The following is a 72,089-nucleotide window of genomic DNA, read 5'->3' on the forward strand; positions in this document are numbered from 1 at the left end:
TTGTCATATATTATCTATATTATCATTTGACCCTGTGGCAGATACTATGTGGGACAAACCATCAGGAAACAGAGAGAAATATTCACTAGGAATATTCAGGCGCTTTAACAATGAGCTGATCCTACAATATAAGCTGCTGCCTGGGTGTGAGGGTAGTCACTCCTCACTAGTACAAAAGGGGAAGAAATACTCGCACAAGGTGAGTTTAGGCAGCGCTTAAATCAATGAATGGAAACAAAATTTGTTTACAAATGTATAAATCTTTTTACTGGTTAAAAATGCATATATACACACAATATAATAATACAGTCATGAACAAATAATCATAATAAAAATTATTAAAATGGAAGAGGTGGGGAATAAAAGTAAACTGGAATTAATGGAAATAAAGTTAATAAAGAATTATCCCGTCTCAAAGGACATGTATTTGTGAGCAGATAATGTAGTCAATTGACTTGTGGGAAAACAGGTAAGTGCACTTTACCAATTTAGAGGTATCCGGATCTTAGTGGAACAATTTTTGATGATGGAAGCTGGGTAAATCCTCACGATAGATGCGGCTATTTGTCGTGCCGCTGGAGGGGTCAGTGATCGCTGGATGGAGTGGCCTCTGTGATGAGGTGTGAGACAGATGGAGCGTGTCTCCAACACCAGAGGAATGATGTTATAGCGATATGACAGAAATGAAGTTCCAGAGTTGTAGAAGTGTGGCTTCCGTGACCCAGGGGTGGCCTCACTGGTATAGATGTTGGTAACCAGTGGTATCTGGGAGCACGGTGTCCGCCTTGTAGTAAGATATCCAGATAAGCAAATAAAACAAATGTCCACAATGAAGTCAATCTCACAAACCGTCCTGAGGCTGGGAAGGGGGTAGCAAATCACCTAACGCGTTTCACTGCGTCCTGCACTGCAGGACGCAGTGAAACGCGTTAGGTGATTTGCTACTAGTATGATTTTGCTACTAGGTGATTTGCTACTAGTATTGTGCGAGTATTTCTTCCACAAACCATCAGGAGCCTCAGAGAACGCATGGCCATGCATAGGTCTTCCATTACAGCTACACTACAGGGAAAAAGTGTGGACCAACCTGTGGCCAGACATTTTAAAGAACAAATAATAGATCACCCCCCCCCCCCCCCTGAGTAGAGGAGGTGACCGTCAAAAACTGTTGAGCCAACGAGAAGCTGAATGGATATTCAGGTTGAACAACCTAGCACCAGCTGGGATGAATGAGAAAATGGCATGGGATGCTTTTATTTAATAAGACTATATTTTAGCAATGCATAGCTAAGCTAGTACATCGATTTTCTTCAAAGATAGTCTCTTCTAATGTTATCTAGTTTTTTCAGCATTATGAAGTAACTTCCAGTTTACATAATTTTTCAAGGATGCAGGTGTGTAAAGTATTATTGCTTGTGTTATATCTCTCTATTTGTGTGCAGCGGAGTCCACAAAGTGCTGCAGAATATACTGATAGTAATATATATCCATTGCGACAACATTATCTTTGCGTTTTGTTACAATTACTAGTAGTGGATCCATATTTTAATCCAATTTATCACACAAAATTAGCCTTCTTTTTAATTGTATTGATTATGCACTTGTCACGGTCTCAGGTACATTATGCTGGTCACCAGGCCGGGGATTGGCTAGACCTGACACAGGGGTGTGGAGTCTTACCACGCCATAGGTGTTCACCAGTGACCCCTCCAGTTGGGATTTGGGCTTCGCTGCTATGGATATGCCGGTCGCGGTCCCCTGAGCAGGTTCCCCATGTGGCACTGGTAACCCCTTGGAAACAGGTAGCGTGGATTCAGGATTATGCGTAGTCATTTTAGCCGGGTCGTACACTGGTATGTCACGGAGCACAGTACACAAGGATCAGACAGGAGAATAGTCAGAAGGCAAGCCAAGGTCATCCACTGGTAATCACTGGGTACGGTACGCGAGGATCAGGCAGGAGAGTGGACAGGAGGCAGGCTGAGGTCATACACAGGTAACCCACGATTTACGGTACACAGGGATTAAGCCGAAGGATAGTCAGGAAACAAGCCAAAGTCAGTATCTGGTGATCAGGAACACAGTACAGTACAAGGGACGCTGGAGCAGGTTGTGAGCCTATACTCTGGCAGCCTCTGTCTGCCAGAGACTGCCTTTTTATAGGAAGCACAGGGAGCTAATTACTCACAGCAGTGGCGTAACTATAGCCCCGCAGCCCCCGCGGTGGCGGGGAGGCGCTGAGGGGCTGTGGGCGCCGATCTGCGGGGCTACAGTTACAACTATGTTTAACAACCCCCCCCTTACCCCGCCGCAAGCCGCCGCCAGCGCCGTTGCATTCAGGGTCCCGACTCCCGGCCGCAGCGCAGATCTTGCTGCAGTACTTCTAATGAAAAATAACTATCAGAAAATGGCTGCCCCCTAACAGCAGACAGTTTTTTGGGATGCTAGAGGAGGCGCGGGCCTCCTCTAGCATCCTTAAAAACTGTCTGCTGTTAGGGGGCAGCCATTTTCTGATGGTCATTATAGAACTGCAGGAGAAGACGGAGACGGAGCCGGCTGCGGGACCCTGAATGAGGCGGCGGCGGCACGCGGAGGGGTAAGGGGGGTTTTAACTTAACTTGGGAAGGTGGGTGGGAGGGGAAGGGGGGGCAGCGCTGCCAATATCGGCGGGGGGGCGCATAAATTCTAGCTACGCCGCTGACTCACAGGTGCCCTAATCAATGAAGGCTGAGCATGGTCAGTTCACACTGAACTCTCCTGCAGGAGAGAGTTACCAGGTGTTGCAACTAATCAGCAGAACTCAGATCACACAGACTTTCCTGCAGTATGGAGTGGATCAGAAGCTGAAATCAGCATGCAGAGTTCAACCACACAGAGCTGTCAGCAGCAATAGACAGAGCCAGCAGGATTTTGCAAGCAGGTAACACTGAATACTCAGGGCCGGCGCCACCACTAGGCAGCCTTAGGCATTTGCCTAGGGCGCCGGCCACTGGAGGCTTTGGAGCAAGTCACCCCCCCTGAAAACAGGTGAGCATGCCCGCAGATATCCCCAACCCCACACCTCCCACTTTGGAGCCCGCAGCTGTATCGCCCCGAGCAGGTCGGCGGCTGCATAAAATCTCTCCCGTGGAGCCCGTGGCTGTATCCCTCCCCCCCCAAAACAGATCGGTGGCCGCATCAAACCCTCCCCCCCTCCCCACAGCATATCCAAACTCACCACGTGGAGCGGGTGACTGGCCGGCAGCACATCATCCCTGCGGAGCCCGCAAATGGAGCAGTTCGTCTCTTGGGCAGCAGGGCGCATCGAGACAGTTTGGCCACACATCCCCCCGTGCAGTACTCCCCCCCTCTAGAGCGGGTGTGCGGTGGGGCGCGCACCCTCCCGCCCCGCCTGGGGCGCTGATGGCACTCACACCGGCCCTGTGAATACTACATATTGTGACAGCACTTATGATTTCATCTATTTCCAACAGTTGATATGTTGGTCTTCTTGATCTATTGAGCCGGCTGAGCGAGTGCGGGAAGCGTTGTGGGTTACCTGGAGAACAGACACACGTCACAGTGGGCGGGCCCCAGAGTCCCCGGAAGCAGGTCCCGGAGACGCTACGGCCGGGAGTTACACGCTGCACAGTAAGGCTACATATAGGTAAGAAAGCACTGAGTCTTTATTTCTTTTCTCTGCACCACACTTTATGCACTTAAATGCACGTCCTGATGAAAAGGCTCAGGCGGCCTTGAAACGTTGACCAGCACTATGTGAATTGTTTGATCTACATTAAATCGTCTTTTGATCTTACCAAATCCGTTGAGTGCTGCCTTATTCCAAAGGGACTTGCTAAAAGCCCTTGGTCTCTTCTCTACTACCTTTGAAGGAGGGCACCGCGGTTATATCCATTTCGTCCGGAGTGCTGAATAACCAACAGTGACTATATATATATATATATATATATATATATATATATAACTCATCCAAGAATAATGGCACTCCAGAGGCAGGTAATCAGCAGGTAAAAAAGCGTGTATTAGAAAACAAGCTTTCGGGGTTTAATCCCCTTCATCAGGATACACTACAGCTGATGAAGGGGATTAAACCCCGAAAGCTTGTTTTCTAATACACGCTCTGGAGTGCCATTATTCTTGGATGAGTTATAGTGATTTACTATTGGGCACCGGGGCCTGCTGGTTTGGTGATTATCATTGAGTGCCGGCAGACTTGGAGAATATATATATATATATATATATATATATATATATATACAATAATTAATTATGCGCAAAGTCCTCACAAGGATAAAACAGTCCAATCCCAAATTTCTTCAAATTTCAAAATGTATCCAGGTGCAGCTCGACTCCAAATGGGGTATGCCCGACCCCCACCAATTTCACGCAGGAAAAAACAAAAAAGAAGGAGCGCACTTCGTCAGGACTCCTAGATGACGAAGTCCTAGATGACGAAACGCGTTGGGATGTGTTCCTTCTGACGTGCTGTGTCTGAATCCCATCGCATTTATCGTGGAGATGCTGCCGCTGCCGTGATTCCATCTGGCTGACCTATGATGACCGGTCATGCTGCAGTTGCTGTGTGAAGTGTCCCACGCTGATAAGTGCTAATTTAATTGTATGTGAGCCTTATTTCCTTTAGTAAAAGTATTGGATATATTACCTGCTCATCTGTGCGCTCCTTCTTTTTTTTTTTTTTTTTTTCATATATATATATATATATATATATATATATATATATATATATATATATATATAAAACAGGGAAAAATGCATAAAAATGTCATGCAAATCGGCAGAGTAAAATAAACCAATTATTTTTATTTATTTTTTTAATATACAGAATGCTACATAAATTTTATTGGGTTTCCTTTTAACCTTATCTTCATTAGATATAACATTATACTAATCAAATGGTAAATGATTGCACCAGTATGCCCCCGATTTTAGAATGAGCCACTGGGTTTGGGGATCAGTGACTCGCACACCAAGTCCTGCTGTGCATTATGCAGTGTTAGCATTGCACGGTATAAACTATAAGGCATCATGCAGAGTGAAGTAACTACAAAGCAATAATTCGCCTCACCCACACAGCTCCCCAGCGTATCCTTTATATGTCCTTCCCTAGTGTGTAGCCTAAGCCGGATGAAACCTGCGGCAAGCAAGCAGTCATTTACTTGTTGCATTACACACATCAGGATCCCATTATACAGGCAGCATCGCAGCACACTGCAGACTCCTGGCAGCCAAATAGGGAATTATTCAGCCATTTATAGTTGGTATTAACTTCAATCAGCCCTCACACAACTCTCCCGTCAGTCCAGTCAGGAATAGAATGCATCCATTGTAGCATCCTGGTGGGGAAAGCCATCGCCATTGGTCAGTAAGAGACTTGCCTCCAGTGACGTCTTGTCTCACAAGATACAGGTTCATACCCATAAACTGACTGGCTGAGAGGCTGCCGCTGCCACATAGCACACACACACAACACACCACCGAGACCAGCCTAGAGAGACAGGCAGCGCCAGCATCCCCTGAGAGACAGAATCGGCATGGCACACTCCAAGGAGGACAGCAGGTAGTAGCACAATGTATAATAGAGGGGGATAGTGATGGCAACCAGAGGATGAGGAGGGAGGGAGTGTATCAGGGACTGGGCATATGGACCCTCACATATACAGTTCTAGTGGGGAGGGCGACATGGTATACTGCATTGTGTGTTGAAAATGAATGGAGCTACAAAATTATGATATCCCTATATGTGCCTCCACCATCTGGGTGTAATCTCTGTAGTCTCCCCTTTGCGTTGCTTCATGCAGAGTACACATAGCATCCCATCCCTGGTGATTGTGTAACACAGAACCGGTTATACCCCCTGAGGCATCAGTATTTCCAGAGATTTTCATGCAGTGTGTAACTGTATACAAAGCGTCGTGTGGAGGGTAGTGTTCAGTATTTGCAGCTAATTTGACATTTTCTAATGAAGAGATCAGGGTGTTCCATATGGCATACGGTGTTCCATAGGACACACTGTAGAAAGCGAAAGTGAATCAGTCTTTGATCCTCCAGGGATGGGGGGTAGCAGGAGAATGGGGAACAGCAGCTATATTTCTATCTGTCTGCATTTTACTAGTTGTTTGCCCCTTTCAGAAAATAAACCTTGCATAATGCCACAGATTGTCGCCTATTTTGTGAAAAGTCTCATTTAAGAAGTACTGTAGGCATGCCACAACAGGGTATGGAAACACAAATACAATATGTGTTCTATTGGGTTGTTGTATCCTTGTTATTCAGAGAACTGTAGGTTATTCATTGGTAGAATAAAATGAAATAATAAATAAAAATATGGCCTTAAGTAATAACCTGTAAGATACAAGTACGGGCGCGGTTATGGCAGCACTAATTTGAATGGTTAAACCAGGATCAGATTGCCTTTTAAATGTAAAACGATGATGCATATAAACCCATGCACGTGTGTAGGGGCACTGCCCCTGATAAGTGCGTACAATTCAGCATACAAGTGTCAGTATATTTATCTGCTTTTATTCTGCACATGCAGTGTTGGTGTCATTATATAGTTAACGGCGCACGCTCCTATGAGTTGTTAACAATGTCCTATTTTGTCCTGCATGTACAGAGAAGGGAGGACCTGGTTAATGAGGGCCAAGCTGCAGAATGCGGGATACCTCCCACTCCCCCTGCTGTCGCTTATTGCTGCCGGCAACCGCAAGTGTGTATGAGGGCACTCCCACTGGGTCCATAACATTGCTGGGTACACATCAGTTTGTATGAACCTAGCTTTATTCTGGTGACACCCATTGCGGGTGAATACCTTATGAACACTCCAAAGAGGTGTGGCCTTGCTAAAAGAGACATGGCCTCATGGGGATGGAAATGACTTTGCAGCCTGACCCCTATTGTTCTTCAGTCATGCAGTTCTGGAGATGCTAGGATGTGCAGTGTGGTTTCGAATTGAAGGGTCAACAGTGTCTAGATGCACAGTCCATAAGTCAACACCAATATGCACATGGTTGACATTAACAAAATGGCTTTGGGCCAGATGGATTGCTCCAGTACCGCTGCACTAAAAAAAGTTTAACATTTTGAATCAGAGTCCAGGTGGAGGGTGAAGCATTGAAAAAGGTCCCCCCCCCCCCCCCCCCCCTCAAAAATAAAAACAAAAATCATGAAATGTCGGCCTTTTGTTAATGCACACCTTGTGCATGTTGACCTTTTGGCAATGTCGAACTTGTGCATGTTGAGCTTTTGGAGTCAACCTATTGACTGTACACTTATCAACCAAAAACCTGCATTTAGACAGGAGCTGAGTGTTGCACGTAGGGTGGGCAATCCCGGGATCGGCGGGATCCCGGGATTTGGCCCCCAAAACGCCGGGATTTCAATACCGGGATTGGAGTTTCCAATCCAGGGATTTCCGGATTAGACTGTGCATGCGCAGTCTAATGCCAGGCAGCGTCTGAGCTAACGCTCAGACACTGCCCAGCTTGTCCCATACCTGGCAGAGCAGCACTATGCAGCGTGACCTCTCAGCGTGACGAGATCAGAGGTCACACTGCGCAGGCAGACAGGCAGTGATCACGCCAGGGCCGGCACTATGAAGCCGCCCGTCCACCTAGCCAGCCCTCTAACCAACTCCGCAGTATGAACCACCCACCCAGCAACCCGGCTCCCGGCAGTATTAAGCTGCAAACCTGGCAATCCGGCTCCCACCCAGCAATCCGGCCACACCGGCAAAATGTAAGTAAATGCGGGGCGGCCAGGGCGGTTTTTTAATTAGGAAAGACAATCCCGGGAATCTCGGGATTGAACTTTTTTCAATCCCGAATCCCAGGATTGAAAAAATGCCCAGGGATTGGCTTCCCTAGTTGCACGTCATGTTACAGTGCAGCATCCAGCTCCTGTCACTGAGGAGGAATCCGCACTTTGGTGTCACCCCTTGGTGGGTAGTTATACAGTCGTTAGGTCAACACTTGGCATAGTTCGACAAATGAAATAGGTCGGCATGGTTAATGTTGACAGGGTTAGAAGGTCGACACAAGCATTAGGGCAACAATAAATAGGTTCACAGTCAATATGTTGACATGAGTTTTCATGTTTTTTTGAGCTGACATGTGCTCTACCATCCACTAGGACGTGGAGGGAGAATAGAATAGTGTGCCGAGCGTAGAAAGCACAACGAGCCATACGAGGGGACGCGGTACACTATGACGGTGTCCATGTCGTCATTCGGGACAAGGTTTTTTTAGGAAAAACTCATGTTGACCTTTTGACTAATAGAAACGTAGTATTTGACAGCAGATAAGAACCACTTGGCCCATCTAGTCTGCCTCTTTTTAAACATGTTACCTCAAACCATATTTGATCCTTATTTCTTTGTAAGGATATCAATATGCCTATCCCAAGCATGTTTACATTGCTCTACTGTATTTGCCTCTACCACCTCTTTCTGGGAAGAAATTCTTCCTCAAATTCCTCCTGAATCTTCCTTGTGTTCTGCTGCTCCTCTTCCTGTGAAGAATGTCTCCCACCTGGACCTTGTTAAAGCCAGGGTTGCCGACGTTCTTCTTCTCCTCTCCGGGAGAAGCCCGGAGAGGAGAGAGTCAGTAGCCGCTCAGGGGGCGGGGCTTAAGCGTGACATCACTAAGCCCCGCCCCCATGCTGTTAAACCAGCTAATTCAGTGATCTCCGTGGAGGGGGCGGGGCTAAAATGACGCGATTGTGTCATCTTAGCTCCGCCCCCTCCTCTGAGGCCCGAGGATTGCGGCATTTTAATGCCGCGATCCGGGGGACAGCGGGGGTCCCCCCTGAATCCGGGAGGGTTGCCCACCCTTCCGGGGGGCCGTGAGGGAGCCCCGATTTTCGGGAGACTCCCGGAAATTCCGGGAGGGTCGGCAACCCTGCTTTAACAAGGTCCAGGTGGGAGACATTCTTCAAAGCCCTTGATATATTTGAAAGTTTCTATCATGTCCCCCCTTTCCCTTCTCTGCTCCAAACTATACATATTAAGATCTTTTAGTCTTTCCTGGTACGTTTTGCGATGTAGTCCATGCACCATTTTAGTTGCCCTTCTTTGTACAGTCTCTAATGTATTTATATCCTTCTGGATATATATGGCCTCCAGAACTGGACACAGTACTCTAGGTGAGGTCGTAACAATGACCTATACAGTGGCATTATTACTTTTTCCTTTCTGCTGCTGATACCTCTTCCTATGCAACCAAGCATCTGACTTGCCTTCTTCATTGCCTACCTGAAATAGTGACACCTAGATCCCTCTCTTCCTCAGTAGTTTCCATTAGAGTTCCATTTATACTATATTTAGTCTTTGGGTTTTTGAGACTCAATTGCAGGAAATAGCAATTTTTGGTACAATCATTGTGTCAATCTTACAACTGTGTCGACCTTAGCCGCGTCGACCTATATTATGTGTGGACCTAAACCATGTCGACCTTCAGTGGTCAGTGGTCGACCTAATATGTGTCGATTCAATGACCCATACCTGGCGAGTAACACCCTGCAGCAGCCCACACCCTATAATATGAGCCTATAAAGATCATCTATTTTTACCTATCTTCAATGGCTTGGGAATAGAAATGGCCACTAGAAGAGCAATAAGCTGCTTACAGTAGCTGCTTATAATTCTATCCTCGCTGGAGCTGCCATTCATTGTTCTGATGTTCCAGCAGAATCCATCCAGTACACAAGAGAACATAACAGTCTGCAGCTGCAATATGGCCTCTGACATTATTACTATAGGGGGGTCTACTTCTATTATTTTACATTTTCTTCCTTAAATTATTAATTTAACCAGGTCTATGTTGGGACACGTATTCAGTGTTCCCAGTAGACTGCAAGCACTGAGACCCTTGTGGTTCCAGTGGTGGAACATGCTCGCAGTCAGTAATAGTGACATAGCTTACATACATAACGGGGCAGATTCTGTCTCACTCGCATTAAACCTAAATCGGCCCTTTCCCCGATGTGTGTACATGTGCAAACCCCGACTTCGAGCAGCCTCCGCAATTTACATTGGTGCAGGGTTGTTCGCAGCAGGGAGGGAGGGGGGCGGATAAGGCGGTGGCGGCGCTGGGACATGGGAACACCCAGCGTTTCATGGACGTCCCCATGAACATCCCCATGAACATGCTGGACATTCCACTGCAAATGTGCAAAAAGTGTGCCAGGGCGGGCGGTTGACGTCCCGGTGCCCACAAATATAAGTCAGTCTCCACAGTCTTCATATTTGCGAGCTTAGGAGAAATCATTCAATGGTTGCCGACTGATTTCTCCTGCTGCGGGCACATGGGAGGGGGTGTGTTTCTCCTGCTGCGGGCACATGGGAGGGGGTGTGTTTCTCCTGCTGCGGGCACATGGGAGGGGGTGTGTTTCTCCTGCTGCGGGCACATGGGAGGGGGTGTGTTTCTCCTGCTGCAGGCACATGGGAGGGGGTGTGTTTCTCCTGCTGCGGGCACATGGGAGGGGGGGTGTTTTCATTGCCATATCTCTTAACTTGTCTTAACTTGTCTTCATTTGTTGTCAGTTGTGAATGGGGCTTAAGTTACTGCGCTAACAACATTAAACAATAACTTTAATCATCATTAAAGTATTGTGTTAACTTTGTCAACAGAAAAAGATGCATATTTTAATACAAAATAATAATTTCATTGGGAGTCTAAAAAAAAAAACCCCTCTGATTGCAGGAAAACAAATGCTAACTAAAACCATTTTGGTAAATTGACACTTATTCCACTAGCAAAGGTTAAACCGGTTATGCAACAGTATAATAGAGTGCTTAGACTGGAAGTACAATTACATTTACAATGGCTATGCCCACAGGAAATATCACAGGAGTTACAATGTTTGTAGAAAAGACAAAAGAATATATAACACTCAACATACTTGGTGTTTTCATGGGAGAAAGAGATATATGTGTGGGTACTTGTTTCCTAGCACGGTGCCCACTAAGCTATTTGCTTAGTGGGCTATTCTGTGTAGTGAAATCGCATAGCATGGGCCATTTTAGGGCCATGCAATGCGATTTTCCTATGTAATTTATTCACTGCTCTCTCTCTGCCCCGGGCCATCGCATCGCATCTGCCGCAAAATCACATGCGATTTTTAATATCATGCGATCGCATGTGATTTTATAGGGTGTTTGTGATGCCATGACATTAGGTATACAATAATATGATTGTATGTCCCAAAAAAAGGTTTAACGCACTCCCCCACTATCCATGTCACCCCCGAAGCGTGTCGAGCGCAGCGAGCCCCGCGAGGGGCGGCGGAGCGTGTCCTAAGACTTTTTTCATCACCCCACTATCCACGTCGGCGTGGAGTTGATTTTATATAGTGGACGCGGAATACAAAGTAATCCGCGGCCGCTCGCCACGCTTCGGGCTCAGTGGCTCGCTACGCTCGCCACACTATATAAAATCAACTCCACACCAACGTGGATAGTGGGGTAATGAAAAAGTCGGAGGACACGTTCCGCCGCCCCTCGCGGGGATCGCTGCGCTCGTCACGCTTCGGGCTCAGTGGCTCTCTACGCTCGCCACACTATATAAAGTCAACTCCATACCAACGTGGATAGTGGGGTAATGAAAAAGTCGGAGGACACGTTCCGCCACCCCTCGCGGGGATCGCTGCGCTCGTCACGCTTCGGGCTCGATGGCTCGCTACGCTCGCCACACTATATAAAGTCAACTCCACACCAACGTGGATAGTGGGGTAATGAAAAAGTCGGTGGACTCGTTCCGTCGCCCCTCGCGGGGATCACTGCGCTGGTCACGCTTCGGGATAGTGGGGGGTGAGTTACATCTATTTTTGGGACATACAATCATATTATTGTATACCTAATATTATTGTATACCTAATGTCATGATGTCGCTCACTCTATACAATCGCATGCGATCGCATGCGATTTTGCAGGACATGCAATGCGATGCGATATCGTGGTGTAAAATGAGGAAAAAGAATACATGAAAAAATCGCATCGCATCGCATGTCGCTATAATGGCCCATGTGATGCGATGCAATTTCCCTACGGTGCCATACGTAGAAAATCTGGGCGCCGTGCTAGGAAACAATGTGTCCAAATGTGTCCGATGTGTCCAAAGTGTTCATTTATGTATCATCACTGGAAATATGCTGTGGAGTTGATTATATGACTTTTTACAACTGGAATGAGTTATCTGATATCCTATATAATAATAGTCCTCTCGTATCTGTAATGAATTAAAGTGTTTATTACAGCGGCAGCCACTAGCTGGCACCTGCTGGAGTTGCTCTATTTGGCAGCAAACAGTTGCCGGTACTAATAATAATAATAATAATTTTATTTATATAGCACTCTTTCTCCAATAGGACTCAAGGCTCTTAACAAATACAATGAATGTAATACAGTACAGAAACAATGAAGTACAGAAAAGTTTTTCATAAACATAGGGAATTATGGAAATGCTTGATTAAACAGGAAAGTATTGAGTTTTTGAAGCATTCTAGAGTAGGGGGGTCTCGAACTGTGAGAGGAAGTGAGTTCCAGGTGTCGGAGGTGCATGGCTAAAAGCTCAACCCCCGGATGAATTACGGAAAATCCTGGGTACTGCTAAAAGTCCTTCATCTACAGATCACAGTAATCGGGTGGGACAGTATGGAATCAGAAGCTGCTTTGGGTACCTTGGGCCTTGGCCGTGTAGGGCTTTGAAACTCAGTAAGTTGATCTTGAAAATTATTCGCCATTTTATAGGCAGCCAGTGAAGGGAGTAGAGAATGGGAGTTATGTGGCTAGAACGGGGCTGGTTGGCTAACAGCCTGGCAGCTGTGTTTTGTACCAGCTGTAATCGGTGCAGTTCTTTTGCTGGGAGACCAAGGTAGAAGGCATTGCAGTAATCCAAACAAGATACATGTATGACTTTTGGCAATTTTCAGTGGGGATTAAGTGTTTAATTCTGGCTATGTTCCTCAGATGAAAGAATGGGGATTTAATTGTGGCTGATATCTGAGATTCCACACATAATCAGAATTTTGTAATTCTGTACCTCCGAGTGTCAGTCCAGTTGGGTGGCTATGCTGCAGTCTTGTCCTTTGATGTTGAGATCCTATCATAAGGACCTCTGTTTTATCAGGCTTCAGTCTCAGCCAACTGGCACTCATCCACTCCTGGAGCTCAGCTAGACAGCTATTTAGGAATGTTATTGGGTTTTCAGTGCCTGGAGCAAAGGACCAATACAGTTGTGTATCATCTGCATAGCAGTGGTAGACAAGGTCATGGCGCCTAATTATTTCACCCAGCAGCATTACTATTATGTTACTATCATTTTGATGGGCTTGGAACAAGTAAGAAATGTTAGCTGTTCTTTTGACCTTAGATTTAATGCTATACTTGTTCCTCCCTTCCAATATAAGTCAAACCTCAGATCTATGCAGGACCAAATCAAATTACCCTTGCTTTGGTCAATTACCACTTACAGACATTTTTCAATGTCGTAGCCGGCCGTATCCACTCATATTCATATCTGGCATCTGTATTTATGGACACTAAATATATACAAAGCGGTAGCATCACAAGGATTGCTCAGATCCGTGCAATGCAGCCCTGTGTAAAAAAAAAAAAGAAGAAATAAATCATTTTTAAAAAATTGGCATGCCCCCCTACGGCTATATCCATAGAGCCATTCCTGGTTTTAGAAATTCAGAGGCCAAAGACTGGACAAACCACAAATGTATGTTTACATTTACTGGGGGATTGGCCGTCCCCCAGCCAATCTGGGGTGGAGCTTCACGGGAGGCGGCTCCTGAATGACTGGAGACGGCCAACCCCCCAGTTCAGGAGAGGAGCAGCAAACGTAAACATACATTTTTGCGGTTTGTCCAGTCCATGGGAACGGTGTTTGGTTTGTTATTTTATACCCCTGGGATGCTACTACGGACCCAAGAAGGCGTGATCTACGTAGGAGGACTCTATAAGTATAATTTCCTTCCACAGTTACCGATTGGATTTTCTACTGGAGAAAGGGACGGGCCAACATTGGAATGCATAGGTGAGTATAGTATGAATGATTGTATTATGTATTAAAGTTGTATTACTCTTATGTGAGCGTGTTTTATTTTACTATTTGTTTTGTTGTAGAAGTGGTTTGGTGGTTGTACCACTGCATGCAGTCAAGATCTAGTCAGATCGCCAGTGTTCTCACTCAGCACACATTGCGGGTGTAGCAATGTGTGCTGAGCGATCGGTGCTTGAGAACCTTGTTCAGCACAGGACTGCAGTCCCCTGAGTGTCCAGGGCTTTATTAGTAGAACTTCTCTTTAGAATGTAGAGTAAAAGTATTTCGGAACACGCAGCTGCATGTCTCTCAGTAGAGTGCTGTGAGTACGCTGTGACCTTCACACAGCATGGTGTGCAGAGCAATAGAACTGAGCATATGGTTGCAGGAATAACAAGAGAGGTGTGCTACATTACATAGTTCTCCTTTTTAGTTTTGGAACAGTCTTTCAGTATATCTCCATTGCTATGAAGGATGCTCATGTTATATTTGTTTTCAGATATTTTTATATTAGTTAAACCTTTCAGGACGTATGACTGGGAAGGAAACTCTTCAGGACACTTTTCTAATCTCTCTACTTCCGCATTTCTGGAGCAATTTAGCCTTTAAAAATAAACCTGTGGAGTGAGTGATATAAAGTGGCCAGTCCAGCTGTTACATAAGGTGACAGTAATAGGCATTTTTTGTAACCTGGACAGTTTAGTCAGTGACCTCTAGAAAAATGTGGCAGCTCCCATCTACTACAAAGAGTACATTTATGATTTACACAGCTACCACTGAAACCCCAGCAAAGCTAATAAAGTACATGTCTCCTGCTTCCGCATAACATGAGGCGTGGCTCCCAAGCCTTTGTTGCTGCTTGCCTGCACATGAATGACTACTGGCTTACCCTATACTGTATGTTTACAGAGAGTACAATCAATAGCCTGCAGGCTGCAGAGTTTGCTGGTATTTCACTGGTTTTGCTGAAACATTCTAAAAGAAGCAATTTTGTCCAAGGCAAAACCACCCTGTTGTACCTATATACTGCTTTACATGTCACTGCTAAATCCCAGAAATATCAGCAAACGAGTCTACAGGCTATTACAGTATATTTGAGTCGTTTAGATGACTATATTTAAGCTGGGTACACATTAGCTGATGTGTGCAGGCCTGACGGGGGCATGTATTGTCGGCTACATAGAGGGTACACACTGGACGGTCTTTCTGACCTGTCAGAATCAGAAAAATCATTCAAACTATTGTCTAGTGCTGTGGTTCCCATCCCTGGTCCTCATGTACCCCCAACAGTGCACGTTTTCCAGGTCACCCAGCAGGTGCACTCATTATTCAGGCACATTTAAAAAGATCCAAAGGTGGAGCTAATTATGTCACTTGTGATTCTGTGTGGAGACCTGGAAAATGTGCACTGTTGGGGGTACTTGAGGACCTGTTTGGGAACCACTGGTCTAGTGTGTAGCTTTACATTGGTGCAGGGTTGTTCGCAGCAGGGAGGGAGGGGGGCGGATAAGGCGGTGGCGGCGCTGGGACATGGGAACGCCCAGCATTTCATGGACGTCCCCATGAACGTCCCCATGAACATGCTGGACATTCCAATGCAAATGTGCAAAAAGTGTGCCAGGGCGGGCGGTTGACGTCAGCTGCCCGCCCTGTCGTCGTCCCGGAGCCCACAAATATAAGTCAGTCTCCACAGTCTCCATATTTGCGAGCTTAGGAGAAATCATTTGATGGTTGCCGACTGATTTCTCCTGCTGCGGGCACATGGGAGGGGGTGTGTTTCTCCTGCTGTGGGCACATGGGAGGGGGTGTGTTTCTCCTGCTGCGGGCACATGGGAGGGGGTGTGTTTCTCCTGCTGCGGGCACATGGGAGGGGGTGTGTTTCTCCTGCTGCGGGCACATGGGAGGGGGTGTGTTTCTCCTGCTGCGGGCACATGGGAGGGGGTGTGTTTCCCCTGCTGCGGGCACATGGGAGGGGGTGTGTTTCTCCTGCTGCGGGCACATGAGAGGGGGGGTGTTTTCATTGCCATATAACTTGTCTTAACTTGTCTTCATTTGTTGTCAGTTGTGAATGGGGCTTAAGTTACTGCGCTAACAACATTAAACAATAACTTTAATCATCATTAAAGTATTGTGTTAACTTTGTCAACAGAAAAAGATGCATATTTTAATACAAAATAATAATTTCATTGGGAGTCTAAAAAAAAAAAACCTCAGATTGCAGGAAAACAAATGCTAACTCAAACCATTTTGGTAAATTGACACTTATTCCACTAGCAAAGGTTAAACCGGTTATGCAACAGTATAATAGAGTGCTTAGACTGGAAGTACAATTACATTTACAATGGCTATGCCCACAGGAAATATCACAGGAGTAACAATGGCCCTTATTCAGATCTGTGCGGCCGGAGCCGCATACGGTGCTCCGGCCGCACAAACCAATCCCCGCCCACAATACGGATCGCCACGGCCGTCCGTACACGGACGGCTGGCGATCCGCATGAAAATGGTGGGGCGTACGCCTCCACCATGGTGGGAGCTGCCCCCTGCATTCGATGGTCTGCGACCATCGAAGGCAGGGCCGCACGCCCCACCAGCTCCCGCAAGCTGAGACCACACGGACAATCGTCCGTGTGAAAGCTTGTATGGGGGCGGAGAACTGACATCCGGCGATGTCAGCTTTCCGCCCCCATCACTGGCGTCATAGCCTCATTACCATGCATACGCCCCGCGTTTGCATGGGAACGCCCATGAAACGCGGGGCGTATGCATAGGGAAATGAGGGTATGAAGCCCCTCACGCCCCTATACGCCCCCTTTGCGGCGTAGAAACTTTATGTGCGGCGATTTCGCCTGCACATGCGCAGATTGACCTCTGCGCATGTGCAGAGTGAAAACATCGGCGGTACGGCCGCACGCGGGCCGTACCGCTCAGTTCAGAATAAGGGCCAATGTTTGTAGAAAAGACAAAAGAATATATAACACTCAACACTCAACATACTTGGTGTTTTCATGGGAGAAAGAGATATATATGTGTGGGTACTTGTTTCCTAGCACGGCGCCCACTAAGCTATTTGCTTAGTGGGCTATTCTGCTTAGTGAAATCGCATAGCATGGGCCATTTTAGGGCCATGCTATGCGATTTTCGGTACTTCTTTACTTTCACGGCGCCACTAGATAGGACAGATAGGACAGATAGGATACTAGATAGGATACGATTTGTATGCGATTTGACATAAGATATCGCATAAGATATAGGATAAGATTTACTATCCATTTCATTACCCCACTATCCACTAGGGCGTGGAGTTGATTTTATATAGCGTGGCGAGCGCAGCGAGCCACCGAGCCCGAAGCGTGGCGAGCGCAGCGAGCCCCGCGAGGGGACACGGAATGTATTTTATGGAATTGCATGCAAATGGCATGCGATATTGGGGACTTGCTTTCAAACAACATCCGTGTCCCCTCGCGGGGCTCGCTGCGCTCGCCACGCTTCGGGCTCGGTGGCTCGCTGCGCTCGCCACGCTATATAAAATCAACTCCACGCCCTAGTGGATAGTGGGGTAATGAAATGGATAGTAAATCTTATCCTATATCTTATGCGATATCTTATGTCAAATCGCATACAAATCGTATCCTATCTAGTATCCTATCTGTCCTATCCTATATCTTATGCGATATCTTATGTCAAATCGCATACAAATCGTATCCTATCTAGTATCCTATCTGTCCTATCTAGAGTGGCGCCGTGAAAGTAAAGAAGTACCCGATTTTCCTATGTAATTTATTTACTGCTCTCTCTCTGCCCCGGGCCATCGCATCGCATCTGCCGCAAAATCACATGCGATTTTTAATCGCATGTGATCGCATGTGATTTTAAAGGGTGTGTGATGCCATGACATTAGGTATACAATAATATGATTGTATGTCCCAAAAATAGGTTTAACGCACCCCCCCACTATCCATGTCACCCCCGAAGCGTGTCGAGCGCAGTGAGCCCCGCGAGGGGCGGCGGAGCGTGTCCTATGACTTTTTTCATTACCCCACTATCCACGTCGGCGTGGAGTTGATTTTATATAGTGGACGCGGAATACAAAGTAATCCGCGGCCGCTCGCCATGCTTCGGGCTCAGTGGCTCGCTACGCTCGCTACGCTATATAAAATCACCAACGTGGATAGTGGGGTAATGAAAAAGTCGGTGGACACGTTCCGTCGCCCCTCGCGGGGATCGCTGCGCTCGTCACGCTTCGGGATAGTGGGGGGGGGGTGAGTTACATCTATTTTTGGGACATACAATCATATTATTGTATACCTAATATTATTGTATACCTAATGTCATGGTGTCGCTCACTCTATACAATCGCATGCGATTTTGCGGGACATGCGATGCGATATCGTGGTGTAAAATGAGGAAAAAGAATACATGAAAAAATCGCATCGCATGTCGCTATAATGGCCCATGTGATGCGATGCAATTTCCCTACGGTGCCATACGTAGAAAATCTGGGCGCCGTGCTAGGAAACAAGTACCTATGTGTCCAAAGTGTTCATTTATGTATCATCACTGGAAATATGCTGTGGAGTTGATTATATGACTTTTTACAACTGGAATGAGTTGAGACGTCATACTTTTTTGAGTCAGAGAATCTTCTTATCTGATATCCTATATAATAATAGTCCTCTCGTATCTGTAATGAATTAAAGTGTTTATTACAGAGGCGGCCACTAGCTGGCACCTGCTGGAGTAGCTCTATTTGGCAGCAAACAGTTGCCGGTACTAATAATAATAATAATAATTTTATTTATATAGCACTCTTTCTCCAATAGGAATCAAGGCTCTTAACAAATAGAATGAATGTAATACAGTACAGAAACAATGAAGTACAGAAAAGTTTTTCATAAACATAGGGAATTATGGAAATGCTTGATTAAACAGGAAAGTATTGAGTTTTTGAAGCATTCTAGAGTAGGGGGGTCTCTCGAACTGTGAGGGGAAGTGAGTTCCATAAAGTCGGAGGTGCATGGCTAAAAGCTCAACCCCCGGATGAATTACGGAAAATCCTGCTAAAAGTCCTTCATCTACAGATCACAGTAATCGGGTGGGACAGTATGGAATCAGAAGCTGCTTTGGGTACCTTGGGCCTTGGCCGTGTAGGGCTTTGAAACTCAGTAAGTTGATCTTGAAAATGATTCACCAATTTATAGGCAGCCAGTGAATGGAGTAGAGAATGGGAGTTATGTGGCTAGAACGGGGCTGGTTGGCTAACAGCCTGGCAGCTGTGTTTTGTACCAGCTGTAATCGGTGCAGTTCTTTTGCTGGGAGACCAAGGTAGAGGGCATTGCAGTAATCCATACAAGATACATGTATGACTATTGGCAGTTAGTGGTGTTTTTAATTAGTGCATACACTGTTGGTGTATGACCGGTTTGTGTCCTTCAATAGGATGAGATTTTCTGTATTCAATTGTATTATATTAACAATGTCATGATTATCACCTGAATCACAACCAGTTAATAAGCTGGACGTTTCATTTGTTGTCCTATTGAAGGACACAAACCGGTCATACACCAACAGTGTATGCACTAATTAAAAACACCACTAACTGCCACTGCTCAGACATAAATTTATTCTGACACTAAGTGGCAACAACCCTTTATTGTCTATCAAATTTGTTATTATAGACAGTTTATTATGTGTAAATCATTTTTCCCTTTTTTTTTTTTGAGCCATTATTTTAAATAATTGGAATTAAAAGCTACATTTTATCTCACTCATTATCTCTTACAACAGAAAAGTGTGCCTCCCACAAGGAATCCCTCTTGTGAACAGCTTCACACTCTCTAAGAGGTTGGCTGTTTCTCCCTCTTCAAAGTATCCGAGTACTTGATTCCTGGGGGCACCTCCAACATTAAGTAACTATCGTATATGATTGATACAAAATTAGGTTACGTTGGTTATTCATTAATTATTTTGTTCTATGTTTGTCTTGTCCTGTGCATGATACAAATTCCCCTTGCTACCGCCTAATTATTTCACCCAGCAGCATTACTATTATGTTACTATCATTTTTATGGGCTTGGAACAAGTAAGAAATGTTAGCTGTTCTTTTGACCTTAGATTTAATGGTATACTTCTTCCTCCCTTCCAATATAAGTCAAACCTCAGATCTATGCAGGACCAAATCAAATTACCCTTGCTTTGGTCAATTACCACTTACAGACATTTTTCAATGTCGTAGCCGGCCGTATCCATTCATATTCATATCTGGCATCTGTATTTATGGACACCAAATATGTACAAAGCGGTAGCATCGCAAGGATTGCTCAGATCCGTGCAATGCAGCCCTGTGTAAAAAAAAAAAAAGAAGAAATAAATAATTAAAAAAAAATTGGCATGCCCCCCTATGGCTATATCCATAGAGCCGTTCCTGGTTTTAGAAATTCAGAGGCCAAAGACTGGACAAACCACAAATGTATGTTAACATTTACTGGGGGGATTGGCCGTCCCCCAGCCAATCTGGGGTGGAGCTTCACGGGAGGCGGCTCCTGAATGGCTGGAGACGGCCACATACATACATACATTTTTGTGGTTTGTCCAGTCCATGGGAACGGTGTTTGGTTTGTTATTTTATACCCCTGGGATGCTACTACGGACCCAAGAAGGCGTGATCTACGTTGGAGGACTCCATAAGTATAATTTCCTTCCACAGTTACCGATTGGATCCTCTACTGGAGAAGGGGACGGGCCAACATTGGAATGCATAGGTGAGTATAGTATGAATGATTGTATTATGTATTAAAGTTGTATTACACTTATGTGAGCGTGTTTTATTTTACTATTTGTTTTGTTGTAGAAGTGGTTTTGTGGTTGTACCACTGCATGCAGTCAAGATCTAGTCAGATCGCCAGTGTTCTCACTCAGTACACATTGCGGGTGTAGCGATGTGTGCTGAGCGATTGGTGCTTGAGAACCTTGTTCAGCACAGGACTGCAGTCACCCTGAGTGTCCAGGGCTTTATTAGTAGAACTTCTCTTTAGAATGTAGAGTAAAAGTATTTCAGAACACGCAGCTGCACGTCTCTCAGTAGAGTGCTGTGAGTACGCTGTGACCTTCACACAGCATGGTGTGCAGAGCAATAGAACTGAGCATATGGTTGCAGGAATAACAAGAGAGGTGTGCTACATTACATAGTTCTCCTTTTTAGTTTTGGAACAGTCTTTCAGTATATCTCCATTGCTATGAAGGATGCTCATGTTATATTTGTTTTCAGATATTTTTATATTAGTTAAACCTTTCAGGACGTATGACTGGGAAGGAAACTCTTCAGGACACTTTTCTAATCTCTCTACTTCCGCATTTCTGGAGCAATTTAGCCTTTAAAAATAAACCTGTGGAGTGAGTGATATAAAGTGGCCAGTCCAGCTGTTACATAAGGTGACAGTAATAGGCATTTTTTGTAACCTGGACAGTTTAGTCAGTGACCTCTAGAAAAATGTGGCAGCTCCCATCTACTACAAAGAGTAAATTTATGATTTACACAGCTACCACTGAAACCCCAGCAAAGCTAATAAAGTACATGTCTCCTGCTTCCGCATAACATGAGGCGTGGCTCCCAAGCCTTTGTTGCTGCTTGCCTGCACATGAATGACTACTGGCTTACCCTATACTGTATGTTTACAGAGAGTACAATCAATAGCCTGCAGGCTGCAGAGTTTGCTGGTATTTCACTGGTTTTGCTGAAACATTCTAAAAGTAGAAATTTTGTCCAAGGCAAAACCACCCTGTTGTACCTAACAACAATATACTGCTTTACATGTCACTGCTAAATCCCTGAACATTATAGTACATATTATCTTTTTAATTGAGAATTAATCACCAGCAATAGATATAAAATATATGTAATGATTATCCATACTTGAATACCCTCCTAATCTGCGGGAGGCTCCCAAGGTTTTGGGTTAGTCCTTCGAAAGAGCAAGCAATTCTCCTGCATTCTGGCCGTTTCCCAGTGAATTGGGCAGGGTTGTGTGATAATGTTTTTAAAACATCGGTACTTTGGATGGATCCACACCATATAAACATCGGGAACATTGCGACATTGATTTTCCCTGCGGCTGCTCATTTGAGAAGTGAGCCAGAGGAGAAGTTGCCCATGGCAACCAATCAGCACTGAAGTAACATCTATAATTTGCATAATATAAAATGATACAGCGCAGCTGAGGTTTCTGTCCTCCCTGAGTTCGCCTTAGGACTCCTGCATTATGGTTTGACAGGTGTACTGCCCCAGGCAAACTCCCCACCTCTGAATGACACTATTGGTTATTTATACCATTGAAACTTGCACTAGCATAGCATATTTTCCAACTGAGTATGGCCCCAATAAGAGCAATGAAGCATCTGTGTACACAACCACTTCAGTGGTGCGCCTGCGACACTCCGATAACACGCCAATAAAAGGGACCATCTCCACATATTAGAACGACCAGTACATTTTTCAGTACATTTTTGGTACCGTATGTCTCCATCACAACTGCACATCTTTGTAATGCACACAGTGTTGTGCATGTGCCATATGAGTTTTAATGGCTTTTTTGGGCATGTATAGTAGCAAAAATATCATTTAAATATGTGAACATAGGCATTGTACACGACTCTGGCCCTTATTCTGATCGGTGCGGATATTCCCGCATTCTTACGGTGCGGTCCGCACGCCACGGTGTTTTGCCGCGTGCGGCCATCGTCCGTAGAAACGCCCACGTGTCCTCCGCATTCGGACGGACTCACTCTTTAAGAACAGGGCGTGTTTACGGACGACATACAAACCATGCGTGTGCGGGAGAAACACTCCGATTCGGCACGGTATTACAGAGTATTACAGAGTATGCTCGGGAATACCGCATCCGAACGGGAGCCAAGCGGTGCTACCGCACGTAAGCGGAGTATTTACGCCAAACAACCCACTATGAAGTATCTTCTGCTATACATCACATGACCCACTTATTCAATTACCTATCCTCATGGATCCTGTGGGTGTTTAGTACGGGTTCCTTGAAGCAGCAATGGTTTCAATTAAAGCACTGACAAGCGTCCTATTAGTGAGTAATGAGTAAAGGAGTAGATTCTATTGGGTTCAGGTGTTAATGGTTGTAGTCATTAGGCGTACGTTCGCCTACCGCATGAACGAGTGGTGTCCGCAAAGCAATAGTACACTTGTGGACACCGCACATTTCTGGCCTTTTTGATCGCGTGCATTCGGAGTGGTTTCCGAATGTACGCCCCCCAACATAAGTGTACTCCCCCGTGTCCGCCCATGTTTCTGCCCCGTTTTGCCCACTTTGAAACTACGCCCATGTGCCATTCCGCATGACGCCCATAATACGCCCATATTTCCCGACTGATTGCGGCCAACAGTTTTGGACGGGATTTTGCCGAACTGGTACGGAGTCTAGGCGTGGCACATGCGCGTTGCGTTCTCCACGCATGCGCAGACGGCGAAAAGACGCGATCCGTAAGAATGCGGTAAAGTCCGCGTCAATCAGAATAAGGGCCTCTGTATTAGGGTTATAACCTGTTATCTTAGACAACTTACTTAATTTGTCCCAAAATATTTCCAGAGAATTGATGCTTGTTTGAGCATTCAGGCTATTTAACTATGGAATATACTGTAGTGACCAATATTTAAGATTTCTACACTCACAAAAACAGTCACAAAAGATTTCTATGAGGACCTCAAAATTGTCCCATTTATCAAGCTATTTGGGAAGTTGTCCCTATTATGCTGCTTTCACACTGCAAAACCTGCTTAGACCCGGTATTTAAAACGTTACTTAAAACGGGTCCATGCAGGTTATGTCTCTGTCACACCGCACATATTACCCGGTATTATACCGGGTATAAGCAGGTTTACGGTGTGAAAGCACTCCTACACACTCCCTGTATAGTCTATATAGACACACCGTACGCCCGGCCCGTTGTGTGCTTCTGCAGCCACCACCGTCGCTGTCCAGAGTTGGCCCTGCTCTGGCTGCTGCTTTTGATAGGCGGCGTCACTGTGGAGAGGCGCTGATCTGGGCACCTCCGCTCTCACAGAGACCGCTCTGTACCCACACCCGTACCCCATCTTCCATGCCAGCATCTCCCTGTCCAGACATCCAGACTTGTGGTCAGTATGGCGTGTGCGCACAGTTAAACCCATGAGGCGGACATTACACGTGGGCGGGGAGTCCCCTCTGAGCCAGCGCAGTGCATATTAAATGAGCCGGCCGCTCATTACATATGTGCAGACAGCAGCGGAGGCAGGGATGAGGTGAATGGATGCCTGTGTGCGGCATCCATTCACCTTTGGGGCTAGGGGTGCACGGAGGCTGGGGGTAGCCAAGAAGCTTACCTTGATGCTGGGCTTGCCACCAGCGCGGCAGCCCCTGGCCCCAGCGTGGCGATCAGTGGTCTCTGCGCTTGGAGATGATGTCTTCTCCAAGTGCTGCCCCCGTTTACACTGCGCTGCTAAATGTAGCCCATAAAAAGTTATGGTGTTTGTCCATTAGCTAAAGATGGCATTAGCCAATTGTAGTTAATGGGCTACATTTATGCATTTAGTTTTAAAGAGAGATCCAAAGAATCCCTCTACAGTCATTTCCTTTGGCACATAAGCGGCCCATGTTACCAGAAGTCATCGCAGAATCAAAAAATTGCTGGTCACAGTTTACATACGTGTTTCAGTGCAGGTTAGGCTACATGACATGTCACACAGCAGATAACTTAATCAGAGGGTAGAAACAGGAACACATTACACAGGGATAACAGCATATACAGGTTGGAAGGATTGGCAGATACAGCCAAGAGCTTTAGGGCTATTATGCTGAGTGGGTATGGTATATTAGATCTACAGTGTCCAGGTCTACAGTCATAATATGGACAACTTGCGGTCGACATGGTCAAAAGGTCGACATGGTAAAAGTCAACATGAGTATCTCATGTTTTTAGGTGTCTATGCCGACATAGGTCGACATGGACACGCGTATAGGTGTACACCGTCCACTTGCATGACTTGCTGCGCTCACCATGATTCGGGCATGGTGCCTCACTGGGATCGGGACACACTATTATAATCTACCTCTGTCCCCATGTGGATGGTAAAGTATGAACAAATCTTTTTTTACAAATAAATCATGAATATCAACCTTTTTCATGTTGGCCTTTGACCACGTCGCCCTTTTGACTGTCGACATTTCAACCATGTTGACCTTTTGACTATCGACCTAGACAATGTAGTGTTAATGCCTGGATACCGTGCTGAGTGTGGTATGAAACACACTGTTTCATGGCTTAAGCCAGTGGTTCCCAAACCTTCTTCATCAGGGCGCCCTAGAATATCAGCATTTGTTCAAGGCACCCCCTAGACAAAAAGTTTCTTATGGATAAATAAAAAAATTAAGTAAATTGTGTCACCCTCAGGTCACCTTTTATGATTGACAGCCACCAGCCCTGGTTTTGCTATCACTTTGAGCATAAATAATTTGTTCTGGTCGTGGACCCCCCCAACCCAAGACATCCTTGGAAACATCCAGAGGCACCCCACGGTGCATAGGCACACAGGGCCTTATTCTAGTTTACTTTTTCTGACAAAATCCTTCTTAGATGGACAAAACCATGTGCACTGCAGGTGGGGCAGATGTTACTTGTGCAGAGAGAAATAGATATGGGTGGGGTTTTACTACAAAGTGAGATCTATATTGCAGTGTAAAAATAAAGCAGTCAGTATTTACCCTGCACAGAAACAAAATAACTCACCCAAATCTATTTCTCTCTGCACATTTTACATCTGCCCCCCTGCAGTGCACATGGTTTTGTCCATCTAAGAAGGATTTTGTCAGAAAGAGTGAACTAGAATAAGGCCCACAGTTTGGGAACCACTGGTGCACAATGGTAGCAGCAGGGTGTATTGGTGGTAAACAGGGGAAGCACAGAGCGCACCTTTACCAAGATTAAGTAAATAAACTAAACTATCCTAGTTAAAATTAAGGCATGATAAATATACTCCTATCTAAAATGCTGGAAAATGTTCTAGTTGTTATTGTGTATAAATGTCAGGTCTGCAGAACAAAATGTAACATTCCTTTTACTGGACATTAAAAGAGGACATAAAGTTACTTAATTTAAAAATAAACATTTCTACTGCTGGCACTAAAATATGCAAATGTGGACTTAACTTATTTAGAAAATTAAACAAGTTTCATAAGTGTTAATGATGTAAGCTTTATGATAGTGTCACAAAACAGGAAACAAATCGATATATTATTTGTGAAATCTTGGAAGATCTAGCTAGATAACCATATAGATAAACTGGTAGATAGTGATAGTGAAACAAAACTGTTCTCACGAAATCTCCTGAGAATGTTATTGTTTAACTTTTGTAACAGTGCTCAAAGTTAATTATTTCAGAGTATAGGGGAGAGAGTGTTATTACAGTACTGAGCCCTGATTGGCTGTTTATGGAGGAGTGTGAGAAATAATCTGCACTGATTGGGGCTGAGCTTTTCTGACTCTCACACCATTTCACATTGGGATAAAAATACCCATTCAACGGTGATGTTCAAATTCTGCACGCCATTTATCTGTGTTGAACTTAACCACAGGAATTTTTTCTTCTTCTCTTCTATTCTCTAATGATAATCCCTTAACTGTGCTGCAAGCACATTCACTTTATGCAAACAACTAGGTGAAAAGAGAGAGTTTAATAGAGAAGAATAAGCAGGCAACAAGATTTTGAATAGTAAGAGACCTATATATCACTAGTTAAAATCCTATCAAAATGATGGCTTCTGCAATGTACTTTCACTTTGAGCTGGGACAGTTTTTACTTTCACTTTGAGCTGAAACAGTTTTTAGCCCACAAGCTATCCACCAATATCAATTTCTGTCTTCACAGCTCCCGCTCTATATCCAGCAAGTACAGATCAGTGTACTTGCAAAAATGGCTTTTACTTTCTGTTATGACATCTTTTAGCACATAAAGGAGTCATTTGGTCCATCAAATGGCCTCTAGTGCCCTCAATTCAGATTCAATCATGTTTGGCTACTCTGCTGAACTCTCTCCATACTGGCACAAGCTACTGGGGGCACCTCTGCCCAAACTTCTACGGTTCTCGTCGAGCTGCATTGGATACTAAACTACCTGTACTAAAGAGACATCTGTACTGTTCTGGAATAGCCCTCCCTTGCTTATAATGATCATTTTATTATCAGTATACTATACAGTTATTACTTAGTTTTATTTCATTTCTTTTTGTTTCTTTTCTTTTTTTGCGGAAAAGAAGCTCGCACAGCATTTCACAAGTGAGCTCAATCCTCCGTTCAATCATCTTTGACTACTCTGCTGAACTGCAGCAAGTGGTAAAGAGACTAATGAGCTCAGGCTCAGTGGGATTGAATAGGAGTGGGTGATGCTGGGGGAAGGTGCTGTACCTTGCATCCAGTTCCACAAGAGTATAATAGTGTGTCTGTCTAATGATGAATGTGAGTCTTTCAAACACCAAAGTTATGTTTTGCAGTTTACATCTTCGACAGTAAGGTACCCTAAAAGGTCAATAGCAGTTTAGCATCCAATCCAGCTGGGTGGCAAAGCATGGAGATGAAAGTTTGGGGGAGGTGCCTAGCTATGGAGAGAGTTCCAGCTTGAAAAAGTAAAATGAAAAAAAAAAAAATTACATTGCAGTTAAATTAATATAGTAGTAATAATAATAATAATTATTATTATTTGCTCATAAGCAGGATCCAGACCCTATGTGCTGCTCATTGGAAACAGACCACTAGGGCATGCACTCTGCTGTAACAGATGCTTGTAAGATCAGTCACACCTGAGGTCTACTGCAGCATGTCATTATTATTGCTCATCAATAAAATGCAATCTGTGGTTTTTATTAATGGAGCATTTGCCACCCAGCCTTTAAACTGTGTATTGCATGGCATGGATTTCTTGGCGTGGTTCCTGGCGCACCGTAATTATATGCTGCAACTGGGTTGCCATGACATGCTATGACTGGGAGTCTTGACTACCCTGCTATGATGAGAGATTTAAGAGGATGCACCTGTACCATGCATTTCATGAATTAGGGGCACCAAAATGAAATTATATTTTGCCCCATTCACAAAGGTTATGATACCCCTGCCTCTGTCTGACACTGTTCAGTAGGAGTATATAACTCAAAACACAGTAAATAAAGTTTGACACTTCAAATATATTTCCCAAAATCCTTGTGACAAGCTGAGATGGTTCAGTGACGACGCAGAATTTGTGGCACTTTGATCAGGCAGTCCCTGTTGTAAAGCAGATTAATGAAAGTAAATAAAATTATACAGCAGATGAATTAAAATAATTAAATACATTGAGAAACCAACTCTTTTGATTAAATGATGTTAATGCTGCATAGTGATGGTAAAAGCTACGATAAGTAAATTAAATAATTTTATGCTGTAACATTCAAGTCATAAGTGATGCAATGCCCGGGTTAATATGACACAATATTATGATAGACTATGGTGTTTATGTAATAACCTGTAATCCAATGTCTAACCACCCTCTGGCAGGTTATTTTATTCCTTTAATCAATTCACTAAATCAGGCATTGCGATGTTTGCCATTCCCATTACAAGTTCCTGTAACTAAACAGTGACCTGGTGATCACCAGTAATCTGCTAATCTCCCACTGCCTGGCTCAGTATGGTGAATAAAGAGGATATGGTCACTAGGTGTACAGCAAGTAGGTCGACAAGAATTAGGTCAACACCACTAGGTCGACATGCATTAAGGTTGACATGAATAAAGGTCGACATGCAGGAAGGTCGTCATGCCCTACCATCCACTAGGACATAAATACCCAAATAAAGGCTTCAGCCGTTTTGCAGACAGCTTTCAGCAGGCAATTCAGATGGTTAGTGGTACCCATATTGTAATGCAGATCACATAGCGGATCACAGGACCTTTCTTTGTTTTTATGTAAACATTTTTTTCTATATTGAAGCATGACATATACATAGAAATCCTCAAACAAAAATATGTTCTACTTATGTGTGATTCCGTGTATATGAATAGCTTCTGTCCTACATTGTCTTATGTACAGACATAGGCCCTGATTCAGACCTCATCACAGGACACATTTGTTCTCAAAATGGGCAAATCCATGGGGGTCATTCTGATCTTCTCGCAATAATGCGAGTTCGGCCCCCTCCTGATGTTTGGGGCTCTGCACATTCGCATGGTGTATTATGTGCATCTCCCCTTTGCGAACGACTTGCATAGTCGTTGAGCCGTTCTCAAGGTTAGGGGCAGATGGCGGCAGGGATGGGGGTTACCCATGGGAACGCTCCGCGTTTTATGGGCGTCCCCATGAAAACGCTTGGCGTTCCCATGGGTGCGCAGACGGGACAATGTGTGACAGGATGATCCTCACAGTTTACCGAGCAAACCAAAATGAGGGCCTATGTGCACTGCAGGTGGGGCAAATGTAACATTTGCAGAGAGCGTTAGATTTGGGTGAGTTATTTTGTTTCTGTGCAGGGTAAATACTGACTGCTTTATTTTTACACTGCAATTTAGATTTCAGTTTGAACACACCCCTCCCTAATCTAACGTTCTCTGCTCATGTTACATCTGTCCCACCTGCAGTGCAGCATAACTTTGTCCATTTGAGAACAAATTTGCCCAGTGATCAAGTCAAGTGTTCAATTAGGCCCATAATGTCGACCCAGAAACACATCTGGGAAACCAATATGGACCCATATCCTCCAACCCCCTTGTCTGTAAAAACAAGGGAAAATCTGCCATGACATTATTCCCCCATCGTCTAGTGCTCCTCAAGAGAGATTGGACAGAGGAGTCATTATATGCTTGTGTTACATACCATTAAGGCCCCCATACACTATGCGATTTGGGTACGATTGAACCCGATTCTGATGAATCGGCCGTGAAATCGGCCCAAATCGCACATGTAGACATCCCCTCTGACCTGATGCACGGTCCGGACCGTGTGCATCGGATCGGATTTGGGAGGTTGGATGGGCTGCACATAAGATTTGCTAAATCTTATGTGCAGCCTGGAGCCGGGCGGGGATGACAGTGGGCAGGGGATGTCGGCTACCAGAGAGCCGGGTGGAGGGAGCAAGGGGGGTGCAAGGAGCCGGGCAGGGGAAGACACTGCCGGACAGCGCCAGTGGTGGGAGCAGTGAAGTGAAGTGAAGTGCAAGCCCATACAAATGAAAGAGGCAGCCATTGATTGGCTGAGACCTCTCTCAGCCAATCAGCGATTAAACACCACATGCTGATTGAATAGCAAATGTTGAATTGAACATATATCCTTCCTGAAGGGGTGTACACATACTTTGATTTTGACAGGTTTTCAATTCTATTTTGGGTACTTGTTTAGTTTCACGGCGGCCGATATATCGGATGCGATATCAGCCGATATATCGATGCAATTTTTTACCTGTTCATAACCCCACTATCCACTACGCCTGGAGTTGATCTTATATAGTGTGGCAAACGCAGTAATCCGCGTCCGCTGGCCACGCTTGGGGCTTGGTGGCTCGCTGAGCTCGCCACACTATATAAAATCAACTCCATGCGTAGTGGATAGTGGGGTTATGAACAGGTAAAAAAATCAGATCGCATCGGATCATCCGAGATATCGGCCGCCGTGAAACTATACAAGTACCCTATTTTGCTTATAGAAGAAAAATTGAATTGAAATCAAAGGGTTTTTAAAATGTTTTTAATTTGCATTTGATTCGATGCACGCTCCTATTTTCTCTTTATCAAAAAGAAAAATAGACTGTGCTGGCAAGGAAATATCGAATTCGATCCAGTAATCGAATGTGTACACTGTACTTAAATGCACATCAAAATCGATATGGAAATCGATATAAAATGCAAAAGTGCAGATCGAATGTGAAAATGAATGGAAAGCAAAGGCCAAATCAAAAGGGGGTGGAATTGGGGAAATCTAAAACAAATCAAATCTTAAAGGTTTGTACAAGCATCAATTTACTTTTGATTCAATTTCGGTTCCATTTGCTTTCGATTTCCCCAATTCCACCCCATTTTGATTTGGCCTTTGCTTTCCATTTGGTTTCACATTTGATCTGCACTTTTGCATTCGATATTGATGTTGATGTGCATTCAAGGCACAGTGTACACATTCGATTTACTGGATCGAATTTGATATTTCCTTGCCTGTCTAGTCTATTTTTCTTTTCGATATAATGGGAGCGCACATCGAATCAAATGCGGATCAAAAGCATCTTGAAAATCATTAGCTTTTGATTCGGTTTCGATTCAATTTTGCTTCTATAAGCAAAATCTAATTGAAAACTTGTCAAAATTGAAGCGTGTGTACACCCCTTATGAGTGATTTATCTTTATTAAATATCAATTTTAGTGATTTTAATATGATATGATAGTTTTGCTACAGTTCTAGAACTGGAATTCAGTTATACTCCTGGCGATGCCGGCTGCCAGAATCCTGACCATTGCAATCCCGACCGCCATCAGAACACCAGTGGATCAGGATGTTTACAACGGAATCTCGACAGCCGGCATCCAAAACGTAAGTATGTCAGGCGGGTTAGGGTCAGGCTGGGGATGGGGGGTTAGGTTTCAGTACCAGGGGGGGACATAGGGTTAGGCTGCAAGTGGAGGGGAGGTTAGAGTTATACCCCTTTTACACCAAAAACCCTGGTCTGACCCTGGTCTTTGAACGCTGGAGTTTCCAGGGTCTGACCCTGCTTTATACTCCATTTACACAGCACTGTGACCCAGGTCTGCGCTGTTTACACTAAACCTGGGTCAGCACTGCTTTTCCCTATGGATGACATTAAAAATGTCCATTTTAGGACCGATAAACTGCCTTCCCTCAATGATTTAAAATAAAAATCAAAAGACATGACAAGTTAGCATTGAAAAATGTTGGTTTGTTTATTTTGTAAAATATATTTCAAAAAGTTTTATTCAGTGGTCAAGCTCACATAGCGGTATAAAAGTGCAGCATCACCCATGGGCTCTCCCCAGCCCCTTCCCCTGCAGCAGCAGACATAATCTCCCATGTGCTCCCCCAGCCCCCCCCCCCCCCCCCCCCCCCAAAAAAAATATATAAATAATACTGCATACAATTATGATTTGTGTGCACTGCCCGTATCCTTCCTGGCTGCTGTCTTTTGCCACTGCAACGCACTGTGGAAAAGCGTCCAGCACTTCTGGTATCCTTTCAGCACTACCCGGATGTCCCAACCAGTGTTCCCTCTAAGCTGTGCGCACGTGCGCGCGCACACAACTCGACAATCGTGCGCACAGACATTACAACAGAGCGCACAAAGCAGAAGTGGTCTCTTTTTACAGTTGTGGACTCAATTAATGTGTGTTTCACCCAATAACTACATTGTGTGCTGTGTTTTGAATGTTTAAATGTTTAATATAATTTTGAAGTAAAGTCAACACAAATGCTGAACGTCATTTTTCAGTTATATATAATTGACGCACAAAAATTAAAATTTCCTTCCAAAGTTGCACAGCCAAAATCTTTTGCCGCACACAGCCTTCGTAAAATTAGAGGGAACATTGGTCCCAACCTGGGTTGGGATCATTTACACCGCCCACGACCCAGGTCCAACCAGTGTTCAACCCTGGTCAGGACCTGGGTAGGAGACCAGTGTTACTGGACCTGGGTTGGCCCCTTTTACACCAAAGCTGACCTGGGTCCAACCTGGGTTATTCCTTGGTGTAAAAGGGGTATTAGGCTGCAGTGAGAGAGGTGTGGTTTAGGCACTTATGGTTAGGCTGCGCTAGCGGAGAGGGTTAGGGTCAGGCTGCAACAGATGAGGATTTGGGTTTGGCAGCAAGCAGCAAAGATTAGCGGGGTAGAGTAAGAGGGTTCACTCACTTATGAGGCTCCTGTTGGGATTCTCCATATTGAGGTGCTAGGGTCGGTCCTTTGTCAGCATCCCCACCATAGGGATATTGTATGTATCTCCTATTGCTGTATCTGGGCATAATAAAATAATATTCAGCAAAAAAATATAGGTATAGGTTTTTTTTTTATATATATATTTTTAATTCTCATTGAACAAAATTCCCAAATGATTGGTTCATTTACTTACTGTGAAGGAAAGGAGCTGAAACCTGTACATGCATTGCACAGCGCTCACATACAGATGGAGGCCTACTCAGTAATACTTCCACATATACAGTATGCTTTTAGCATAACACACTGTAGGTACAGCATATCTATTAGTACAGTGTGTGCACAGTTTTAAATGGCCTAATTAGCTTTAGTAGGAAGCCTAGTGGCAGTTTCAGAGGTTGCAAATTATGCATTGTATTCATGTGTTATAGTTTTATGAGTTCAGGGCATTATAATTTCCCCTTTAGCTTATACCAACTAATATCTAAATGTACATTATCTGAAGTGAAAATTTAATTTTAGTATTATTTCATAATTAATTATAATAGTAATAATTATAATAATATTAGATGTAAAACACATCATAAGTATACTGGCCAGGAACCATAACTTAGGGGCTGAGGTATCAATTACTTTTAGCTATTTAAGGGGCAGATGTATGAAACCTAGAGAAGTGATAAAGTGAAAGGTGATATGCACCAGCCAATCAGCTCCTAACTTATGTTTCAAACCCAGTTTGTAACTTGACCATTATGTGCTGATTGGCTGGTGTGTCATCTTTCAATCTATCACTGTCCCTAAATTGCCTGCATATGATAAATGGTGCTAGAGCCAGTCAGCTGCCAACTGTCATTTTTCAAACATAACAGGAGTTGATTGAATGGAGCATACATTGTTTTAAACTCATCTGCAAATGGGCCCCTTAGTGGACAGTGAATGAATACAAAACTACATTTTTTAATAATTGATTGAGCATTGACTGAAAGATGTTAGTTCTAAAGTTCAAACACCGGTCACCACCGAGTTATGACGTGAGTTTGTAGCACATGATCATGTAGCATAATGTCTTTCTGGCTCTAGAGTGTCACAGACTGCATGGTCACTGTCATTACCAAGTATCATTTATGCTCTCAGTGTATAGTGCGGCAATACAATGGGGGGCACTGTGTCCCAGTGACCCAGTTCCTGTTACATGTTGTTATTATGTCATCGCATATCGGGAAACGCTGCGTGTCATGAAAACCACTTCCATAAAACACCGCTGTCACATCCGCTGTCACGTCCGGGCTGTTCGATCCACGCAACGTCACTGATTCTGTTACAGCCAATCAGAATCAGGGGCTTGAGTGAAAGGAGACAAATGAACCAATCATTTTAGGGGCGTGTGAAGGGCACGCTTCTTGTAGCCAATCAGAAACAACTTTCCCTATCCCAGAATGTTGTGACATATCTGCGTAGATAAAATAGCCCGGGAGCGCTGTATGTAAACAGGTGTGTGACTGCCTTCTGCTGCTGGTTACTGCTATCATGTCTCCCCCGGGATATGGAACACAGGAGATAGAGATTAAAAGAATAGAAGAGACACGCTGCAGGGGGTAAGTTATGTGACTGCGCGCACGTGGGGCAGCATATGTCACTGCCACACCGTTCTGCTCAGGTATTAGAGAGCATACAGCCAGTCACACGTTTGCGTTCGTTTTCTAAGCTGTTGATCACTGTGGGTTACACAGTGATTCAAAAATCATCTGTCATATGGCACCTAAAAGCACTTATATTGGGAACATTCAGCTCTGACTTTCATTAATGAACGGGTGAGAAATCATTCGATGGTGAGCGACCATCGAATGTTTTTTTCCACACGCGTGGCCGCATGCGAGGCGATGTGTTTGCGTACAAATCCCCTCGCATGTCAGATAGGGTATTCGATCAGTGGGGGCGCGTTTGTCCGGGCGGCGTTTACCTGTTGGTTAAGCTGCGTACATACACAATTTAATCAGAATAAATGGAGGAAAGATTCAGCCATCCAAATTTTTGTCGCTACTCAGGTACTCCGAAATACTACAGCAAGATAGTATTGGTGAAGCTACAATTGCGATGCATTCTCCACTTCTGTTCAGTATCTGTAAATAATCCATATGAGAAGTTACCGTATCCCAGCTACAAACTAACCTCTTATGTGTTCATTTCTTATCATTTGGTTGCTATTTGCGTTTGCAGGCTTCTAATAAGCACACATTATAAAATGCAGTTCAGACAAACACAAGTATATTAGTTCCAGAAGTATTATTACTACCTGCTTATACAGTGATTATACTGCATATTTATTATCTGTTTCTTGTGCATTCATAATAAGAGGGAACGTGTCACATATGCCATGCTTCCATATACAGAAGAGATTAGTGACATCAGAGGTGGATTTGGCACTAAGCCTGGGGGCGGCACACCATGATGATGCCAAGTGGTTCTTTTTTGTTTATTATTACAACTTATTTTGAAAAATACTGAGTTTTGCAACTGATGGGAGAAAATGGGCAGAAAATTGTGGTAAGGGACATTATGGTCTATATTCTTTACCAAGCCCTGATAACCCATTTTACTTCTGATAAAGGGGTTATAACTTGTTCAGTCAATTTGCAAAATAGGTTTCTGCAGAGGATTCATTGATTCCTAATGCAGTCCGGTCAGTACAGCAGATTGCCGCAAAAGGTTGACATGGGGTTTTTCACTGTTTTTTGAGCCGACATGTGCCGACAGGCAGTATTTCATGCCCTACCATCCAATAGGGCATGGTGGGAGGATGAAATAGTGTGCTGAGCATAGCGAGGCACCGTGCCCGAAGCATTGCGAGCTACATTCGGGTAAAAATGACTGCACGCTAGTGTCGACCTAATGTCATGTCGACTTAGATCCATGTCGACCTTGACTCATGTTGACCTTGCTGCATGTCAACCTAGTGGTGTCGACCCAATGCTTGTGGACCTAGTTATGGTCGACTAAACAATCCCAACCTGTTACATCTGCAATGTAGTGCACACTGTAAATATGTGAGTGAGCTGAGCTGCTTCTTCTAAACGCAAACATTACCCACCACTCCCAGGGGCAAGGGCTTAACTACCATAGGTGCAAGGGGTGCAGTTGCTATGGGGCCCAGAGCTGAAGGGGGCCCATCTTTACTATCTAAGTCATATGTTCTACATACATTTATCAGTTGCTAAATAGGGGGCCCTTACAAACTTTTGCTATGGGGCCTACGAATATCTAGTTACGCCCCCAGGGGGCACCAAAAGTAGAGCCGTAACATAAACTTGCATACATGTTACTCCTGGCTGCCAGGATGGAGCTGCCAGATGGATGATCAAGGTTGTGTGGAGAGGACAGGTGTGGAGAGGACAGGTGTGCGGGGCAGGGGGCGTGGTGCTGAGTTTGCATCATCATGGCCAGGCTCTTGCCATACAGTGCTGTGATTCCTGTTTTTTTTTTTTTTTTTTTTTAAGGTGGGGGTGGAGCTACATTTCAAATCAGAAAAATCACTTAAATTAATTGGCTCTGTCCTCCCACTTCTGGCAGCAAGTTGGGTGGCACAGATTGCCAATGGTAGGTCTACAGGAGGCTGCCATTCTTTTCCAGGCCTCCTGGAGAGGCCATTGGGATTTGGGAGTCTCCCAAGATAGTCTAGGAGAGTAGGCAAATATGCTATAACCCCTTCTGCATGCCTCCCAACATGACCCTCTTCAGGAGGGACACAATGCTCTGTTTCTGGACTTTCCTCTGAATGTACGATTGCCATCACCTGTGCTAACAGGGTAATTGATAAGAAAGGTGTTTTTCAAAACAGGTGATGGCAGTTATTTATTCAGAGGGAGGTCCAGAAACAGAGCATTGTGTCCCTCCTGGAGAGGGTCATGTTGGGAGGTATGCTTCTGGACTGTGAAGCTTCCCTCAAAAATAAAGTATCATGGAGGCCTCCTTTTTGCCAGCAAATTGCAGCTTTACTTTGATGATGATGTTCACAGTACTTGCAGTGCATGTATAACCGTCCAAAATTAATAACAATCATCCACCAAGAGATGAGGCCGCAGCGCAGTCCTAAATTCAAATATGGGAACTACAGCAGCTGCCACATCAAACACTGCCAAACAACATTGGCTGGGACTGACAGTTGGTGTGGCTTCCATATATGAATTTTGGACTGTGCAGCCCCACCTCTGGAGCTGCTACTGAGAACAACACAGCTTCTTGCCCCTATGCGGTGTGTGGTAAGGGAGCCGCTTGACTCTCACTGACTGAGCCACATTAGAGAAACATTAAGACTTGTCACTGTCAGAGAGAGCCAGTAGCAGTGGGCATGTCTGTATTGGCCTGCACATGTACATAACTACAGGTAGATGTATGAAGCAGTGATAAGGGAGGAGATGTGATAAAGTGGTCTGGTACTTTATTACCACTACACTACTTTTCTACATAACTATACCCCTATATTATTATTCCTTATGTGGCATCAGTTGGGTTCTGCAGCATCTAACAAAGGCCTAATTCATGTTTGCACTCAATGCCAATGATCACGCAGTGGAGCGATTATGGGCAAACTGCGCATGTGCCCCAATCACACTGCGCAAACGCCAAGGCGCATCATGGCCATATTTGGGAAGTGTATCTACCTTTAGCTTTGATCAAGTGCAAACAAAAACATTGTGCTTGTGTTGTTACTGTCATGTCCAGTCTGCATCGCCACTTGCTGGTCAGAAGGTCGCCTTTGGTAGTGGTATATGGCCATTTTCAGGGAGTGTCAGGTGCGCCCAGGCATTTTAAGGGAGGGAGTGTGACATCAACCCCAGCCTCGATCACCTAGGTTCTGTTGCAGAGTTGTGATAGTTAAGAAGAGAAAAAGATAACTCTTTTTTTAGGGGCACTAACTTTTTCTGTTAAAATTATTTAATTTTTAATGATATATGTTAAAGGATAATCCAAAACACAGTACAGCAGAATGATGACCTAGGGGCCAATGAATATAAAGACTGGTGAACAAGCCTGTTTTTAACGGCGAAACGCGCGTCCAGAGAGGTGGTATGGCGGCCACTGAGGGGACCCCTGTGCTACATATGCACATCTGAGCATACTTCGGGAGGATAAGTAGTATTTTGGTTGAGACAATCTGTTTAAACAATTGTGTTTGTAGCTTCCCTAGCGATATAAATAGGGACCCTTGATAACCTTAAAATCCACTTATATCCACCTATATGTAATCTGTTTGGAGAGAGTTTATGTGTTTAACATTTTAGAATTTGTGACTGGCATAGATATTGCGTGCTAGCATCATTCTTCTCCTATTTGTGTCAGAATAACTGTGTTTGCAGATTAGATACAGAAAAATCTTAGTTGCTGTTATCCCTCGTCCCTGTTGACATTTGTGTTTGGAGACTTCTTAGCAACAGAGATATGATGTGCGATAAAATCAGTTTATACCTATATCTATCTGGACACTATTTATAGTGAGCAAAAGATGTGTTAATACTGCAGGATCTGCATTTGACTCTGAAATTTCTGTCACTACTATCCCTTTACTCTCTCTAAGGGACTCTCATTGCGGCCAGCCAGAGAGTGACCCCCTGCGCTGGGATTCCAACAGGGGTGATCCAGGAGCTGAGCCCCAAAAGCAGATCCCAGTTACCTTTCTTCAGTAGCCCCCTAATCTGTACACTGTTTGGCTCGTTCACTGCCCAAGAGACACATGAACAAACAGGGATCAGTTGGGACTCTAGGGGTGCATACTTTTTTCAGTTATCCTATCTGCTCAGACCAGATTAAGGGGGAAATTTACTAAAGGAAATTTGTAAAAAAAATAGGTGTATTGTATCCAGAAATACACTTATTTTTTACATTTACTATCCCGAAAATACGGCAATTCGTAGTCGTATTGATGTGCTATCAATACGAATACGAATTGCCGTATTTTCGGGATAGTAAATGTCAAAAATAAGTATATTTCTGGATACAAATACACCTATTTTTTACAAATTTCCTTTAGTAAATTTCCCCCAAAATGGCTAATTTTTTTGTGAAATTAAGCATATAAGTAACAAATGATATTGGGGTCTTCCGCAAGTTGCTGACACCACTCAAAAACGATATATTTTCGCCACTCACTATTTATTTGTTTATTTATTAGTAATTAATGGTGATACACTATATTTATATAAGAAAAGTTTTTCACAGTCACGTAACCAATAAAAACCAATAAAAATTCAGCTTAAACGATCAATTGCCCAAGGGGTTCTGTGGAGGACCACAAATGGGAACAATTGCCTATAAATAGCTGAAACATTCACCACTTTTAAGAGTGCACCAATTATGTCTTATTGTTATATTATTTCACTGTAAGGCTGTAGATATACTTTATGTGAAAAAGCGGGCACAGGCCGGCGTATATACTGTAAGAAGAGTTTAGTTCCTGTAAAGGAACTTATCTATATCTTTGTCACACCCACATTGAATCACAATACTTTATTTTCCTCTCCCATTGTGTTCTGTTTCTCCCTTTCTTTATATTCGTTGACCCCTAGGTCATCATTCTGCTGTACTGTGTTTTGGATTATCCTTTAACACAGTGGTTCCCAAACTGTGCACCTAGGCTCCCTGGGGTGCCTCGGAGCACTTGCAGGGGTGCCTCAGGTTGGTGGTCCAGAACCAATTCAAGTTATTTATGGCCAATGAAAAAGGCAAAATCAGTGCTTGGGGCTTCCAATTATAAAATATGTGGGGAAACAGAAGTGAATCGTGTTCCTCACCACATAACTGGACCTAAGGATGACATTTAAGCACAACTTATTTCATTTAATTTTTTTTTTTTGTTTTATTCTTGCTAACAAACTTTGGCCAAGGGGTGCCCTGAAAAATATTCTGATACTCTAGGGTGCCATGATTCAAAAAAGTTTGAGAACCTCTGCTTTAACATATATCATTACAAATTAAATCATTTTAACAGAAAAAGTTAATGCCCCTAAAAAGTTATCTTTTTCTCTTCTAAACACATGGTCACCCATAACTCTAGGGAGCACCACCAACAAATTTATGTGAGGTATTCATACCTATATTTATGCATATTTATTCATCTTAATTTCATTGTCAGTGCAAGCCACAATCCCCTCTTGTGAGAGTTGTGAAAGTGTCAGACTTACTCACATTTGCACAGACTGGGAGAATCATTAGATGGTGAGTGAATTGCGTATGGATTGGCAGGTAATAGTGAATAGCGATCCATACACAAGTATCTTGCAGATTTGCACAGGGCGGGTTTTCTTTCTGTCTACTACGCGGTGGCTATATACTCGCAGTCATCTGCAAACTCTGATTCAGGCCCAAAGCAGAGGCGGAACTACCATTGGTGCAGCAGGTGCATTGCACCAGGGCCCATTAGGACTAAAGGGCCCACTTTTGTGTAGAATATTGTAAACTTGGGTTGGAGTGGAGGAGGGGAGCCCAAATTCTGTTTTTGCACCTGGGCCAAATACTCACAAGTTCCGCCACTGGCCCAAAGTGTTAAAATGGGATTAGGAAAATAGAGCAAGATTGCCGCTGATGAAGAGAAATATGCAAATGTATATATATAGCCAACTGCTAATACTTGTTGTCATGAGTCATTTCCTCTTAAAAGGACTTCTGCTCTGTAAACTACCTGTAACATTAGTTTCATTGGAAATTAACTGTAAGTTCTCAGGGAAAAATAGTTACATCTACAATTCATTATTATTCATGGCTGGCCAGTAAATACTTTTTTTTTTTTATCCTACAGCAGAAATTGCAACACAGTAATTGTAACAATAAAATATATTTTATGCAATGACTTTTAAAACATCCATACCTAATGTATATGACCTCTTACTTAATATCCTGAATTAATAAATCTCTCCAAATAAAACCGCCTACACACTTGCTGATCCCTGCCGATGGCAATATTGGTGGTGGTGGGGACCCGGCGGGGTTGTCGTCATCGGCAAGTGCATACAAACTTGCCGATAACGATTCAGAAGGGAGGGGCGGGGCTAGCTATGGCGTGCTGCAGCTGCAGCATGGCTGTCATTAACGAGGAACTCCTTCAGCTGAACATGCAGGACGAGGGAGGGGGTCAATATTGAGTGTACACACTATATTGAGTGTACACACTAGGAGATATTGTGAACAATATCACTCAGAAAGCCTTAGCTCGTGTATGGGGCACAAAATACAAGGATTACTCATTTGCATCATAGGATATGCACTCTTTTTATCTTATGGTTCAGTAATCTTAATTAAAGAAAATGTCTGATTGGGTTACGGTACAGGAAAGACCACTTTCCTGTCCCCTAATTCTGCTAGTTGTTGCCATCTGTAGACCACATACTCAGATATCAGATTCTTCTCAGTCTGCCAGAAAAGTAAGATTCAACAACAAGCAATATTCTTTTGATCACTCGTTATTTATGTTAAATGTTGCTCCAACCAATCAGCTTCTGACATTTTTCTAACATGTGCTCTGTGCGTGTGGCCATGGCGAATAGAGTGTAGCCAGGCGCTTGCACACAACATTGCGGGTATTAACGAGTGCTTTGACGCCGCTTGCCGGGCAAGCGAATGACCGCCCCTGGTGCCGAGCGAATACCCGCAGCAGCATGCGAATGGGTGTGTTCGCTGACACATCCATTCATACGTGGCCGTACATGCGAGAAATCCTTTCATGTTCGCCGACCATCAACTGATTTTTTTGCGGGCAGGTAGATTAAAGTCAATCTGAGCTTACTTTTATCTGGCACGGAGATGGCCAAAAGGGCCTGACATCCTGTGGTCAGCCGCCCGCCTCTTGCAGGCTTTGGCATGCCTGTGTTCACATGGGGATGTGAGGCATTTTTGTGGGAATGCCCAGGAAATGCTGGACGTCCCCATGCTCCAGCCCCCTATCAGCCCCCTGCCCACACCGCTGTGTGCCAACACCTTGGTGACTGTGATAGTCGCCAAAGGCATTCGCAGTGTGGCCCCACACATATACGTATATTCTCTTATAAGCATGCTCAGAGCCACACCATTGGTCCCAGGCACCAATACGCCACAAAACAAATGCTGATAAATCAAGCCCTGTGTCACATGCACCTGACTCACACATTGTGAAACTCTCCGTACAGGTGACTTCTGTGTACAAACAGTGGGTCTCCTAGAGAGTAGATAAGATTTGCCTGTAATAATAGTGTGGTCTTATCTAATATATAAACCTGTAGAAATTGTAAAATATGTCTGGCATTTAGCAATACAAACTATATAGTGCAATATAACTAAAATACAGGTCATAGCATCTAGAATCGGATTAACTAATGTTGACAGCACAGTAATCAGGTATGCAGTGGCGTAGCTACGTTTTGGGCGCCCCCCCCCCCCCCCCGCCGTTAGGGGGGGGGGGCGCGCCCGCCCCGCCGAGCACCCCTACCCCGCCGCCCATGCAAACCCCCAGAAAATGGCCGCCCCCATACAGCAGACAGTTTCAGAGAACTGTGTGCTATATGGGGGCGGCCATTTTGTGTTGGTCCTCAGCAGAAGAACGGAGCCGCCGGGACCAGCGCGATAGGTAAGTGACAGTCTGCGGGGGATTGGGGGGGTTAACTATAGCACCGCAGCCCCCGGCGCCCCCACATGCACAGCGCCCCCCCGCGGTGGCGGGGGCTGCGGTGCTATAGTTACGCCCCTGCAGGTATGCTTTTTCTAAGATTGCACTTAGATGGCAGCACTCCTGATTGCAAACGACTCACAAGGTAGGCAATATAATGCCTTACTTGTGAATATTTTGTGGTAGTCCAGAGTTCCGCCATCTGGGAATCGTTGCATGGTTCGGAGTCAGTGTGACATGAGGGCACATGGCAAGTTACAGTATTTAGCTTACATCTTGTCATCAGGCAAAATCCATAAGGTAAATGCAGTTATAGGGCCAGATGTACTAAACTTGAAAAGTGATACATTGGAGAGTGATAGACCACCAGCCAATCAGCTCCATTCTGTCATTTTTCAAACACAGCCTGTGAAATGACAGATTGGAGCTGATTGGCTGCTGGTTTATCACTCTTTAGCTTATCACTTTGCAAGCATAGTACATCTGGCCCATAGTGATATTAGCAGTCTGGCAGTTATATTGGGAGCCAGTGGTGATATTTACATATGACCTGAAACATGTAAAAGTTACAACAGGGAGTAATGTCACCACTCTGCTGGGGTGATCGCCCCATTCTCCACAGGATTTAATTGGGATAATGTGGAAGGAATTATGTGTCTTTGAGCAAATTTTACAGTGGCTCAAACGGACTGCGAACAAAGGTGGAGATTAAAAACATAGGTGGTCTTTTACTACTGTACATCTTTCATCTTCATAATGCATATATAATTGTTTTTTTATTAAAATGTTATGTTTTTTTTTTATTACTTATGCAAAACATCGTGTTATATTTCCCCAATTTCCTGTCCAGCTGGGGCACAGAAGAGGGTCACTGTGTACTCAAGAACGTGTTTGTTTTGGCTGTGTAACACTTATTGTTATTAAGCTGTGGGTTGCTTGTCTGTGGGAACCACATGGAAGGGTTATTGAGGCTTCATACACAGCTGCCCCCTTTATGGTCTAGAATAAGGATAGCAAACTCCAGTCCTCGAGAGCTACCAACAGTTCACGTTTTCCAGCACACCTCACAGGTACACAGGTGCACTTATTACTGACTGACACATTTTAAAAGATCCACAGGTTGAGCTAAATACTTCACTTGTGATTCTGTAAGGAGACATGGAAAACGTTAACTGTTGGTAGCCAGGGCCACCGACGGGGGTGCTGTGGCTACAGCTGTCTTGGGCCCCAGCCTCTGGAAGGGCCCGATCAGCTCATTTTGCCGACCGCAAACCCCCCACTACTTCCACGACTGTCTCCGCTGTGCTGCCTGCTTTCTCAATGCAGGACGCCGGTGGGCCAATTAAAATGCTGCACTGGCTTTTGAGACAATCAAAGCTTGTGTACCATTAGCCAATCAGAGTGGTTGCCGGTACACAAGCTCTGATTGGCTCTGCATTTTAATTGGCCGCCAGCGTCCTGTCCTAGTGGCAGCCCTGTTGGTAGCTCTCGGGGACTGGAGTTTTATATCCCTGGTCTAGAATATGATAATGTTTTATTTAAAGATGCTTTGTTTTATACCATGCCAAACCCCAAGGACAAGAATAGATTGTTCCTTAACAACCAATCCCTGTCCTGGCTTCTACACTTCCAGCCTGGACACAGCCGTTTCTTATACTTAAACATTTGACTACTTTGCAGTCCCCCTTTCCTCCTCCGATTCATGACCCTCCGCCCCCTGCAATACAGTACTATAAAAGCAGGTTCCATATAGCGGGAGTTGGGGTCACTGATGCGATTCAATCTGATTTGCGTCATCGTAGCCCCATCAGACCACACATTTGTACATGGGTGGCCATGGAGGGACAGTAATTTACAAGTCAAAGCCATGGCAAAGGCACAACCATGCCTTGCAAGTGACTGCTCCTTTAAGAAATCTCTGAGTTTAGCTGGCGTCCCTCACGGACGCTGGACTCATGCCCATAGATTTTGATACACATGGTGAAACTTACAGACTTGCACAGTGCTCTAGGCTCTAAGCCAGTAGCCCTGCATCTCCACTGGCTACGACTACAGCAACTGTACTGTGTCATTCCACAACAGTATCCGTACATTCGATGTGTGACTACAGTCTAATACCCCGTATGTACAGTTCGATATGGTCTATCTATTTGTTTTTATGTATATAAGCCAAATCAAAATCAAACGCATTTGATTTTGAACCAGATGCGTGGCATTAAAATCAAATAGAACAATAGGCTGTGCGTGAAAGACTATATAATACAGATCTGTACTATATAGTCCAAATCGAATGCGTTTGGCTTGCCGTGCGATTCAATCTCTATCGAATCGGGATCAAATAAAGCAATAGCACAATGTGTACACCCCTTAAGGCAGGGGTGGTCTTTGAGCTCTACCAACAGTTCATGTATTCCAGGTCAGTCCCCTGTGGATCTGTAGAATTTGTTGGTTAGGAATGAATGCAGCACAGCATGAAAATGTGAGTTAGTAATGTCTACACCTGTGCACCAGCTAGATCAGGGCTGGGCAACACCGGCCCTCCAGATGTTAATGAACTACACATCCCAGGATGCTTTGCATTAGTTTTGCTATGTGGCCATGCTGAAACTGATGCAAGGCATGCTGGGATGTGTAGTTCATCAACATCTGGAGGGCCGGTGTTGCCCAGCCCTGAGCTAGATGGTCTTTAAAACGGGAACTGTTGGTAGATCTCAAGGACTGGTCTGCTCATCCCTGGTTAGGGAGCTATTTTTTTATTCTAATAAGGTCAGTTTGATTGAGATGAGGGATAAGAAATGGGAAGCAGTGTGCTGTGCTCTGAGAGATATAAATAGTTATTCCCTGGGGGTTTGGAGTATTGTTTCAGTCACATTTTCACTTTCGTTTCTCTAATCCTCTTTCCACTTATTCCACCTATTTCTCGGAAAAGGGATAATGACATAATACAAGTGCTATTTTTCTATGAAAAACAGATGACTGTGCCTGTTTAGAATTACAGATTGATACAAGATTTGTAGTAGCTCTCACACACTGATAAAATATATAGATACTTATTTAATTCATATCTGATAAGATTTTACTGATTTCTTCCTCTTTCTGGAACTAGGGTGCGGGGTGCACCGCATACGTACATTCAGGATGCCAGCAGATCAGGGCCAGCAACAGAAATCTTGGGGCCCTGTACACTGATATTTCTGGGGTCCCCCCCACGTAATCCGAAAGCCACGCAACCCTCCTTTACCAATGCAATATACCAATAAACGTATATGACATATAACACTGGCTCTCACTGCAGAAATGAGCGCATTGACCTGTCCTCACCTACACTTTCAACGGCTCCAGGGCCCTGCTTTCAGTTGGGGACTTCACTTCTGTTTTCCAAGTGTTCTGTTGGCTGCTGCAGCGAGAAGGCTGGGCAGGCAGGCGCGTCAGCCGCAGAGCGTGGAAGGGAACAACAACCAGGGGTGCATGCATGCACAGTAAGCATGCGTGTACAGCAGTCCATGTGCAGGGCAATACTGCAGCCCACACAGCACACACGCAGGAAGCCATGATGGCGGCACACACAGAAACAGAGTGAGCCTCATCGCCTAACGGCCACACACAGACGGGCAGACAGCAGACTAGAAGGCTGGGCCGCGGGGGTGACACAGTCACTGACTCAAAGCCAATACAGGTGGGCCGCTGCCAGGCCAAGCTCTGGGGCCCTTCAGATCGTCGGTACCAGCCACACTTGTTCCCATTGACCCCCCCTTTCGCCTGGCCTGGTTATGATTCCCGCGTCGGCATCCTTATTGATGTCAGGATTCTGGCACTGGTCTTCCGTCTATTAGGCGAGATGCTGGTATAAGCAGGGCAGCCATCAGAGGGGGACTGTGGGGACTCCAGGCCCAGACAGAAAGGGTGCATAGGACTGGAGTTTATCAAGTATAATTTCACTTGAGGCAATATACAGTACCTGTAGAGGTGGAGTAGTGTGGACAGTGCTGTGGACACGGAAGATCTCACCAGCCACGCCAGAAGTTTGACAAGAAGGAGGGGGGCCCTGCCTATTTTGTCAGTCACAGGCCTCACAATTTTTAATGGCAGCCCTGGGTGTCAGTATTCTGACTGCCAGCAGTTAACCGCATCTCAATATAAGATGTGTGATGGACATAACACAAAAAAACCCATATTCAATACCCTAATAATAATACTTTTCTATACTAAAATAAAAAGTGAATATTCATTACATTTATAACTCGATAGTCACTTACACTATTCTGTACGTGTAACACCAAAGTCTCCAAACACAAAGCATTGATTTTCTTTTTGTGCTACATTTAGTTTATGATTATGACAACATGGTTAAAATTGTTTTTTTATGTACTTGTGTGTTTTCAGGTACACGTATGAAGATTACAAACATACCGCAGACTGGCTCTTGGGCAAAACTGAACACCGGCCCACAGTAGCCATTGTGTGTGGATCTGGTCTTGGAGGTTTGGGAGAACTCTTAAAGGATCAGGTGGCATTCAACTACGGTGACATTCCCAACTTCCCCCACAGCACAGGTGTGTAACCCGGAGTAACTGGCAGGGGTCAGGGGTCCAGACGGTATAAATAGTAATGTTATAGTAATTCCAAATTGGGACTGCTTCATGGCCTGTAAACTGGTATATCTGTTAGTGATATAAATAATAAAGATTATTTCCTTTCTTGCTTAAATTATATATTAATTCCAGAATCACAAGGCCTGAGTCAGACCTGTTCACTAGGCTGCGTATGTTCCCAGCGTAGCGAACAGGTAAACGCCCCCACCACCCCCCCCCCCACCCCCCCGGCACCCGGCTCCCGTCACTAGCATGCGAGGGGCCGAATTGGAGAGAAATCATTCGATGGACACACACCATCGAATGATTTCTCTCCCCTTTGGTAATAAAAATTAGTCTAAAGGGACTTTTATTCCGGCTGCAGATCGGTGAAAGCAGGCAGGCGCTGCGGTGATGTGACGTCAGCCGCCCACCCCAAGAATGCATTGCCACCCCTATGTGTGCAGGGGAACACCCAGTGTTTTCATAGGGATGCCCACAAAATGCTGGGCATTCCCCTTCTGCCACCCCCTTTTTTGCTTCCGGGGTTTGCTCATGTGAATCACCCCAATGAGCGGGTCTGAATCATCCCCATAATGCAGTCCTGTGCACAATTACATCATATACTGCTTATGCATATTTTGGATATTTCGTTATAATTGCCTGATATTAGAGGTGTAATGTACTATTCCATCTTCTTCCGTCCTGCAGTTCCTGGACACGCTGGGCGTCTGATATTTGGGAACCTCAATGGGAAACCATGTGTGTGCATGCAGGGACGGTTTCATTTCTATGAGGGTTACCCATTGTGGAAGGTGAGCAAGCATTGCCTTCAGAATAATTGTAACAATGACTGTATAATACCACTAATATAACACTGACTGTATAATACCAATAATATAACACTGACTGTATAATACCACTAATATAACACTGACTATCTAATACCAATAATATAACACTGACTGTATAATACCAATAATATAACACTGACTATCTAATACCACTAATATAACACTGACTACATAATACCAATAATATAACACTGACTATCTAATACCACTAATATAACACTGACTACATAATACCACTAATATAACACTGACTATCTAATACCAATAATATAACACTGACTGTATAATACCAATAATATAACACTGACTATCTAATACCACTAATATAACACTGACTACATAATACCAATAATATAACACTGACTATCTAATACCACTAATATAACACTGACTACATAATACCACTAATATAACACTGACTATCTAATACCACTAATATAACACTGACTTCATAATACCACTAATATAACACTGACTGTATAATACCACTAATATAACACTGACTGTATAATACCACTAATATAACACTGACTGTATAATACCAATAATATAACACTGACTGTATAATACCACTAATATAACACTGACTGTATAATACCACTAATATAACACTGACTACATAATACCACTAATATAACACTGATTTTATAATACCACTAATATAACACTGACTGTATAATACCAAAAAGATAACACTGACTGTATAATACCACTAATATAACACTGACTGTATAATACCAATAATATAACACTGGCTGTATAATACCACTAAAATAACACTGACTACATAATACCACTAATATAACACTGACTGTATAATACCACTAATATAACACTGACTGGATAATACCACTAATATAACACTGACTGTATAATACCAAAAATATAACACTGACTGTATAATACCACTAATATAACACTGACTACATAATACCACTAATATAACACTGACTGTATAATGCCACTAATATAACACTGACTGTATAATGCCAATAATATAACACTGACTGTATAATACCACTAATATAACACTGACTGTATAATACCACTAATATAACACTGACTTTATAATACCACTAATATAACACTGACTGTATAATACCAATAATATAACACTGACTACATAATACCACTAGCTGTATAATACCACTAATATAACACTGGCTGTATAATACCAATAATATAACACTGACTATCTAATACCACTAATATAACACTGACTGTATAATACCACTAATATAACACTGACTGTATAATACCACTAATATAACACTGACTTTATAATACCACTAATATAACACTGACTGTATAATACCAATAATATAACACTGACTACATAATACCACTAATATAACACTGACTGTATAATACCAATAATATAACACTGACTACATAATACCACTAGCTGTATAATACCACTAATATAACACTGGCTGTATAATACCAATAATATAACACTGACTGTATAATACCACTAATATAACACTGACTGTATAATACCACTAATATAACACTGACTGTATAATACCACTAATATAACACTGACTACATAATACCACTAATATAACACTGATTTTATAATACCACTAATATAACACTGACTGTATAATACCAATAATATAACACTGACTACATAATACCACTAGCTGTATAATACCACTAATATAACACTGGCTGTATAATACCAATAATATAACACTGACTATCTAATACCACTAATATAACACTGATACCACTAATATAACACTGACTGTATAATACCACTAATATAACACTGACCATCTAATTCCACTAAAATAACACTGACTGTATAATACCACTAATATAACACTGACTGTATAATACCACTAATATAACACTGACTGTATAATACCACTAATATAACACTGACTATCAAATTCCACTAAAATAACACTGACTGTATAATACCACTAATATAACACTGACTGTCTAATACCACTAATATAACACTGACTGCATAATACCAATAATATAACACTGACTATCTAATACCACTAATATAACACTGACTACATAATACCAATAATATAACACTGACTATCTAATACCACTAATATAACACTGACTACATAATACCACTAACATAAGTTTTTAATCAAAGTATACGTGTCTCCTGCACACATCAAAATACAGCCAATCAACATCTTACAGTATTATACTATTTTCTATTGAGTTGGTAACATTAACAAAATGCCTTGTGTATATAGCATACATTATTTTCTGAGTGAGAATACACAGTGCACACTAGACTCTGTACACTAGTATCTTGTCAAATATATTAATAATGTTTAGAACTAAGTTTATACATAAGCACTGATAATTTGGTGAATTGTGTCACCATTTCATTTCACTTATTTCAGGTGACCTTTCCTATTCGTGTTTTCCGTTTGATCGGGGTGGAAATTCTGATTGTCACCAATGCTGCAGGTGGCTTGAACCAAGATTTTAAAGTTGGTGACATGATGGTGATAAAGGATCACATCAATCTGCCAGGATTTTCCGGACAGAATCCGCTTGCTGGTCCTAATGATGAAAAGTAAGCTTGGTTACAAAGCACTATGGCCCTTATTCTGGTTGGTGCGGCCAGAGCCGCACACGGTGCTCTGGCCGCACAAACCAATCCCCGCCCACACTACGGATCGCCACGGCCGTCCGTACACGGACGGCTGGCGATCCGCACGAAAATGGTGGAGGCGTACGCCTCCACCATGGTGGGAGCTGCCCCCTGCATTCGATGGTCGTCGACCATCGAAGGCAGGTCCGCACGCCCCAGCAGCTCCCGCAAGCTGAGACCACACGGACAATCGTCCGTGTGTTAGCTTGTATGGGGGCTGAAAGCTGACATCCGGCGACGTCAGCTTTCCGCCCCCATGAGTTGCGTCATACCCTCATTACCATGCGTACGCCCCGCGTTTGCATGGGAACGCCCATGAAACGCGGGGCGTATACATAGGGAAATGAGGGCATGAAGCCCCTCACTCCCCTATACGCCCCCTTTGCGGCGTAGTAACGTTATGTGCGGCGAATTCGCCTGCACATGCGCAGATTGACCTCTGCGCATGTGCAGACGGAAAACATCGGCGGTACGGCCGCACGCGGGCCGTACCGCTCGAATCAGAATAAGGGCCTATGGGCCTTATTTTAGTTCACTCTTTCTGACAAAATCCTTCTTAGATGGACAAAACCATGTGCACTGCAGGGGGGCAGATGTAAAATGTACAGAGAGAATTAGATTTGGGTGAGTCATTTTGTTTCTGTGCAGGGAAAATACTGGCCGCTTTATTTTTACACTGCAATATAGATCTCACTTTGAAGTAAATCCCCACCCAAATCTAATTCTCTCTGCACAAGTAACATCTGCCCCACCTGCAGTGCACATGGTTTTGTCCATCTAAGAAGGATTTTGTCAGAAAGAGTGAACTAGAATAAAGGCCTATATTAGCCCGATCCTTTAACATTGGGGCAGATTTATTGGTACGGTACTTGTGTAGTTTCACGGCGCCAACTTCCGGTTTCTACGCTCGGCAAACTATCTAAAATAAACTAACTTAACTCCATGCCAACATGGATAGTTCATACCCCCACTATCCATGTTGGCATGGAGTTGATTTTAGATAGCGTGGCGAGCCATCGAGCCCGCAGCGTAGGTGAGCGAAGCGAGCCCTGCAAGGGGACTGAGATGCACGGCGCCATGCTGGCGCAGTGAAACTGCACGAGTACCATTGGTACTTATGTAGTAGCCGGGCGCCCACTAAGCACTTTTCTTAGTGGGCTATTCTGCGTAAGAAGATTGCATTGCATGATCCGTTTTAGTGCCATGCGATGCGATCTTACTAAGTAATTTATTCACTGCTCTTTAGACATGGGCTTATCGCATTGCATGCCATTGTACCTCATGCAAAATCGCATGCGATTGCATGCGATTTTTTAGGGTGCGATGGCATTAACTGTACTACAATTTTTAGCCACTGCGGGCAGAGGGCGGCGTCTGATGGACTTGCAAGGCTGCAAATTTCGCAGCCTTGCGAGTCAATCAGAATAAGGCCCCTTGTGAGGGGCCCCAAGGTTCTCAGGGGCTGCAAGCATGGCTGAGGAAGTACAGTCCTAGCCATGGTTTATGAAGGTGCTGTCTGCCCACCTGGGTTCCTGGAAGGAAATTTACAGGGACCCCAATCCAGTAACCGTCCTTGGTCTGGTCACCTGTCCGGTTACCCTTACTAATGCGCTAAAGTGATATCATGCAAAACAGCCAACCATAAGCCACACAATATCATTTTCTTTATAATAATAAAAACACATTCAATGTAATAAAATTCCGAGTGGGCTGTTGGGTGGCCTTAGAGATATCAGTGTATTGGCTCCCAAGATTGCTGTTGCCGGCCCTGCCTGTAGCACTCTAGGAGTTAAAATAAATCACTATAACCAAACCAACGCACTTGAAGAGCTGCATGTGTGTATACACATATGCGGCTCTTCCTTAAACCAATCTCCATGGTAACAGCTACATCCAATCAGGGCTGAGCTCAGCCCTGATTGGTTGAGGTGAGACCCAGTGGCTGAGCGTCACTGGCATTTCCCTCGGTATCGGGGAAGAGCCGCATTTGAGCATACACACACGTGGAAAAGAATAAGTGAAGTGTTTAACCAACAGAAGCCAGTTCAGAGAGAGATAATGCTCTCACCTTGATAATGCTTGTGTGGGTAATCCACATTTTCATGTAGTAATCACTCCATTTAAATATGATAAACAGATAAGAAATAGCCATAGGGGTAAAGAACTGTCTTCCTATAGTTTTTTTGTGTCTTTCTTTTGAAACTGCTCACCTGTCTTACATGTGTCATAAACAGATTTGGCCCTCGCTTCCCCCCCATGTCTGATGCTTATGACAAGGAGTACAGAAAGCTGGCTCTGGCAGCTGGACGAGAGCAAGGTCTGGCAGACAAGATGAGGGAAGGGGTGTACTGCAGCATTGGCGGGCCTAACTTTGAGACCATTGCAGAATGTCGCTTCCTCAACAAACTTGGAGCAGACGCTGTGGGTAAGAGAAAATTATTCAGATGTGACATAGTTTTGGTTCAGCAGTGTGGGACCAAAATATTTGCCATGAAGATATGATCATGGATGTAGTATATTATGTTACTCATGTAGGACATTTCATTTATTTTTGAGAGATTTTATATATACAAGTACTATATAATAAAAGTATAATTGGGCTACAGTACATAAAGTGAATGGGTCCCGGATGACAGCCCAACAGTCGGGATCACGATGGTCAATATACTGACATCGGAATGCTGACGGCCAGTATACAGACAATGTCTTAGCAGGTAAAACTGGGAACTTGGTATGCAACCTGTGTCCAGGGCCCCCTAAGCCTCTGGGCCCTTTAACAATGGCACCCCCTGCACCCGCTACAGAGTGTACAGATAAGTAAGTCATACTGTAATGGTGTGTATTGGTTTAGTAATTTCCTTCTACATGCCATACAAAATCATTATTACTATTGATATCTCCGACTTATAGGGTATATCGGTTAGTACAGTACTGACTGCTAATGTGACCTACGCCTGATATTCACAAAGGCTCACTATAATAATGTGCAAACGACACACATGCCGCAGCAGCCTATTAATGGTTTCCCTTTATCCGTCTATTTGTCACTGTTAAAAGTCTGGTTACAGCACTATTCAGCTAGATCTCCTTGGACCATGGTATTATACCAGCCCTGTGGGTTATCTGATCTCACCTATTCCTTGTAGCCCTGTGGGTTATCTGATCTCACCTATTCCTTGTCTTACATTGTCCAGGGATGAGCACAGTACCTGAAGTAATTGTGGCCAGACACTGCGGCCTGAAGGTTCTCGGCATATCTCTGATTACCAATAAGGCTGTGATGGACTACGACAGTGAAGAGGTTGCTAGCCATGCAGAAGTGCTCCAGGCTGGGAAGGAGAGTGCAAAATCCATGGAGAAGCTGGTGACTGTTCTGGTCAAGCGCATGGAGATAACCAATTCTGTGTGCTAGTAGATCGTGAGGATGGAGAGAAACAAGTGCCACACTCCAACTTCTGTGTACCTTCCACTCCAGATTCAGAATTCGGGGCCAAGCACACCTTGCTTCTTAGCCAATGCATTGGTATTGTTCTCTACTCAGTCTGTGTACTGTTGTACTGGTGCTCAGAACAAACATGGCATTTCTATTCTGTAGTCCTCACATAACTGTGTCTGTCTTCGGTTTTCCTTCTGTGCTAATATTATTCTGTTACACATAAATTAATAAGAAGGATAATGGAATGAATGCTACTACAGGTCGGGTCTCCCTTATCCGTGTATTCCAAAAACTGAAATAATCTGAAAACCATGTTTTTTTTTCATTTCATTCCCCAACCCCCCCACCCCTTTTTTCATACTTACCTCATCCCCGGACGTTCACAGCGGCCTTCAGGAACCTCTTCAGCGGCATCTGTGGTCCCAGGGGTGTATTGCACGAGTGCCCGCGCACTCGCGCAATACACCCCTGGGACCGGAGATGCTGCTGAAAAGTATCCTGAAAGCCGCCATGGACGTTGGGGGACCATCGGGGCAAGTATGGGAAATAAAATATATTCCAAAATCCAAAAAATTTCAGATAATGGATACTCAACCTGTATTATTATCATTACCGATTACATGTATTTATTCAGATCTTAAATATATGATGCTTTTTTAATATAAATAGAATTTTATAATAATTAGAATTAGAATTTTGGCCCTCATTCAGTATCAGGCGCAGAAATCCGAAAATCGCAAATGGGCGATTGTCAGACTTTTGCACACGTGCAACGGCTGCATCACAAATTTTCAAAGTGCGATCACAACCCAAAAGTATGTGATTGCACTATGATTGACGGGGGAAGGGGCCGGGGGGCGGTGGTGCAGTGGTATGGACAATGTAGGCATGTCCAGACCATTTTCGGGGATGCTGCGTGACATCACACAGGCAGGCAGGGGTTGACCCTTATTTCCTGGTTCTGCAATGTAATTGCATCTCTGGCTATCACTTTGCATGCTGGGTGCCTTTTGCCTTGTGCTGGGCAGCCCCCAATATGCAAAAGCAAGCAAATTAAACTGAATAGGGCCCATTGGGGCAGATGTATTAAGCTTCAACTATAGATAAATACAAGGGTGATAAAGAGAGATAAATGTCCAACCAATCACCTGCTAAATGCCATGTTACAGGCTGTGTTTGAAAAAAAGTCCGTAAGGAGCTGATTGGCTGGATGTTTATCTCTCTTTATCACCCTTGCATTTATCTTTTGTTAAGGCTTAATACATCTGCCCCATTGTTAGTTAAACATAATAATACACCCAAAACTTGTATGTACTGTATAACTTTTCCATAAACTGTACTGTATCCTTGACTTCTGTTCATTAGCTGAAATGTATTAGTTGTAATCAGGGCTGGGCAATGTCATGAGCCTGGCACTCACAGCTCATAAGAAAGTACCACTGGCAGCCAACATATCAGGGTACTTCCTACAGACTTACTTAGCTGTGAAATGTTATCCATCCATGAATAGAACATTTGTTTGTATAATGCACAGGTTCTCAAAGTCGGTCCTCAGAACCCTGCACTTGAGGACCGAGTTTGAGAACCCCTGTTTAATGTATGTAAGTTCTATATGACAAGTACTGTAGGTGTTAATGAGAAAATGACCTGCTCATTGTCTTAAGGTGCCCATACGTGGGAGCCCGCATCGCATCACACAGTGAACACCGTGTATGGGCACCTTTATATAATCATATACCTATAAGAAACATGAATTGTTATGTGCTGTATCTTATTATATTACATTCTACATATTCACTGTATTACTGTTTATTGTATATCTGCAAGTTTATGGTTTTACTCTTCCTTTGCAGAAAATAAAATAACAGGGACCATATATGTTTTACTTAGTGGGCAGAAATGCACAATGCAAAGCATTGTCTCTGGCTCATCTGTTGCTAAATCAATGTTACAGACAACCCGTTTATAACCATAAGGAGTACAATCCTTCTGTTGTGTCTGTAATCACTTCCTTAGCGTGTACAGTATACGGGAATGCTGTGACACATCTCGTGTTTCCTGTATGACCATGCAAACATTTATTCCTCTTGTCTGTGCCTGACATTCCTTCTGCAGCTGATATTTACCTCTATTCTTTCTACTGTATACACATTTTTGTAGAAGGCTTGAATAAAATATATTGTATTTTAAAGCTATATATTCTGTGTTTACTGTATGTGTTTTATCCAGAAACAGAAATTGTCCTTTCACTTAAACAGCAAGTCTGAGCTAGGGATCTTGGGATTTTTCGCATTGTGCATGTTCTATAGCTGAGCACCAGTAGCTCAGAGCAGGTGCGGGCAAGTCAGCTGTATCATCACCTGTAGCTGAGCGGGTGTAAATAGGCAACAACATTGCTTTCACAAGTAGGGTAAATATTCCATGGCACCACATCAACAAGACTGTAATTGATGAAGAACTCTTCACTGTTGTCATGTCAGAAATCGTAGGTGGCTCCAACTACAATTTGGGTCTTTTGTTGTCAAACCATTAAAAAAGCAATGGAATTAAAATAGTAATACATAAATATTGAATATTAATATTTTGAACCCATCATTCCTTTTGCCATGTCCAGAAGCTATCATGCCTGGCATTGCTAAGTTTTTCTTCTGTCTGCCACCCCCACTCTCCATACCCTCTCATATCTGTCCCCTGCTCGCTAGGGGGTACATTTATCTGATTGGTTGCTATGGGCAACATCTACATAGAACTCTCATCTTAGTAAATTAACCCCTATCTGTCTAGCCTAGAGCTGTGCTGCCCAGACCTGTGACCTCCTCCTCCCTGCACTATGATCCTCTTCCAGGTGCAGGGAGGAGCAGAGCCCGGTAAGGGAGGGAGTGGGAGCCGCCGGGACCTGATGGGACCTGCTGACTCACCGCAAAGGACAGCTCTTAATGTTAGAGCATATGCGATAATTATGTATGCGTTGGGTGGCGAAGGGGGCGGAGCTGGGGTGCGGATGTTAGAACATCCCGCCCTATTTGTGGTGTCTGGAACAGCAACTGCCCCAGGTCCCCCAAGAGGCCACCTCCACTCCCTCCACCTAGGTGCCAAGCTCAGATTAACAATGGGGCAGAGAGAACTACAGCTCGAGGTCCCCACAATAGGCCCACCATCATGTCAGCATGATGATGTCAACATATGTTGACACAATATTTCTATTTTTTATGTATTTTATTAGGGAGCATACAGGCACTGGTCACACCAACACAACGGGTTGGGATCATTTGGTCTATTGCATTATGGTAGAAAGTCATTAGGTCGAATCCATTAGGTCGACATGCTAAAAGGTCGACATGGGAAAAGGTCGACATGATTCTAGGTCGAAAGGTCATTAGTTCGACAGGTCATTAGTTCGAAAAGGTCATTAGTTCGACATTGTCTATGTCGACATTCACAAGGTCGACATGGTGTTTTTCACTGTTTTTTTACCTGAATGTCAACACAGTCGACATGGACACAGTTTAAAGTGCACTGCATCCCCTCGCATCGCTCGCTGCGCTCGCTATGCGTCGGGCACGGTGCCTCGCTACGCTCGGCACACTATTTTATTCTCCCACCACGCCCTAGTGGATGGTAGGGCATGAAATACCGCCTGTCGGCACATGTTGGCTCAAAAAACAGTGAAAAACTCCATGTGGACCTTGTGAATGTCGACATAGACAATGTCGAACTAATGACCTTTTCGAACTAATGACCTGTCGAACTAATGACCTTTCGAACTAGAATCATGTCGACCTTTTCCCATGTCGACCTAGAGTCATGTCGACCTTTTAGCATGTCGACCTAATGGATTCGACCTAATGACTTTCTACCATAATGCAGTAGACCAAATGACCGCATCCCAACACAACACACTACCCTCTGCTTCTCACAGTAGGCTGTTGATCATTTTCATCACCAAGCCCATGTAGCCCTTGATCTGGCTGTGCTCGGGACCCTTGATCTGGCTGTGCTCGGGACACACAGAGCACAGTGTGTATGCATGCCTCGGAAATCGCCATTATTTTATTTATTTATTAACAGTTTCTTATATAGCGCATACATATTCCGCAGCGCTTACAGAGAATATTTGAACTTTCACATCAGTCCATACCCCAGTGGAGCTTACAATCTATAGTCCCTACCACATGTACACGCACACACAGACATTCTAGGGTTAATTTTGTTTGGGGGTCAATTAGCCTACCTGTATATTTTTGGATTGTGGGAGGAAACCAGAGTACCTGGAGGAAACCCACGCAAGTACGGGGAGAATATACAAACTACGCACAGTTAGAGCCATAGTGGGAATTGAACCCATGACCTCAGCGCTGTGAGGCAGTAATGCTAACCATTACACCATCCGATACTGCACATATGTTATACAGTATCCAGTCGACAATGTCTAGGTCGACTGCTAATGGTCAACAGTCAGTAGGTTGACACCTAAGAATGGATGACATACACTAGGTCGACACTGACAGAAGGTTGATATGAAAAGGAGAGAGCAAATGCAACCAGTGGCGTAAGTTAGTCCATGTAGCCCGGAGGCAAGATAAAAGTTGGTGCCCCCCTCCCCCATAGCGAGCGAGAGAGAGAGAGAGAGAGACAAACAAGTGTCAGAGAGAAAGAAAGAATGTCAGACAGAGAGAGGCTTTTATAGACTCACCGTTTGCCGCTGCAGCATCTCTCACCCAGCTCTCAGCTCTTAGTTGCCATCTGCCTGCTTAAGTGACAGTCACACTCGCACACTGGCTGTGTGGAGTGGACTGTCTCCCAACCGACTGGATCTTCGTCACTATCTGACAGTGACAGTGACACTGTTGGCCGGCTGACTGGCTTGCTCAGCCTCAGGCCCCCGACTTCCACCCCAGCGGCCGGGTGACAGGGAGGAGCGGCCGATACACAGAAGACTACGGGGGAGAGGGGCTGCCCGGCCGCCCGCACCACTTTACACAGGGGTATGGGGGAGGGGGGGCAGCCCGCTTCCCACCAATGCACACCAGGCTACGGGGAGGGGAGGAGCGCCCGCCCGCACCATTTCATGCCGCACAAGGATATGGGGAGGGGGTCAGGGGACCCCCCCGCCGCACAAGGCTATGGAGGGAAGGGGGCACCCGTCCGCACCACTGCGTACAATGTTCTGCATAACATAGCCGCATGCCGCTGAATAAGTGCGGCAGGCGGCAGCAGCATTAATGAGCAGAACATTGGAGGCAATGGAGCCAGTGACCCCTTAAGCCTGGCGCCCGGCGGCATGTGACTCCATTGCCTCCGGGAGTTCCGCCACTGAATGCAACCTTAGCCCACAGGCCCCCTGCAAGAAGCTGCAGACAAGAAGGATGTAGCACCCCCTCCCCCTTGATTCGCTTTCCCTCCCTCCTCTCTCTCTACCTACTCCCTGTCTCTCTTTCCCTCCCTCTCTTCCTTCTTTCTCTCCTTCCTTTCTGTCTCTCTTTCCCTCCCTCCCTTCCTCCTCTTCTCTCTGTCTTTCAAAAAAACCTCTGCTTTCTCCCCCTCTGTCTCCCCATCTCCTTCCCTGTCCCCCCCTCCTCCATCACTCTCTCCCACTCCTGCCCACTCTTCACTTCTCTCTCCGACTCCCTCCCGTCTCTCCATCTCTCTCTCTCTGCCTTCCTCCCTCTCTCACCCGCTCTCTCCTTTCTCTTTTGCTCTCCTTCCCTCTGTCTCTACATTCTACCTCTCTACCCCTCCCTCTCTCTCCCCAATCTTACCCTTTTACTTCCCTGAGAACACTCTCTTGCTTTATTATCCCGACACTGTCTTTCTCGGCTCCTGATTGGCCGCTAGGCAGCCAATAGAATCATTTGGAGGAGAGGCGCTGAAGATGAAATGTTATGGTGACAGGACTGCCAGTTTGTTATTTTCTGAAGACCCGGGGACTACTGCGGACTGAAGCGGACCGATCTTCGCCGGAGGACCTGGGTAAGTAGGATTTACTTCCACAGGTCCCCCAAAGGATTTCTACGGACCCTGGACCCAGGATTGCCGGACCCTGGACCCAGGATCAGCAGACCCCGGACCCAGGATCAGCAGACCCCCGGACCCAGGGCTACTTACGGGCTCAAGAAAGGTAAGTATCAGTATGTGTGGGCTTTGGATGTAATAAAGTTTTATTTTTAATGTGTGTCAGTGTGTGTTTTTTTTACTATTTCTATTACTGTGGAACTACAAGTGCCAGCGGGTCCTTTAATGCCCCGCATACTGTGACTTGTGGTTCTTCAAGTCCCAGCATGCGGGGGAGGCTTGCTGGGACTCATAGTTCCACAGTTTTAGACAATGGTTTATAATTCTATATTTTTACACTTTATGAGCACAGTGTCAGCACCGGGGTTCCTTGTGTTCCCGGCTGTGAACGTGGTGGACCAGTGGAGGGCGCTGGGTAGCAGGACGAAGGAGGTTTTAGGTAGCTGGAGCTCATGCACGGAGGAGAGAGGATGACCTGCCGGGGACACAGAGGATTGGCTGAGACCTAAAGCAGAGGCGCGGGGTCTAAGCCGACAGTGGTATTCACCAGGGACCCCCGCAAGGGGATATGGACTTCGCTGCAACTGCCAACCAGGTCGCGGCCCTCTGCCCAGGTTCCCCTGTGGCTTTGGCAGGGTTAGAAACACAAGAGTCTTTTGAGGGGTACTTAAACCATCGATGGTGATCGATGGCACTGAATGCTATACAGCAACACGGAGGACACTGAGGATTGTGAATAACAGGAAGTACACAGTATTGGAGAACTGAGTAACGTGAGATGCGGCCTGGAAGCCGGGGATGACACGAGGGTAACACAGGAAGACGCTGGAGACCACTGGGGATCGCTGAGGCGGCTAGGGAGCCGATACTGGAGATCACTGGGGATCGCTGGAGCGGCTAAGGAGCCGATACTGGAGATCACTGGGGATCGCTGGAGCGGCTAAGGAGCCGATACTGGAGATCACTGGGGATCGCTGGGGCGGCTAGGGAGCCGACACTGGAGATCACTGGGGATCCTTGGAGCGGCCTGAGAGCCGAGGGGAGACGGGCTCGGGAACCCACGGATATCCGGACGCTGAGGAGATAACCTGGGCTGCACAGAGAAGGCTGGATCACACGGTAGATGGAACTCGTGGGAGCTTCTGGCAGGAGTGGAATAACCAGGGATGCTGAGAATGTCTTTGCAGACGGCCTGAGAGACAGGGATGATAGTTGGCAGCCTGGGAGCTGCGAGGCGGCCTTGGAGCCGGGGTTGTAGTTGGCAGCCTGGGAGCTGCGAGGCGGCCTGGGAGCCGGGGTTGTAGTTGGCAGCCTGGGAGCTGCGGGATGGCCTGGGAGCCGGGGTTGTAGTTGGCAGCCTGGGAGCTGCGGGATGGCCTGGGAGCCGGTGATGACAGTTGGCAGCCTGGGAGCTGCAGGATGGCCTGGAAGCCGGAGATGACGACCTGGGAGTCGTTGGTCTATGATGTCGATAACTAGGAGAGAATGTCGGAGTCTCTGGAAAACAGTTGACACAGGATGTCGACAACAGGTGTATGTGTGACGATGCGGCAACTGGTGGATGTCGGAGATGACACAGATGTTGTTAGTCACCAGGAGACGACAGAAGCACAGAGTCTCTGGAGGCACTTTGGAAAACAGTGGACACAATGTCGACAATAGGCGATAATGTGACAATACTTGGATACAGCAACTGATGGACGTCAGGGATGACACGGATGTTGTTAGTCAGGGATAGACGGCAGAAGCTGAGTGTCGACTGTGAGGTAGACAGTGCCTGTCGACAGATCAGGACTGTGATGGTAAAAAGTCACTGATGGGTTTGAAGGTAGCTTGGCCTGGGAGCCAAGGGGTCTAGCCTAGGAGCTAGTGGGGATTTGCTAGCCAGTGCCAGCGGTATCCTCTGCAGGGGATAACTTGCTAACTCAACCGCAGTGATGGAATTAGCAGGAGTCTCTGGAGATGAACAGAACCAGGTAAGTAGCAGCAGGACACTTGGAGATGGTATCGCTGGAGACTGGATAGCCAGGAGCCTTGGAACTCTCTGTCTCTGGGGTAACCACACAGGAAGCAGAATGAACATTTGTTCAAGGCAAGGAGGACTCTGGGAAGCTGGCTTATATTCCTCCAGGTGATTACTTGATTGTCTGCAGCAGCAGACAGAACCAGGAAGTATGCCTTGAGTTACCTGGATCATGTGACTGGTGCTGAACTCAGGGAGCCTCACTGGAGTTTTAATCACTGAGAATGCAGAGCAGATGTTCTCAGTTTTCATCTTCGGAACAGGTTGACCATCCATCATCGAAAAAAACTGAATTTATTGGAGTATCTTCCTGGAGAAAAACATGGTCGGGAAGGATAGAACCTCCCGGGAAGGGAGTTTCATCATAACCTGGGTCATAATCGGAATCTGAGTCCAATTCTAATGGACGTATATGATCCTTTCTCTTGGAGGTATCAGTTAGAGAGTCCTATAAATAATGTAAAGCAGAATAACCAATACAGATTGCAGAGTCTGAATGATCAGTATTCTTCTCTTTAGGGACAGAAGTGATGTTAGCTGGTACATCCATGGGACTAGAATTTTTCAAAGGACCTGCAGAAGAACAGAGTGAAACTACTCAGACTGAGGCAGAGAAAGTGGAAGCGGATGTTTCGTGGAAGCAGATGTTTCAGAATACTTATGCGTAAAGCGCAACGGAATCTGCTGCGCTATATAAGAACCTGTAAATAAATAAATAAATAAGGGGCCTGCGGCATTGAGGCTTGTCACCCTTCCTGGATGTACAGAGGTTACAGTCTCTAATAAGGTGACTAGCACTGCCACAATAGAAGCATAGGTGGAGCTGTCTGCGACGCTGGCGTTCAGCTTCCGAGCATTTGGGATGCGAGAATCTAATGACTTTATCTTCACACTGCATGGAAGAGAATGGATTATTTCTGAGGGAGTTTATAACAGGAGATTGTTTCCTTGCAGTGGGTCGAGCAGAACTTCTTGCGGTAACTTGTGTACTCTGAAGAATCTCTGGTATTAGCATTATTATAGTGGACAGAAGACTTTGCAGCTGTTCCAACAAGCTATGAAAAACACTCAGAGGCTCAGAATCCCTTTGACAAGGGAACTGGGAAATCCGTGGACAATTCATGGGTGACAGGGGACAGGAAACTGGAACAACCGGAGTTGAATTGGAACATGGACTAGAAGTACGCAGGAATTGCTGGAGATCGTCCAAACAGGAAGTGACAGCAGGTGATGCAAAAAAATTTGGGGCAGTCGACGCAGGAGGTGTCAACAACTGCTGTATAGTGTCCAATCGAGTGGATACTCTCTGGAGACTCTTCGTTATCCACTGCTGAGTGGTTTCTTGGATCTTCATACGGGCGAAGACATCTGGAAGAGCCGCTGGTCCCACGCTTGAGTCGTGAGCCGAGTCCATCGGCCTTGAACAATCTGTCAGCACCGGGGTTCCTTGTGTTCCCGGCTGTGACCGTGGTGGACCAGTGGAGGGCACTGGGTAGCAGGACGAAGGAGGTTTGAGGTAGCTGGAGCTCATGCACGGAGGAGAGAGGATGACCTGCCGGGGACACAGAGGATTGGCTGAGACCTAAAGCAGAGGCGCGGGGTCTAAGCCGACAGTGGTATTCACCAGGGACCCCCGAAAGGGGATATGGACTTCGCTGCAACTGCCGACCAGGTCGCGGCCCTCTGCCCAGGTTCCCCTGTGGCTTTGGCAGGGTTAGAAACACAAGAGTCTTTTGAGGGGTACTTAAACCATCGATGGTGATCGATGGCACTGAATGCTATACAGCAACACGGAGGACACTGAGGATTGTGAATAACAGGAAGTACACAGTATTGGAGAACTGAGTACCGTGAGATGCGGCCTGGAAGCCGGGGATGACACGAGGGTAACACAGGAAGACGCTGGAGACCACTGGGGATCGCTGAGGCGGCTAGGGAGCCAATACTGGAGATCACTGGGGATCGCTGGAGCGGCTAAGGAGCCGATACTGGAGATCACTGGGGATCGCTGGAGCGGCTAAAGAGCCGATACTGGAGATCACTGGGGATCGCTGGGGCGGCTAGGGAGCCGACACTGGAGATCACTGGGGATCGCTGGAGCGGCCTGAGAGTCGAGGGGAGACGGGCTCGGGAACCCACGGATATCCGGACGCTGAGGAGATAACCTGGGCTGCACAGAGAAGGCTGGATCACACGGTAGATGGAACTCGTGGGAGCTTCTGGCAGGAGTGGAATAACCAGGGATGCTGAGAATGAGACAGGGATGATAGTTGGCAGCCTGGGAGCTGCGAGGCTGCCTGGGAGCCGGGGTTGTATTTGGCAGCCTGGGAGCTGCGAGGCGGCCTGGGAGCCGGGGTTGTAGTTGGCAGCCTGGGAGCTGCGGGATGGCCTGGGAGCCGGGGTTGTAGTTGGCAGCCTGGGAGCTGCGGGATGGCCTGGGAGCCGGTGATGACAGTTGGCAGCCTGGGAGCTGCAGGATGGCCTGGAAGCCGGAGATGACGACCTGGGAGTCGTTGGTCTATGATGTCGATAACCAGGAGAGAATGTCGGAGTCTCTGGAGGCACTCTGGAAAACAGTTGACACAGGATGTCGACAACAGGTGTATGTGTGACGATGCGGCAACTGGTGGACGTCGGAGATGACACAGATGTTGTTAGTCACCAGGAGACGACAGAAGCACAGAGTCTCTGGAGGCACTTTGGAAAACAGTGGACACAATGTCGACAATAGGCGATAATGTGACAATACTTGGATACAGCAACTGATGGACGTCAGGGATGACACGGATGTTGTTAGTCAGGGATAGACGGCAGAAGCTGAGTGTCGACTGTGAGGTAGACAGTGCCTGTCGACAGATCAGGACTGTGATGGTAAAAAGTCACTGATGGGTTTGAAGGTAGCTTGGCCTGGGAGCCAAGGGGTCTAGCCTAGGAGCTAGTGGGGATTTGCTAGCCAGTGCCAGCGGTATCCTCTGCAGGGGATAACTTGCTAACTCAACCGCAGTGATGGGATTAGCAGGAGTCTCTGGAGATGAACAGAACCAGGTAAGTAGCAGCAGGACACTTGGAGATGGTATCGCTGGAGACTGGATAGCCAGGAGCCTTGGAACTCTCTGTCTCTGGGGTAACCACACAGGAAGCAGAATGACCATTTGTTCAAGGCAAGGAGGACTCTGGGAAGCTGGCTTATATTCCTCCAGGTGATTACTTGATTGTCTGCAGCAGCAGACAGAACCAGGAAGTATGCCTTGAGTTACCTGGATCATGTGACTGGTGCTGAACTCAGGGAGCCTCACTGGAGTTTTAATCACTGAGAATGCAGAGCAGCTGCAGCTGCAGCAGCAGCTAGGAAACAGACAGGCATGGAACATCAGAAAATAATGTGAAACAAGTCAGGTTCATGACACACAGTACCCAATGCCCAGGGGTACCGGGGACAGCACCAGGCTGGTTCTTAAAATACGGGGGACCCCTATTCATTTTGTCCCCCGTATTTTGGGAACCAGACCCGGCCCTGGAGCCTGAGGCTGGTTTAAAAAGTCAGCAAAGCCCAAATACGAATGAATACGCCATTGGGGTTCACAAAGCAGTCGTATTTGACTTCTTTGTAAATTCCCTCCGAAACACGAATTTGCATACGGCTAAAACAGCCGTATGCAGTCATATTCATTGGTATTAAGAATACGAATACGATATATTGTATTCTTAGTAAATTTCTCACTCTATTTTGATTCTATTTGTCTCCTCCTTTCCACTCTCTCTCTTTTTCTCACTCCCATTTAATGAACCCTCTCTATCTTTCTCCATCTTTCTTACTTGTGTCTCTGTCTTTCTGTCTCCCCCTTACACCCTCATTGTCTTTCATTCCCCTCACTCTCTTGGCTTTCAAGATTTTGATATGGTGCCCTCAAAGTTGTAGATACGCCCCTGCACACAATAGTTCATGTATATTTATTAGTGGCCATGTAAGCAGAACATTTGACAAGGGTTCAGTATTGGAGCACAAACTAGGAATAGCCAATAGCTTCTGCTTATTGGTAGGGCCGGGGCCAATTATAAATAAACTTTTCCAAAGTTTTTAAGGTAGAGCACCTCTGCTGTTCCCAACTGACATGTTTTGGGTAATACAGTATGATCAACCCTGTTATCTAAATGTGGCCTGGAGAGTTTAGTTGGCCTTCTCATTTGCTACTGATATGGCAGTACCATCTATGTAAGTGAGATTGAAATCCTAACATCCCACCAACAACTCCCGGGACCCACACTAGGTTTAATCTGGGCCTGAATCAAAGTAGCACCTTGGCAATAAATAACAGGAAAAGGTTAGGTCAGAAGATTTCAGGGTACTCTTTACTTAGAAGGGCGCCCATCTCGGCCATCTCGGGCATTGAATGCACTAAAAAATCAGGTGCGATGCGACAGACGAGATGCCCGAGATTTCCCATAGGGAACAATGTTAAATGTCTCAATTGACCCGATTTTCCTGTTCAATGCCTCAATTGACCCAATTTTTCCATAGGAAACAATGTTAAATGGGCCACAGAGGCCAAATAGGCACCCTGAAGTGAATAATGGCCACCCGAATTGTTAACACCACCCCACGATCAACGTCAACCCGAAGCGTGGCGAGCGCAGCGAGCCGGCGAGGGGCGGCGGTACGCGTCCTACGACCTTTTCATACCCCCACTATCCACGTCGGCGTGGAGTTGAGAATAGAAAGTGTGGCGAGCGCAGCGAGCCACCGAGCCCGAAGTGTGGCGAGCGCAGCGAGCCCCGCGAGGGGACGCGGATACCTTCACAGGTATCCGCGTCCCCTCGCGGGCTTCACAGCTGTCCGCGTACCCTCGCGGGGCTCGCTGCGCTCGCCACGCTTCGGGCTCGGTGGCTCGCTGCGCTCGCCACACTTTCTATTCTCAACTCCACGCCGACGTGGATAGTGGGGGTATGAAAAGGTCGTAGGACGTGTACCGCCGCCCCTCGCGGGCTCGCTGCGCTCGCCACGCATCGGGTTGACGTTGATCGTGGGGTGGCGTTAACAATTCGGGTGGCCATTATACACTTCAGGGTGCCTATTTGGCCTCTGTGGCCCATTTAACATTGTTTCCTATGGAAAAATCGGGTCAATTGAGGCATTGAACAGGAAAATTGGGTCAATTGAGACATTTAACATTGTTCCCTATGGGAAATCTCGGGCATCTCGTCGGTTGATCGCACCCGATTTTTTAGTGCATTCAATGCCCGAGATGCCCGAGATTTTTTACTAACGATGCCCACGATCAAAATCGTGGGCGCCCTTCTAAGTAAAGAGTACCGATTTCAGAAATCCGGACTTGTTGGTTCAGATTTGTTGAGGTAACCACAACTTATATCGAGCCATTAAACGGGTCCCATTAAATGGGCACCATGGGTCTAACAGTTATAGGGCTAGAAACATCACACTCATGAACATAAACCTGCTTCCCATAGCCAAAATGTAAAGGACCACATGGAGACTACCCAGTTCATCAAAATAACACTGAGCGTTACAATGTTGTGGCTAAAAATTAAGAAAATTGAATGCTTGGGGTGCCAGTTCTGACCGTAATCAAATTTGCTGCAAGATCTCAAACTATTTCTCTCCAACCAACCTGTCCAAGCTTGAACAATTATATAAGAAGAACATGAGAAAATATTGTTATGTTTGCAAAGTCAATAGAAAAATAGTGATTGCAAAATATTGCAGAGCCACCCTTGCTCTGTACTGGTACTCTGTATCTCCCCGCCTGCTAGTGTAAGGAATTGTGGTTTTGCAATTACAGTAAGTGAAGCTGCAACCAGCTTTGTTCCATGATTTATTGACTGATTGTGCTGTGCAATGGTTTGTACTCATGCAGGCCATACTATTGAAGGTACAGTATGCAAGATTGTAAATATTTATTGCTTAAAAATGATCTGCCCAGGGCATATCCTGTTTCCACCGAGCCTGGAATTTTTACAGTGTGCTTGTTGCCATGCTCCTATTGCCTTCCTGTGTAGCTACACACTTTGTCACACTTTCCATTTGAGTCACTGAAAGTTTCTATTTTAGTCAACACTTGTGTCATGTCTGGAAGGTATTACACCCAATAGTCTACAGTGAAGTGCCCATATCTTAAGTGTAGCCCCCAGCCTGCACAGCCTAGCAGCGAAGGCAGGTACCATGCTGCCATGTTTTTGATTGCAGCATCTGGGTGTGACATCACGCAGCTGCCGTGGCCCAACTCGCGAACACTCTAGACACGCCTCCACAATGCCGTGTTGCCGCCCCGAAAACACGGTGTTGCTACCCGCGCCAGTACTTAAACTGCATTCATATTTTCCAGAATGCAAACGCAGTTTAGGAGCTCAAGCAAATGTTCGGAAACCACTATATAATGATTTCTGCACAAAATATGAAGCTGAATTAGGCCAGTGAACCACACAATAAACAATTATTGGGCCAATTTGCTAATAGTCTGTTGACCTGTCTCTCGTATAGCATCTAGGCATGAAAATGACCAGAAACGTCCAGAAAAGCTTGCTTTCGATTATCCCCTTGGTCAACATTGTCATAAGAGATCAGTCATAAGGTCCCCATATCATATAGCGTGTATGCATTTTTGATAGTTTGCAATAAGCTATGATTATCCCGATTACCTGATCCTCTTTGTGGGTGGACATATGCAAATTCAGTGTGTTGTGTCTAGAGGTGTGCACTGGACACTTTTCGGGTTTTGTATTTTGGTTTTGGAACTGGATCTCCCTTCTGATTTTGGATTGGTTTTGTCAAAACTACCCTTTTGGGTTTTGGTTTTGGATCTGTATTTTTATTTAATCGTAAAAACAGTAAAAATAACATAATTTGTGTTTTTTTTTGTTCCTACAGTATTATTTACCTCAATAACATTAATTTCCACTAATTTCCAGTCTATTCTTAATATGTCACAACTCACAATATTGTTTTTAGGCCAAAAGGTTGCATCCAGGTAGATGGATGACTTTGCCAAGCGACACAAGTGGGTGGCACAAACAGTGGACTGATACGGCACACTTAGCAACACCCTTGGACTGATACCGCACACTGCACCCTTGCAGTAAAATCAAAAAAATAGGGGAAGCACCCCTGGACTGATGCGGCACTCATGGGGCATGCCTAGAATTATACAGCACACATGACAGCACCCCTGGAATTATACAGCACACATGACAGCACCCCTGGAATTATACAGCACACATGGCAGCACCCCTGGACTGATACGGCATACATAGCAGCACCCCTGGAATTATACATGCCACATGGCAGCACCCAAGGAATTATACATGACACATGGCAGCACCCCATGAATTCTACATGACACATGGCAGCACCCCTGGACTGATACAGCACACATGGGAATTCCTTGGAATTATAGACGACGCATAGGGCACCCCATGAATTATACAGGACACTTAGCAGCTCCCCTGAAATTATAGGGCTGATTAAGCAGCACCCCTGGAATTATATGGCACCCCTGGACTGATACAGCAAACATAGCGGCACCCCTTACCAGATATAGCACACATGGCGGCCCCCCTTGACCTCTGATACAGCGAACATGGCGGCACCCCTGGACTGATGCTGAACAGCCATTGCTGTAAAATAAGAAAAAAAAATCATTTTTTTCAAATAGCCCCTCAGTTGTCCTCCACAGCAGTCCCTATATAGTAGCCCCCTTAGTAGTTCCCCCAAAATAGTACCCTCTTAGTGATGCCACCTTAGTAGTTTCCCCCTTTAGTAGTTGTCCCCCATTAAGCAGCCCCCTCTCAGCAGACAGCACTGACACTTCCGTGCTGTCTGAAATGAATGAAAATGGCGCAGATCACAGGGACTTATATAGAGTCCAGGTTTCGTGAAAATCCAACATTATAAAGATTATATTTTGTCTCTTTCTGGGTCCGGAAAAATGGACGGATCAAACAGCTCGGATGTGTAATATGTGTGTGCAGAAGCAGGACAAAGTACAAGTGTTAAATAACCTACTGTACAATGTATTGTGTGTCATGATGATGCACACTATGGTGAATTTGTTTACAGTGGTGAATAATTCCCAGTAGCCTCGGCAGCTGCACAGAAAGTCTGTAGCATGTCACATGACCAGTGTCAGAAGGAGGGTGGGCAGTTGGTGTGGAGAGGTCCAGGCAGAAAGAGTGTGGCAGACAGAGGGAGCATGGAGGACGCTTATACTTACTGGGGGTATGCGGAGACGGCTCATTAGTTGCTGGTATTCCCTCAAGTTATTGCTGTCACCGTTTTTTAACGGTCTGTACCGGCAAAAATCAAAGTGTACCGATGTATCGATTTTCAGCAATCGGCTCCGTGTGCTGGCTGTTAAGCGAGTGGCTCCATACACTGCCCCATGCCTGTAACATGGCAGGACTGTCTATTGGCTGGTACTTTCAGGTAGATTTATTATAGCGGCGCCTATCGCGCCGCTATAACAGTTCCTGCTTCGCCTCTTTAGCGAGGCGAAGCAGGAGGGGACACCGACAAGATCTATTAAGATCTTGCCGCCGAAGCGGGGGTGCGCTAACTCCCCCCTCCGGCGATGTCCCCTCAAGCTGACAGCGCGTCAGTTAACACTGACGCGCTGTCTGCTTCTCCCCGGCCGGCTGGACTGCGCATGCGCGGGATCTCGCTACTCACGCGAGATCCCAGCGCAGCTCAGAGCCAGCAGCAGGGACAGCGCTGTCCCTGCTGTAGACATAGGGCATCGCCGCCTGCAGCTGTCGAAGTCGATAGCTGCAGGCGGCGGAACGGTCAGCGATGCTGACCGTTCATAAATTAGATATGCAGTATGCGCCCTGTACTAAAACTAGTACATGCGCTATGACGCCGTCCCCCCACCGCCGCCGTTACTGCACAGTGTGATAGATCAGGGGAAGCGCTATCCCCTGCCATAAGGCACGGGGATAGCGCATATACCCCTGATCGTCAGATCATAAATCTACCCCTTTATCTGCAGCTGGCGGGATGCAGCAAGAGGGGATCGAGGTTCAGCGGCACACAGTGAGTAGGCACATATATATATATATATATATATATATATATACCATATATACTCGAGTATAAGCCTACTTTTTCAGAACATTTTTTATGCTGAAAAAGCCCCCCTCGGCTTATACTCGAGTGAGGGTCCCACTTGAGTCAATACGTTTTCCCATCTTTTTGTTGTAAAATTAGGTGCCTCGGCTTATATTCGGGTCGACTTATACTCGAGTATATACGGTATATATATATATATATATATATATAGCAACAGAATAAGTGGCACTCAGAGGCTTGTTGAAAAGGTGAAGAAACAGGAATATTTATTCCTAGTGCAGGGAAATAAATATTCCTGTTTCTTCACCTTTTCAACAAGCCTCTGAGTGCCACATATTCTGTTGCTGCATACTACCTAAGGATATCCCTTTTGCAAGAGGGCACCGGAGCAAGCTGTTGGCATCCCCTTCTAGACCTGAGTGCCGTCCTCATCGTTGTGTTGATTGGCTACTTGTTTATTAAAAAATGCCCACACATTCGGAAAGGGGATGACCACGCCCCATTTACCAGTGACCACGCCCACTTTGCCCTTGGCCACGCCCTTTCTGGTTGTGTACCGAATTCTACCTTTCAGATGTTGGAAGGTATGGAACTAAAGTCTGCTATGTTTATACACAGCCACAGACAGAAAAGAGACATTTACCTCAGAAAGGCTGTAATACGCTCTTCTCTCACCCAAATGTATATATTGAAAGATGTACTATCCCAGGAGGGTTAAAATAAGCTAACACCATAATGCAGGGATAACACAGAGACTGCATTTACCTCAGATGATAAATGTACAACAGGCAGACATTTATGTGCTTCCAAGTGGCGTAAGTTCGTCCCAGTTGCCAGG

At 45.2% G+C, this 72,089-nt stretch overlaps 1 protein-coding gene across 3 annotated transcripts; it reads left to right on the top strand.

Annotated features, from left to right (window-relative positions):
• Positions 1-5,418: 5,418 nt before the first annotated feature.
• On the top strand, positions 5,419-56,332 carry PNP (purine nucleoside phosphorylase). Of its 3 annotated transcripts, none has more exons than XM_083145158.1 (6): positions 5,419-5,578; positions 47,025-47,194; positions 47,924-48,027; positions 50,448-50,623; positions 52,936-53,126; positions 53,896-56,332. In XM_083145158.1, exons 1-6 carry the CDS (start codon positions 5,553-5,555, stop codon positions 54,111-54,113), a joined length of 885 nt encoding a protein of 294 aa, XP_083001284.1. In that variant the 5' UTR covers positions 5,419-5,552; the 3' UTR covers positions 54,114-56,332. The 3 variants fall into 3 exon arrangements, with proteins under 3 accessions (XP_083001284.1, XP_083001278.1, XP_083001276.1); XM_083145152.1 differs by lacking the exon at positions 5,419-5,578 and adding an exon at positions 31,611-31,663; XM_083145150.1 differs by lacking the exon at positions 5,419-5,578 and adding an exon at positions 34,454-34,608.
• The last annotated feature ends 15,757 nt before the right edge of the window (positions 56,333-72,089 follow it).

This window comes from Crinia signifera, chromosome 1 (genome assembly GCF_055691185.1).
Source record: "Crinia signifera chromosome 1, ASM5569118v1, whole genome shotgun sequence".
Classification (NCBI taxonomy): domain Eukaryota; kingdom Metazoa; phylum Chordata; class Amphibia; order Anura; family Myobatrachidae; genus Crinia; species Crinia signifera.

What these genes read in the sequence shown, in the direction of transcription:
- PNP (XM_083145150.1), top strand. Translation starts at nt 34,541, where the DNA reads ATGTCTCCCCCGGGATATGGAACACAGGAGATAGAGATTAAAAGAATA. An exon ending in GAAGAGACACGCTGCAGGGG is followed by an intron (nt 34,609 to 47,024) that starts GTAAGTTATGTG and finishes GTGTGTTTTCAG; the next exon opens with GTACACGTATGAAGATTACA. An exon ending in CAACTTCCCCCACAGCACAG is followed by an intron (nt 47,195 to 47,923) that starts GTGTGTAACCCG and finishes TCCGTCCTGCAG; the next exon opens with TTCCTGGACACGCTGGGCGT.